The sequence below is a fragment of the Syzygium oleosum genome, unplaced genomic scaffold (genome assembly GCF_021117445.2).
Source record: "Syzygium oleosum isolate NSW1041296 unplaced genomic scaffold, Sole_v2.1 Sole_v2.44, whole genome shotgun sequence".
Taxonomy (NCBI): Eukaryota; Viridiplantae; Streptophyta; class Magnoliopsida; order Myrtales; family Myrtaceae; genus Syzygium; species Syzygium oleosum.
In genome coordinates, this window is record NW_026607528.1 from 2,161,359 (window position 1) to 2,233,447 (window position 72,089).

The window sequence follows — 72,089 nt, forward strand, 5'->3', positions numbered from 1 at the left end:
TTTCTTTTTGGCGTTTCCATTAGTGAAACATACGAGCTCTCTTTGTTGAGAAGAGGAGAGAAGAAAGCCCCATGTCAGTCCCAGTCGTTCTTTGAATGCGAGAATTGCAGTAGTGGAGGCCTTCTCTGTGTGCACGTTTTCCTTCGTCAATTTTCTGAGTCTTCCCGTGAGTGCCTTCTTCGCGTAGTGATCCTTAAGAGAAACCAGCACAAACCTCCCTGCCTCCTTCTCGACCGGTTCCATTGGACCGCCCGAGAATCGGACCGGACCGGGTCCGGTCCGGTCCAGTTCCAAGTCCCTCCGGTCCGGTCTACAGTTCCGAAAATTGGGAATCGGTCCCTCCGGTCCGGTTCCCGGTTCCGGGGTGGGACCAGACTGGACCAGGAACCGATCACCCCTAATTACAACTGACCAACTTTGTCATTTGACCTTTTTGTTATTGAGGCCTTTTCCATTTTATAAAATTTGTGTTTATTATTTTTGTTAAAATATCTTATTTAGTTATATTAAGATGGCTATATTCATTAATTTTTAACAAATTCTTATCATTTAAGATGAACTTTCAACTCTATCATGGGGAGTATAATCTTTCATTTTTGTATTAAAATGTCATGGAATCTTAACTTTCTTGGAAAATGTCCTGAACTTTCAACTTTATCAATTTAAATTAGAAATTGAGGGAGGATGTCCATATCGTAGATATGATGAGTGAGTACAGTGGATCAATTCAGATCCAAAGACTTTAGATGCAAAATTTTCCCCCTCAAACTAAGACTTATAAAATTATTGTTTTCTAATTTAGACCAAGACTTGCAAGGAGATACGTTTTGGTGGCATTTATGGGGATAACTTACCATTAGAGGTGTCAAAATAGGCTGATGACTTATTTTTAAACCTATTTTTGATGAAATGGGTCCGATGTGGTTTGACCTATTATTAATGAATGTGTTATTATGGGTTTGAGCTGTAAAGCTCAATTAAATGCGGATCTTGAATGGTTTTAAATGGTCAACATTTTTACCTAACCCAACCCAAGCTACCTGTAAATCTCTTTTGTTGATGCGGAAGCTCAGGTACAGAGAGAACGAGAACGCCTCGACTTCCAACCCTCAAGTTAGACTCTCACCGGCGACCGCCGTGGTTCCCATCCGCCGATCCCTCTCTCTCCTCTCTCTCTTCCCTCTCCTCCTGCTCTCCTCCGCTCTCGCCTCCGAGTCAGATCACAAGGTAACTCGTCCTCGTCCCCCCACATCATGGTTGACTCGGCCGTTGTCCCCAACGTGGTTTCCTGAATCCTAGATCTCATTTGCTGCCTTGTTTTTGGTCCCTAATTTGCTTTAGATCTGCTCTTTCGGGATTGCACTGTTTCGGCTACGTCGTCTCCCCCCACATCATGTGGTTGACTCGGCCGTTGTCCCCAACATGGTTTCCTGAATCCTAGATCTCATTTGCTGCCTTGTTTTTGGTCCCTAATTTGCTTTAGATCTGCTCTTTCGGGATTGCACTGTTTCGGCTACGTCGTCTTCCGTTGTTTGAAGAAATGCCAGTTGGGGCTGTCTCATGGAAATTGTGGATTAGAGGGTTTGAGAGGGTGAGAATTGAGCTTGAGAACTATGTTCTTGATTTATTGCTTCATGAAATTACAGTTATATTCTTTAAAAGAGGATCCATCGGTGAGATTGACAATGTGTGTGTATATATGTGATGACTATAATTAAGGTACTCATGAAATATATATTTTGAAAAGTAGTCATCTTCGTTAGCTACAATAATAATCATATTTACTTTGACTATTTAAGCTTTATTTTTTCTAATTTCAACAAGAAATTTATAGTTAGAAAAAGTAAGGCAGATGTAGGAAAAAAATAAGTAGTTGAAAACTATGGGTTTAAATGTGCTTTAAATGATTGGGTACTAGCATTCATAGGTGGGAATAATTATAAATGTGTTTTAGTAAATGATTGGGTACTAGCATTCATAGGTGGGAATAATTATACTAGAGTGGAAATTTGGACAACTCTCATTTCTTTTTTTTTTCAAAACAAAAAACAAACATTTTTAGAAAAAGTGAATTTTCCATCTCTTTAAGCTAATATTCTAGAGAATCTTGAGCTTTCCGCTTGCTATTAAAATTGTCCTACACTGTCAACATTATCATGGGGAATATGAACTTTCAGTTATGCATTAGAATGTCATGGAATCGTAATTTTCTCAGAAAGTGTCCCGACCTTTCAACTTTATGATGTCCATTTCATAGATTCGATGAATAAGTAAAATGGATCAATTTAGAGTTTCTGTCCAAAGACTTTATATGTAAAATTTTTCCCCTCAAGCTAAGACTTCTAAAACTAACATTTTCCTATTTAGACCAAGACTTGCAAGTAAATACTTTTTTTCGACATTTATGGTCATAACTTACATCATCTTTCACTATAAACAAGAAAATCTTACCATGTATGCATAATGTCGCTACTGTGATACTTTCGGTTGCTCTTTGATGTTTTCAAGAATAAAGTAAAACCAAAAGAGTAAAGCCATTTTAATTTCCTTACGAAATTAAGGACAGAGACGGGTACCAAATGAAATAAAAAGAAACATATATATTACTTATGATCCTTAACATATGTTGTGACAATTTTTTTTTCGCATAAGTGATTGTTGATAATATAACATTTCAATCGTAAAATGGAGTTTATCCATCTTATACTACAATATGTAACAGGCTCAAAGTGAGTGGGCAAAATTTCAAGTGGGATCAAAAGCTTTTATATATATATATATACATATACACCAAAATACCTTTTTCTTGTGGAAATCAAAAAAAAAAAAAGGAAAGTTCAACGGTGCAAAGCACAGGGACTAAAGCTGTCTATTTTGACCACTTTTTCTGGAAACATGCGACCGCACTCATTGCTTGTCACGTGCAGTTCAGGCCAACTCTTAACTTTTTTTCTTATTTGGCAAGTGAGAACCGCTCTGCAACTTGAAGCTCTCTCGCTCTCTCTCCCCACTTTTCATCTTCTCCAACACTTGGGTATTGAAATTTTAACAGCACTAGTCTATTTCCTTTGGTCATCTTTCTTTCCATTGTTCTGCGTCATTATTCCTCACATATTGTCTTCTTCCTAGGCAGGCATCTCGTATTTCCTGAGAGGCATTCTGGTTTTCTTCTCCGTCAGACTTGAAAGCAAAAATCAAGGGCAGAGTCAGAGCAAAGACAAAATGCATCATCCCATTTTTGGGCATTTCTTCGCCGTGCTCGTGGCACCGATTCTTCTCCTTGGGCTCGCGTTCTATATTCTCAATAAGAAGAAAGCTAGTGTGCGTAAAAATGTAGAAGATGCTAATACTGGCACATCTGGTTCGTTGATTGCACCGACGGGAGCTAGATCCGGAGGATCCAGTTCGTCTCCAACAGAAACTAAAACCACGCTGACTGGAAATCACTATGAGGTGTTCTTGAGTTTTAGAGGACCAGATACTCGAGATGGCTTCGCTGATCACCTCTACAACGGGCTCGTCGATGCCGGAATTTGTGCTTTCAGAGACGATGAAGAGCTCCGCCAAGGCGAGGAGATCGGCCCAGATCTTTCGGCGGCCATCAAGAACAGTAAGATCCTGATTCCCATTCTCTCCGTGAATTATGGTTCGAGCAAATGGTGCCTAGATGAATTGGTTCAAATAATGGAGTGCAAGAATGATAACACGGGAATTATAGTGTTGCCTATATTCTATAAAGTGAAACCAGCTGACGTGCGATATCAAAAAAGGAGTTTTGGAGATGCATTTCATTCGCGTGAGAAGTATTTCGACCCAACGACTTTGGAGAAATGGAAGCAGGCACTCATTAAAGTCTGTTCCTTGAAAGCATGGGAAGCCAAAGGGTACTTCATTTTTTCACCAAGACATTCTCTACTTTCTTTTAATTTGTGTGGGAATTACTTCTCTGATTCCTACCTGATTCATTTTCTTCCTTTTAATTTTGTTTAATAAAGAAAAAGCAGTAAGAGTTCTATAAGTTATTCTTCTCTTTAGAATTACTTTAAGGATATTGACCAATCCAATTATAGATTTAATTGTTAGGATCCCATTCGCTTGAATAATATAACAAGTTCTACATTATATTTTACTTTTATATCCAAAGATTTCTGAACATTGTGTCATTTTTTTTTCATATTTATAGTATAAGCTGCACTGATCTTCATCACAAACTTTTCTAATTACATATTTATTTGAGATTAATAGTACAACTTATCGGTGGCTCCTATTTAAAGCTCATGACATCATATGCCGTACATGTTGACTGTCAAAACCATAATTCTTTATCTTCTCAGGTTACATTTATCAAATCACTAATGTCGTTTTTTTTATCTGTAATCATTAATGTCGTTGATTAGTTGCCATTGGAATTATTTTTATAAAAGTAACATTTCACTGGTTATATATAATGATGACATATATAAGAAAAGGAAAAACGATTTTCTGTATTATATGTTTGTTTAAATAATTTTCAATCCATTTTCCTATCTTCAACACATCTTTCTATCTCACACTCCTGCATAAATTGAAGCAATGTTCTTCTTTCGGGGAAAAATAATTCTTCTGCTTCCCAATCAAATAAATATTAGATCAATTATAGTCATAGAACATAGATACTCAAAAGGAAAATAAAGCACAACCTGTTATCATCCCATAACGCAGTGAAAATTGATAAGAATACAAATCTAGAATGATACTAAATTCATAACAGGAGCAGAAACTTGTAAGTGTGTAGAATTGTGCAAATAAAGATAAATCCCCTCAATTGTATTCAGGTAGTAATAATATAGCACTCTGAACGATTTTCAGGAGCTGAATTCTATTAAAAGTTATGAACTCTTTATTGATTGATGGCTGAACTCTCATATGGGCTGGCTTATTGGATTTTTGCCTATTCAAATGCTCTAGAAAGCTTTCAATGTTACGTCCACATCATCCCTAATATCTTTAACAAACAACAAGTTTAAAATTACATTCATATCGATAATTTATATTATATTCAATTCATTAGTGATACCTCAAATTTTGTCTAGCTCAATTAATTACATCATAGTAATAACGGAATGAGGCACGCCATGAGAAGCAACCATCACCATTTCCCACTTTTAATCTTAGCATATAAGATAGTAAATGGAGGTGTGGCAAAAACAACTCTTTAAGTTTTCCAATTATCCCCAGATTTATTTTATTATCATGCTATCATTAGACAAACAATACAAAATTACTGTTGCCACATATTTGAACTCTTGTCACATTTGACAGATATGAAGGAAAATTGGTGAAATCAATTGTCCAAAAGGTGTTGAGCGAGCTGAAGAAAGAGTTTGAATTGGTTATTCCTGAGAATGTGGTCGGAATTGATAGTCATGTGGAGGAGATTATGAAATTTGTAGATAAAAATTCCAGTGTTACCCTATTTGTTGGCATTCACGGAATGGGAGGCATTGGTAAGACAACTCTTGCTAAAACTATCTACAACAAACTTTCCCACCAATTTGAGTATTGTAGCTTCATTGCTGATATTAGGGAACTATGTAAACGTAAAGGCCTTGAGTACTTGCAGAATCAGTTAATCTTTGCTATATTGAAGCAAAAAGATCAAGTCTATAATAAGGATGAAGGGATCAGCTTCCTCTCATCTAAGTTTAAAGGTAAGAAAGTCCTCATTATTTTTGATGATGTGGATGATGATGATCAGTTGAAGGCTTTGGTTGGAAATCACAATTGGTTTTCTTCGGGAAGTGTGATCATTATTACCACCAGAAATGAGGATATTCTTGACAAAGCGAATGTGGACTACAAACATGAACACAAGGAATTGGATAAGAATAAATCTTTGATTCTGTTTAGTAGACATGCGTTTCGAATGGACGCTCCTCCAAGTGAATTCAAGGAACTCACAAATGAAGTTTTATTCACAGCAGGAGGGCTTCCTTTATCTCTTGAGGTTTTAGGTTCCTTTTTTTGCGGAAAAAAGGCAACACAATGGGGAGGTACAATAGAGAAGTTAAAAAAAGTTCCTCATAGGAAAGTGCAAGAAAAGTTAAGGATAAGTTATGAAGCATTAGACAAAGGACAAAAGCAAATATTTTTGGATATTGCTTGTTTTCTCATTGGCACTGATGAGAGAATCGCATTCTACATGTGGGACGACTGTGAATTTTTCCCGAAGGAGGGAATTGAAGTATTGAGATTTATGTCATTAATAAAAGTTGGAGAGGATCATATGCTTAAAATGCATGACCAATTGAGAGATCTTGGTAGATGGATCGTTTGCGAGGAAAATGAGAATGAGCCTCGGTACCGTAGCAAGTTATGGGACTCTAAGGAAGCCTTGAAAGTGCTAGAGGAAGATGAGGTAACCGTTTCTCTTCTTTTTCTCCCTTAGTCCATGTTTTATTGTCAGAGTGATGTTGGTGCTCTACTTAGTGCTTGCTCTAGTGAATCTAATATTATTTTCCTCGTGTCATTCAATTTACATGATTATGATTATAAATTAGGAGGTTGCTCTCTCTTAGTAAGTATTGCAGCTTATCTGAGATTTATCTTACTCAAGTGTACATTACGAAGTTTTTTCCAAGAATGAGGTACTTTCAAATTTATTAGAAATTTAAAAGGGGTATTCTACATTGAAAAAATCTGAATTAATATAATTGAGTGGGTTACGTCCTTGACACTTGCAACAAATAACTTGACTATGCTACTGTGAACAATAACTACTTAGGATATATAAACCATAGAATTCTAATCTGTAGGTGTTAGAATTAATACGATTGGAGTAACCGTGCCCACATTTTTCATGAAATATCAATCATTATACCCTAATTGAAAATGGAAGGGATATTTATTTTATTTAATATTAGGTTAGGAGTTACTTTTTTTACCAAGAACAGGAACATATATAGACATCCATAACGTTTTAGCGTATTTCATGCAATGACTTATTTTTTCCACATAAAAAGAGAAACGTCTTATTTTTATCACATAAATGTCCCGGAGATAAATACTCTAAAATTATATTTTGTATATAATTAAGTATGTGATTTTATTGTATTTGTGAAATTAATCATAGTTTGGACTCTATTACTTTGAATCCATCATTCAGTTTGATTCAAAGTTGTTGCTCAAAAGACTAGCACTTGTTTCGTTTTCAACATGCGACCTATTTATAACCTCAAGAGCCAATTGATATATTAGCAATGTCAAAGCTGATGTCAATTTATTCTGTCTTTTGTATCACATCATAAAATAAACTAAACCAACCAAAAGAAAAATAAGTATGCTGTATATTTTTTGTCTAACTAAATTGGTATAACTAACTTTTACAACTGAAAAGGTACATTATTTGATAAAACTGATACAAGATCTTCTTTTAAGATTATTCCTACATTTAATCAAAATATATAAAGTTATCTTCATGTGTTATCAAAAAGTACAATCAACTTTGATAAAAAAAAATGTGAAGTGCGAAGCATGGAATGAGCACTAGGACGACTTACAAATAAAGAAAACGAAAGACATTTAAAGCATAATTGAAACACATTCATAACTCACTCCTTGGATATTTGGGAGTATACAGTCAAATGCAAAAAAAAAAAAAAGAGGCACAACCTTTTGAACAAGGAACAAAAATAATACAACCTCAAAAATTCTAAAAAGAAGAAAAGCTCAAGGACAAAAATGATGTGTGTTACAAATTCTGTCTCCTTAAGTCGCTACACGTCATCCTACATGGCTCATGGTGCTGACATGCCAATGAACCCCATTAATCATGACCACAAACGACACTTACCAAATGCTAAAAATGTGGTAACAAAAATTATATACTAAGGCTGCGTTTGGTTGTTCGGATTTTTAAACAGGATAGGACTGGATAGGATAAGATAAGAAATCCTGGGATTTCTTCATATCCTATCCACTGTTTGGTGGACTACGGATTTAAAGTCGGATAGGATAATTTTTTTTTTTTGCTATTCACGGGTCCGGAGGAGTTGGTGAAGGACAAAAAGCTGAGAAATTTTTTTGGTGAAAGCGTACAAGGTGTGGGGATGAAGATGACGGCGAGTGGAGCGTAGGGTTTCTGGAAAAATAGGCATTAGAAATCCTATCCAGGTCTATCCCACCCCCCCTCGGATTTTTTTATCCGGTCTATATCCGACCTTATCCTATCCTCGACCACCATCAAATACAGGATAGGATAAAACATATCCCATCCTGGCTTTTATCCGGTCGACCAAACGCAGCCTAAGTTTGTTGACAAAGATTATAAATAAATAAAAACGATGCCGTTTATTGTGTTGGTTGGTGTGGCTCGCTGTGTGTCAGCACAATGAGCCATGTAGGGTATTTGTGATGATTTAATGATAATAATGGACGGAACTTGTAATGGGAGTCCGTTTTGTCCCAAGATAAAAGGTTGAGCTTTTTTTTTGGTACGTTCGGAAGGTTGTATTATTTTTGTCCCGGTTAGGTTTTTTTTTTCTTTAGAGTTTGAAGGATTGTATTGCTTTTGTCCCAAAAACAAAAGGCTAGGCTTGTTTTTGGAATTTGGCCACGAGTATACTCAAACTCTGTCGATTGTTGAAGATGAAAAAGCTACACACTTGAAAACAACGAGTTTTGATGACCGATAGGATTTCTTGATAGTCTGAGAGGGAGGTTTATCAGGGAAATAAATAATTTGAGTATGATTACTTCTCTCGGAGGTTGCTTCCATTTGTTTAACTACTCTTCTTTTGGATTCCTTTTAGCTGTTGAAATCTAATTCCTTCTCCACTGAACATGTCATTCTCCTCTAAGCATCCATGAAGTCTTGCACAACGTTGTGAAGTACCATAAGAAACGTTCTGGTTCGGAGAAACTGACGTATATTTAAAAATTCATGAATTTTCTGTATTATTTCTTAACTTCTTATGCATAAGTGATTTTTCTCACCGAGAGATTGCTACACATTTGATTCGCAGCAATAGCTATTAGATTTCTAGTTCATTCTGATGAAGCAATTATTCGTTCGTTGGATTCAAAAAATAGGTTAGAAATAGCTATTCATGAAATACCTACTCTCTCAAAATCAGGAATAGCTATTCCTAGGGGGCCAAGGAATTAATAGCTATTCCATGTAGCCAAGAATAACTTCAATTTTCATAATTCAGAAATGACTTTACATTTTTAATAATTAATTATTTTAAATTAAAACAAAATAAGGATTGTTTATCATACTTGGAAATTTCAATTATTTAAAATTATGGTTGATTTATAGTATATCAGATTGTAATCTATAATTAAGTGATAATTTATGCTACAATAATAAGTTATAGAGAGCATAAATATAATTTATATTTCAAGTTACTTTTCATAAAATAAAAATCACATAGGATATTAATATAACTACTATCACAAGTTTAGTTACTCATAATTAGTTATGAATCCAATGGAAAAAACAAAAACCAGTATATGTCATTTTTTCTATTAACCGTAAGTAGCACAATCGAGTAAGATACACGAAAATTATACATAATAAAAAGCGGAAAAGAAAAGGACTTTCTTAGGTTGAATTTTCTGTATGTCAAGAACAGTTTGTATTTCCCAATTGTCACAATTATTACAATGACTATGTCTCTACGTGATTGGAGTTCATTTGGACATCTAATTTGAATTACAGAAAGAGAAAATCTATTTCTATTTGATCATATCAACTTTTTGATTTTGCACGTTGTAATTTACTTAAATACCGCGTATTGCATGTGCGTCCTAGCTAGTATAGTAATGAAGCTACATTACAGGAAAGAAGAGTGATTAACAAATCGTTAAGTTTGACCCTATGTGAGCCATTAGATCGAAGTGTGAAATTACGTTTTTTTTTCTAGCCAAAAAAAAAGAAACTATAAACTATTATTCATAATAAAATAAAACACGAAGAAAGAGAACATAAATTTTATTAAGATCCAAGTACTTATGGACCAATTTCAAAATCAAAGTTAACATCCTTCACTTTGTTAGCCTTTGTAAATACAGTTTATTGGCCAAGGAAGGAATTATATCTTGACTTTGCTAATCTCTAAAAGACATCGATGCATGTTGATAGAGATATGAACAAATGATATTAGATTATTGTAATTGGATATAAATATTAATAGTGTTGATGAACATTGATTCTTATCTATAGGGAACAAAAAAGATTGAGGCCATTTGTCTTAGGAAAGACAGCTCAGAAGGCCTCGGCAAAACAGCTGACCAAGGTGGTGATATCCTCACAGGCAAACTATTCAATAAGTTAAGGAATCTAAGGTTCCTTCGCACGAGTGGGGCACATTTTAGTGGAGATTTTAAAAACTCAATTAAGAAGTTAAAATGGCTTCAATGGCAGAGATGTCCCTCGACTTTTGAAGCAAAGAATTTTCATCCAAAGGAATTAGTTGTACTCAATTTATTGGCAAGCAAGATATCCGATGAATGGCGAGGATGGAGTTCTTTCATGGTAAGATGGAAGAACAAGTCTATTTTTTCTTTTCTTTTGAATCATAATCACTCTGGGCTAACCTCTCGAAAATTATAATATTTTTTATCAGATGGCGAAGAAGCTAAAATATCTCAACCTTAGAGACTGTGGATATTTAGAAAAAACTTCCTTCCTCTCAGCTTTCGAGAATTTAGAGGTTCTGATCCTTGCACATTGTCGGGGAATAAAGCAAATTGACTCTTCGATTGGAAACATGAAGAGTCTGGTATGCTTGGATTTGACGAAATGTCGTGGGCTCCAGGAACTGCCAGCAGAAGTTGGTAAATTGGAAGCACTGGAGCAACTCTTTCTAGCATATTGTTCTGACATTTCTTCACTACCAGACAGCATAGGAAACATGAAGAGTCTGGTACGCTTGGACTTGAGGGCATGTTGGTCGCTCAAGGGGCTGCCAGCAGAAGTGGGAAAATTAGAAGCACTGGAGCAACTGGTTTTGAATTACAGTGGAATAAAAGAATTACCAGACAGCATAGGGGCTTTGCAAAACCTAGAAATTCTGAATATTAGTGTAACTCAGATAAAAGAATTACCCAAAGATATTGGAAAACTGAGAAAGCTCCGAGAATTAAATGCTTCACAGTGCCCATGTCTAAAAGGGGAAATGCCAGAAAGCATCCGTAATCTTTCTTCCTTGCAACGCCTTGATTTGATGGATTGCCAGAATCTCCAATTGCCATCGGTGCTTCCTTCCAGCTTAACACATTTGTACTTCGGCCATCAAAATCGCAGATTTCCTTCACTTTCCAACCTAACCCGTCTCAAGGAACTACAACTTGGTGGCAAATTTCTCGAGTTAATCTGGGAGCATCCAGCAACACTTTTAGAAAAATCCCTAAACATTCCCTTCGAGTTGGAATCCTTGATAATCTCTCGGTGCAAACTTATGGAAACACTGGACGTTTCACAATTGAATTATCTGAGGACATTAGATGTCGATTTTTGCCCTAATTTACCTGCAATTCAAGGTCTTGACAAATTGAAATATTTGGAAGGATTGACTATCACACGTTGCAATTCAATTAAAAGGCTCGACCTTACAAAATCCAAGGGTCTGAAGGAATTAAAGGTTGATTGTTGCAAAAATTTAGTTGTAATTCAAGGCCTCAATAAGCTTGAGTTCTTGAAAGTGCTAGATATCTCTAAGTGCGCTTCAATGAAGTGGCTGGACCTTTCAAAATTGGAGGGTCTAAAGGTACTCATGGCTCAACATTGCGAAAACTTGGTTGAAATTCAAGGTCTCGATAGGTTGGCGTCCTTGGAAGTGGAATGTATCGCTAACTGCGCCTTCAATTCAGAGGCTGGACCTTCTAAAATCAAAGAGTATGAGCTCAATATTGGAAAAACTTAGTTGAAATTCAAGGTCTCTATAGGTTGGAGTTCTAGGAAGTGATAGATATCTCTAGGTGCGATTCAATTCAGAGATTGGACCTTCTAAAATCCAAGGGTGTGAAGACATTAAATGCTCAATATTGTAGAAGTTTAGTCAAAATTCAAGGTCTCGATCGGTTGGAGTTCTTGAAAGAGCTAAATATGTCAGGGTGCACTTCCTTTGGAAGGTTACCATATTTATGTTGCTTTGACACCTTGCATAAGTTGGCAATCAACTGTCGTGAAAACCTTCATGATGTTCAGAGCCTAGAGAGATTCCCATCCTGCTCAAGTTTATGGATTGAGGATTACAAGTCCTCAGTAGAATTCCCAACAGACATTGATCCTATCAAATTGTCATGAACTTTGGGAGATCCCGGGGTTGAGGCGTCAGCATCTCTAGAACGTATTGCTATCTCTGGATGTTCCTTGATCGAGAACTTACCTGATTTGTCATCGTGTACCAACTTGATCAGTCTGGTTATGCAAAATTGCGAGAAACTGACTGAGCTTTGAGGGCTGGAGAAATTGGGGCAACCGGTGGAATTGGACATTTCTAGATGCAAGTCACTCAAAACAATACCAGAATTATTTGGAACTCAAATTTATCGAAATTACGAGAGACATTCACGGGGCTTATATGAAGCAATGAGAGAATTTGGATATTAAAATCAGGATTAGTCAGAATAGTTAAGATGATCCCCAATTCCTAACAAAGGTACATAAAGCAGGTAAACTACCTTTTCCCTTTTAAGATCTATAACCCAATTTTCATTGGTATTTCCTGTTTGCAATTTCTTTTAAGATTTAAAGCCTTTCCATTGAATTTCCTGGTTGATAGTGTTATTGTTTTCTTACTTGAATTCAAGGCATCCGTGGGGTAATGTTCGTGGAAGTTAATGTGTGCTTTGGCATAATGTTTCCGCTTATAATGCAGTAATGGAAATAGATCAAAACGCCTTCTAAGTACATCATTTATCATTAGCCTTCGGGTAAGATTCTTCATCCTATGCAGAGAAATAAGGATTCTTCGCGTTTAATGAATTCTGCAATGCTGGAATTATAGAGTAAAAACTGATGTATACGGGCATTTGATAGCATGCTAAAGGTAATCGTATAGGTCGAGAATTGCTAAATAAATGACCCTGTATGGAGGTCCTTCTAATGTGAGGTTTTAGCTGGCCTTGCATTGACCATGCAGTTCATGACTGCATGTTTCTAAGGTACGCTTAAGAATGAATTTACGGTGCAAAATGAACATGTTGAGAGTGCATCCCTTAGTATGCATACGCTACTGATTTAGGACAAAATTTGTCCAACCATTGTGTTCCACACACTTTATCTCACAAAATTGTATGCATTAGCTAATTAAGGAAATCATATCAGTTGAGAGACGCCAAATGCAACTTCTCCTAGTGGTTTGGTCATGAACAAACTAGGAAACAGGCCAGAAGCAAAACCATTGTAAATTATTTGGATCAATCAAGAAAATAGCAAATTCAATTTTACTTACTATGAATCCATGTTCATTTGCTTTGAATCCAGGATATACCTAAAGTCCAAGGCAAATAATAGATTATCCCAATGAATACTTCTTAATGTTTGTAGAGTTAGTAATGCCATCTGTCATTTACTAGAACTTTTGAGCCAAGCAAATGATCAAGATGGCAGACACGAACGAGAATGTCTTTCGACATAATCAGCTGCATTGTGAAATGTTCCCTTATATTATGGATAAGCTCTTCCTAGTGCATTTACTTGCTGAAAAAAAAACACACATGAAGCGTTTTCATAAGTTTCTTGAGGAAACTTTCGTTTATCCTATATGCCATTCAAAAACTGTCAGTGCATTAATTTTGATACGTGAACAGGCATAATAAGAAAGAAACATACTATATATCCCACAAAAAAAGGCAGCTTAAGTTGAATTCACTATCCAACTTGATCAAAGCTTCTGCGGTTGATGATGTTAGATGCCTATTAGTTGGATTGAAAAGGTAGAAAAAGAAAATTAATATTAAGTTTGACAAACAAAGATCTGTAAACTTTGGGTGTTATTAGTAGTTTGCTGATGTTAGTTGCTAGATTGATTTCATTTTGTTCACTGGCAGGATTTGGTTATTATTCCACCTGTTGTGATGTAAATGCTGAAATATCCAAAGGAGCTTTCAAAAGGCACTTCTAAAGAGAAACATCCTTGGAAAGGTAAAGGATGTTCGCCTATTTTTATCATGCATTGTCCTGGTTACAAACAACAGAAACATTGCAGGGCTGAAACTATCTGTTAAGAGGTTTTTGAAAGACTGAAAGTCTAGCCAATTAGTCTAATATAGTGCCCAATAATTTGGACGATTGTATTTTGATTTGGTATAATAATCGGCACCTGCATGGAGGTCTTTTGGAGTCTTTATTCACAGAGAGTTGTTGCGATTCTGGTTTTGAAGCTATTTGATGTTTGGCTGCCAAACTTTGTTGGGTTAATAAAGAACTTACAGGTTCTTACTTTGGGAAGCTGTCAAAGTTGGCTTGGAATGGTTGTATCCACGATGGTTGGAAGTCTTGGAATCAAAGTTTTGCAACATTGAGATCTTATTGCAGTTGATTTTGCTGTCAGAATGATAGAGGTAAAAATGTTTCTTGTGTGAAGAACAAGGTCGCTAGAGTCCAGTGACGTGCATTTGAAATTGAGCTCTATTTGGGAAATTGCAGCTCAGTTGTAACAAAGGATCAGCTATCATGAACATGCAATTTTGGAATCCGATTGACCATTTATTTTTCAAAAACAGCTGCGCAATAATTTGTAATGTCCATTGTCAGTAATTGTAGCGGTCTTCATGTGCTCAGATTGCTTATTATCCCTGTTGCACTCTGATTAGTTTAGCTTAGTGCACTTCCTGTTCTTAGACTTTTGTTGACCTGTCTTGATTCTACGAGTTGTCCATGTTTCCTTCTCTGTTCTCCTTGAAATGTTTTTTGTCAAAATTCTATTGTAGCTTTGCATTATATCAAATTGAATACGAAGTGTACTAAGAGTAAGAGGTCTAAAAATCAGTTCACTCATTGGGCATTAGCTAATAATGTGCACCGTTCCCTCATTTGGCCTTCCAGTGATAAAGAACCTTTGGTGGCACCAACGCCTCGGATTATGCCTGGTAGGCCTAAAGAGAAAAGGATAACAGAGGAAGGAGAATCTAAAAATGGATTCAAAGTGTGAAGACAGGCACAGAAATCACATGGCATTTGTACTTCAAGCGAGGCCACAAATCAAGAAATTGTCCATGGAAACAAAAGGAGAAGGTAAGGTTTATTCATTCTGTGTTTCTAGTCTCTGTTTGTATCAATATTTCTGACTTTATTTTCTTAAGTGAACAGATGAAGAGATAGCCAGACAAAGAGAAGGAAGTCACAGAGATGCATCATAACAATGTTACCGCTCAAAAGGTATTTTTAACCTTACTTTTACGTAACTATCTACTTGAATGATTATAAGTGCCATTTTAACTTGAGTATTGTTTGCTTCTTAATAGCGTTGATGGGAAGGCAGTCGAGTCATTTCTCTACCAAGAGATACCAATAATGTTGTGGTCAATGCTAAGAAGGTAGAGAGCGCATCTCACATATTTATCACTACAGTAGGATCAGAGGCAGAGCTTTATGGCAATAAACGAGTTGTTATGTAATATGCATTTCTTTCGTCCAGCAGCAAAAGGAAGATGGTATGAAAAGGAAGGAAGAGAAATGAAAAGAAGCAGGTGGAGCATTTGAAGGACATTGGAAGTTTTGGATCAACAAGATCTATAGGTAAAAGGAAAAACGACCAGAAGTAGCTGTTAAAAGAGTCGGAAGTCCGACATGCTATAGTACCTTTTGTTGGAATGATACTCTTCAATTTAAGATCAAGAGATGGAGTCTGTCGTTCACATTTCCCGTTAGTGTTTAAGATGTGGGAATGATACTGTTAAGACCACAAGCATTCTGTGCAACAGTTTTTTGTGCTTGGGAATGCGTTTGATATTTGAAAAGTAAGTGCAGTTGGCCTTATTTTTGCCTAATCTGTTGGTGTTATAGACAAGGCTCAGTCCCCAATGACAAGCCAAGCTTGTTTAGAGGTAGGACATGAATTTTCTCATCTAACAATTTCGACAAATTTTCATTCCAAAAAACAGCAATTTTCTTCGCAAAATGAAAGAATCTAAAAACATTTCCATTCTAACAATTCGATTTTTTAATTGCAAAACACCAGCAATTTCCATAGACATCATCACTAGTAAAACTAGAGATCCTAATCCTCGAACTATTGAGCAGTTCCAGCCGTGGAACATTGCTCTCGTCCAAGTAAAGACCAAAAATGAAAATCCACACCATTCCTTCAATAACTTTCCCAAATCATTTCTGCTTTCCAAGACCTCAATGTGATCTCCACACCTAAGAACACCAGCTCCTTTTACAACAAAGATGAGCTCCGTGGCACAAGCGAGCCCGTCACCATCGACCCATTTCTCCCCATCGAGATTCCTCAAATCCGAAGTGCCTAAGCAAGGCAGAAGTCTCCGACTCGAGCAACCTCAGCTCCAATATGGTCGAATTTGATGTCTTCACCTACACGGGCATATATTTAGGTGGCGCGCCCTCCACGACCCCAACGTCCGCATCGTCGCCGGCTACACCTCAACACCATCAAACCATCTTCTGCCCGGAGTGCCGCAAAGTCCCAGAATCTCCGGAGCATCTCCTCCTCCTTTGTGACCGGACAAAACAGATCTGGTCAGACTCTCGGTTGAACCTCGACACCTCGCCGACGAAAATAACCAGAGTTGACAAGTGGATATTGCAAAACCTACCTTCCCGAGCTGGACCATCCTCTCCACAGCAATACTTGCCGGTCCTCACAGATGCTATTCGAGAAATGGAATCACAGCAAAAAGAAGCACAAAGGACAAGTTACGTCACCTCCCGACCACTGGATCCCGCCGCCTGAGGGTTCTTGGATGTTCAATGTCGATGCGTCCTGGTGCGGTGAGTCGCAGGAGGGAGCGGTCGCCAAGAACATACACGCCCCTTCGGCCCTGGGAGCTGAATCCCTCGCGGTGAGTGAGAGAGGGTCTGTCGTGCGTGGAGAGGACATGGGAGAAGAGGAAGCTTGAAACTGATCTGTGCTCAAGCCCAAACTGATCTGCGGGTCGTCATTACTTCTGATAGCTTATAAGATGGTTTGCCAACAAATACTGGCCCGACCAAGTGACGCCTCCGTAGCCCATTGTTCGCGAAATGCTAATCAAGCCGCGGATTGGGTGGCAAAGCCTGACTCTCTTTTTCCGAATTGGCTGTCTAGAACCCCCCCTGCCCCTTTGGTCACTATTATGTTTTGATTTCGGACAATCTTGTTGTTTAATTCCTTCTTAGCAATGAAAGTATGGCTCTTTTCGACCAAAAAAAAGAAAAAAAGAAAAGATATGATATGAGTCTATGACCCGAACTAATAGTTTCAAGATTTTAGATTAAATTTCCAGACGCGTATCATTTTCTGTCAATCATCACCCTTGGTGGAGAAGATTATAGGTTTCTGGAAGTTGCTCTTGTCATTTCTTTTCATCGGTGATGTTGCCCTCTCGATACATGTCTAACTGTATTTTCTTTCTCAGAATTGAGGGGGTGAGAGAATCTCTTCCACTGTTGCAAGTGTGGTAAGCTTCAGTCATCCTGAGCTTGCGGCAGCATAAATAGTGATGGAAAGAACCTATGTTAATTTGCTTCGCTGACTGTCATGTTATACAGGTTGCTGCTATTCGATTTTGTTGAAAAACAGCCGTCCTTGCGTGGAAGTCGCAGTGAGATGCATCCTGACTGTCCTGTTTGCATTTAGGTCAAGCTCTGTGATTGAATGGTTATTATGTATGTGTGCATTGAAATGAGTGCATGGATTGAAAGCAGACGTGACAGTCTTGCCTTGTGGGACACACAGAACTCATTATGAGAGATGACAGTCTTCTCTGCAGGATTTAATTTGGTGATCATTGCAAACTTTACTCTTTTTAATTTGGTGAGTCCTGTGTTAGGGGGGGGCCGGAAACGGTATGTAAATCTTTTTTTATACTAATTCAATTCTAAATTTTTTACTTTTATCTCAATTTAGTTCTTTTGATTAATTTTAGCTAGATATTACCGACGTGGATGTCGGTCGGCCTACGTGGCACCGCCGATGATGACTTGGATAACTTTTAATAGTATTTTAATATTTTTCAAATTTTTTTATTTAAATTTTTTTTTCTTTCCCTCTTTTCTTTCTCCAGCCGATCACCAGACTGGCGATCGGCTGGAGGCCAGGGCCAGCGGCACTCTCAAGGCTTGCCAGCCTCACTAGTGATGGCAAAGGCGAGCCTCGCCAGATCCAATGAGGTCGGGCCTCCCCCATGGCTGGCGAGGCTCAACCCTTGCCAGAGGCCCGACCCTTGCCGGAGGTCGCAAGGTCGTGGCCTTCAACCTCGTTGGATGGCCATGAGGCCGAGGATGGCCATGAGGGCGGCCTCATGTTGGGACGGTGAGGGTTGAGCCTCGTTGGCCATGGGTGAGGCCCAACCTCGTCAGATCCGGCGACGCTCGCCTTCACCGTCGCTGGCGAGGTTGGCAAGCCTTGATAGTGGCCGGCGGGGCTCGCCGGCTGCCGGTCCGGGGACCGGCTGGAGGAAGAAGAAAGGTAAAGAAAAAGAAAAGAAATAAAAATGAAAAAGAAAAAAAAATTCAAAAAAATTCAAAAAATATTAAAATATTATTAAAAGTTGTCCATGTCATTGCCGGCAGTGTCACGTAGGCCAGCCGGCATTCACGTTGGAAATATCAGACCAAAATTAGCCGGAATGACTGAATTGGCACAAAAACAAAATGTGTAGGATTGAATTGACACTCAAAAAAAGTTTAAAACTAAATTGGTATAAATGCAGTAGGTTTAAGACTGTTTTGGTAATTTTCCCATGGATTATGTGATCCATGTGCTAATAACCACAGATTCCCTCGGGCCACTTTCGCCGTGGACGACGGTCGAGGTCCAAAGAGACCGTTTTATGCTACTAGTCATCCAATCGATGGGTTAAATATTTTGATGGTTGCTTGATAAATGATTCTTCTGGCCACCATTTGATAAATGACTCAAGATGGTTGGATTCTCAACGAGAATCGGTAAAATGACTTGCTTTCACTGTTTCACGTAACAAATTCTATTTAGTGGCGATTTTTATTATAATTGCTAACAAAATGTTGATTTTTTTTCCGATTCTGTTAAAGAAGAACTTCGTTGCATTGTGCTCGGTACAAAATGACAAAAACTGAATAAATAAATATATATACGTATATGTATTCATAATTTCTTGTGATCCTTGACATGCATTAGTGACACAATTTTGTGGCACAAGTGATCGTTGATGAAACAATAATAAAAATAATTTTCAGGCAAGCCAATCGCGTTTTAGAATAGGGTTAATACCACGAAAAATCCCAAATTGGTACATCTGTGATAATTTTATCCCAAACTAATTTTTTGATTACAAAAAATCCCAAACTGGTACATCCGTGACAAATTTATCCTATGTTAGTTTTCGTTAAATTTTACTGTCAAATTGCTGAGTTTGATGACATGTGACAGTTGACGGGTGTATCAGTATGGGTTTTACCCCTTTGTTTGTCACAGGTTTATCAATTTATGGTTTTTCGTGGTATTAATCTAATTTAACGAAATGTAAATTTGTCACAAGTGTACTAGTTTGAGATTTTTGGTGGTCAAAAAATTAGTTTAGGGTAAATTTATTACAGGTGTACTAGTTTGGGGTTTTTCATGGTCAAAAAATTAATTCGGGGTAAATTTGTCATAGATGTACAAATTTAGGATTTTTTGTGATATTAACCCTTTAGAATATTGGTAAGTAGAGGAGATTATATTTCTCCACCCATATGATTCTCTATACTATTAATAAAAAAGTGCAAATTGACCTTCACCACAAAGCTTCACTTAGATTAGAACAACTAGACACATTCCAATCAATGGTCGGCACAACTATTTTGGTGCACTCCACACTGATTTAAATAAAATTGTGTCTCTCCCTCCGAACTGCAATAAAATTTGGGTCCACTATTATGTAGTACTAAGGATGGTCGATACTTGACACCTAGAAGTAAGATGAGTTCTTCAATATTTTAAGCATTTCATCAACGAGAATATATATATATATATATCGAAATGTAGGAACATGAAGCTGCAGAATCTATTTTAACCGAAGTTTATACCATTGAAAACTCTAAATTATGGTCACTGTGATACAAATACTCCAAACTTTTTTTTGTGTTACCAAAAATCTTAAATTATGTACACTATGGCAACAATACTCCACATGTCACCAAAACCCACAAATTTGTACACTCAAACAAATACAAGATATTGGTTTAGGCTGCGCAAAGTATAGGATTTTTTGTAGTAAGGCAAAGGGTATTTCTGTCATGCCAGTACAAGTTTATCAAAAAGAAGATTGAATTATTGGTGTCACGGTGGGCATAATTTATGATTTTTTGTGGTATTTTTCTGTTTTGACCTCCAAAAGAAAAGTGATCAAAGTAAAGAAGTACCTTTCGACCAAAAAAAAAAAGTAAAGAAGTACCTTATTATTGTTATTGTTATTATTTTGAGGGAGAAAAATTCATTGATGAACTAATCATTTAGGTCCGAATCATATTAATAAAAATAACGTATGAGCCAAAACTGGATCAAGTTATGTCTGTTGCATCCGAGTAGGTTCCAATTCGAAAACTTATTTAAAAAACAAAATGATTTAGAAAATTTTGAACAACCAAAATGGATCTTTCTACCTCGAAATCTAGAAAACTGTGCCCCGCTAACATATAATACAAAATGAAAATTGACTTTAGCTCAAAAGGGTCTTTGTTTTTAATTCTTCTATGCAGGCGCTTATTCATTAATTGCTAATACGTCTGACTAGTGGAGGTAAGCAATGACGAAACCAAAGGGGATGGCCATTTCCCTCTTGAGCATTAGGTGCTCCATACAATTTTTAATTGTTTCGTGGCTATTGGGATTATGCCTCCATTTTTAGTTTTCTCTGCACACTCTTATCTCAGCATCTCGAATAGTCACCTTACTCTACTCGATTCAACAAATTTGAAAAGATTGTAAGCAAATCAGCTTCATAACTGTATAAGTAGATCACCAAATCAATAAGTAATTCATCGCCTCAACTAGAGATCGGACATGTTGCTATTAAGACTATGTGAATGTCATGGAATAATGCATTCTATATAGCTAATCACTAGAGGTGAGAAAATGGATGATGAACCCTTTTGTAATTTAGGTTCAATGAACCGGTAATAATATGGGTTACCTGACTGTGATGAAAAGGGTTTAGATAGGTCTAAAGCAATTAAAGCCCTCTAGACATAGATGCTGTTCCGAGTGTTCTATTGAAATTGATAAGTTTTAAAGAGTATTGGTAGGAGACACGGTATATATCTTATTTTATTTTATAACTCATATAATCATATTCATCTAATTCGGTATGTGAGATGACACACATGCCGGAATTTATTATGTGGTGCTACATGGCTATGACATTATGCGGCATTGATTTATATTAATTTACTATATCGACAATGATATTATTAGTAAATTATTGTTTTAAATCACCATGATGTATGCTTATACCGATTACTATGGACATAGATTTTCGGAAATCCAATACTATTAGAGCTAATGCAAGTGGCTTTGTAACATACATTTCGTTAGACCAAATGCAAAGCCCCTCACAATTTTGCAGATAAAATAGTCAGTTTTATAGGTCACTTTATAGCATGTTGATAATTTTATGATCCTTGACATGCGTTAGTAACATAATTTCTTAGCATAAGTAATCGCTGATACTATAATATTTGGGAAAATTATCAAAAAAATCATAAATCTATTTCACTTTTGCCAATTCAATTTTAAACCTTTCAATTTTGCCAATTGAAACCTAAACCTTTTCACTTCTTGCTAATTGAGTCTATCTGACCAATTTTAGTCGAAAATCGCTGACGTGGATGCCAGTCGGCCACGTAGCGCTGACGTGGTCATTTTAAAATAATATTTAGATAATTTTCTGAATTTTATGGTTTTTTTTATTTTCTTTGTTTTTTTTGGTTTTGGAGTTAGGGCCGATGAGGGTGGCCAGCCGATCGCCAGCCACAGGTGAGGGCTTGCCGACCCTCACCGGCTTGTTGCCCTTGTCGACCAAAGTGAGGGCGCGCGAGCCCTCGCCCAGATCCGTAAAGGGCCGTGACGCCCTTGCCAGATCTGGCTAGGTGAGAGCTTGGCGACCCTCGCTGGATCTGGGTGAGGGCTCGCGCACCCTCGCTTTGGCCGGCAAGGCTGTCTCGTGCCCAGAGCTGGCGAGGGTCGCTGGCCCTCGCTTGTGGCCAGTGAGGGTCGGTCGGCCGGCCATCCTTGCTGGCCCTAACTCCAAAACCCAAAGGAAAAACAGAGAAAGAAAAAAAAAACAGAAAAAACCATATAAATTCAGAAAATTATCTAAATATTATTTAAAAATGTCTACGTTAGCACCACATGGCCTACCGGCGTCCGTGTCAGCGATTTCCGACCAAAATTGGCCGGATGGACTCAATTAGCAAGAAGTGAAAATGTTTAGAATTCAATTGGCAAAATTCAAAATGTTTATGACTGAATTGGCAAAAGTACAATAGGTATAGGACTTTTTGGATAATTTTTCCTGTAATATTTTAGTAGTAAAATGAAGTTTATTCATTTGATTCTACAATATTTTTGGAAATTCCTGTTGTTGAATATATTCAAACAAATACCTTTTCTGACGGAAAATATATTAACGAAAGAAAAGGAAAGCTCAACGCTGCAATCACTGAACTAACGCTTATATTTATTCATCTATCTTGACCACTTGTCTGGCTTATACCCTAGCAGCACTTGTCTTTTGTTTTTGGTTTTATTTCTTTTCATTGCTTCTGCATCGCAACTTGCTCGGCTATTTTATTCTTCTTGGGCAGGTATCGCCTCGGATTTTCTGGTGCATTGGAATTATCACGCACGAAGACAACGACCGTAAGCGCTTGGATAGTGTTCCCGGTCAATGAATTACTAATTTATATCTGGCCTGACAAAGTTTGAATTATTGGTTGCGATTCTGGTTGCCAGCTGGTTCGATTATTTAATTCAAACCAAACAGGAGACGATGGGCAACAAGAAGGCATTTCGTGTTTCCTGAGAGGCATTCTGGTTTTTCTTCTCCGGCAGCCTTGAAAGCAAATATCAAGGGCAGAGTCAGAGCAAAGACGAGATGCATCGTCCCATTTTTGGGCATTCTTTTGCCGTGCTCGTGGCACCCATCCTTCTCTCCGTGCTCGCGTTCAAATTTCTCAATAAGAAGAAAGCTGGCGTGCGTGGAAATGCAAAAGATGCTGAATCTGGCGCATCCGGTTCGTCAACTGCGCCGACGGAAGCTAATTCCAGTGGATCTAGTTCGTTCACCGCACCAACTAGAAATCACTATGAGGTATTCTTGAGTTTTAGGGGACTAGATACTCGAAAAGGATTCATCGATCACCTCTACAATGGGCTCATTGATGCTGGAATTCATGCTTTCAAAGACGATAATGAGCTCCGCCAAGGCGAGAAGATCGGACCAGATCTTTTGGCAGCCATCAAGAACAGTAAGATCCTAATCCCCATTCTCTCTGTAAATTATGGTGAGAGCAGTTGGTGCCTAGATGAACTGGTTCAAATAATGGAGTGCAAAAATAATAGCACGGGGCATATAGTGTTGCCCATATTCTACAAAGTGAAAGTATCTCACGTGCGACATCAAATCGGGAGTTTTGGAAAGACATTTCGGGAGCGTGAAAGCCGTTTGCGCGAGAGGGGCTTCGACCCTACGATTTTGGAGAAGTGGAAGCAAGCACTCACTGAAGTCAGTTCCTTGAAAGGATTGAACGCCGATGGGTAAAAGTTTTCACCAAAACATTCTCCACTTTCTTTTAGTTTGTGTCGATGTTTACTGGTTGTTCTGGATACTACCTGCTTCATTTTCTTTCTATTAGTTTTTTCAGTAAAGGAAAGGCAGTAAGATGTTGCTAGCAGTGAGATCTTGCGATGCATGATTTTCATAAGTTATTCTTTTCAAGAATTACTATAATGATATTGACCAATCTAATTGTAGAATTTATTGTTATGATCCCATTCGCTTGAATAATATAAGATTTTTTTCATTGAGTTATTACTCTTATGTCCATAGATTTTGTAGCATCGTGCCTTTTTTTTTTTCATGTTTGTAGTGTAAGCTACATTAATCTCCATCACAAAATTTTCTATTTACATATTTATCTGAGATTGATAGTACATCTTATTGGTGGTTCCTGTTTAAAGCTCATAACATCATACAACGTGCATGTTGATTGACAAAGCCATAATTCTTTTTCTTCGCAAGTTATATTTATTAAATTATTAACAAAGTCAATTAATTGCTATTAAAAAAATTACAAATGAAATATTTCATTGGTTATATATGATGATTGCAAATATAAAGAAGGAAAAAAAGATTTTCTTTATTATATATTTGTCTTAATAATGTTCAATGCATTTTCCTATCTCCTACACCCGCATAAGTTGAAGTAATGTTCTTCTTTTGGGGAAAAATCATTCTTCTACTTCGCCATAAATCAATATTAGATCAATTATAGTCAAAGAATATAGATACTTAAAAGGAAAAGAAAATACAACCTGTTATCATCCCATGGCTCAAAGAAATTGATAAGAACACGAATATGGAATGATACTAAATTCACAACAAGAGTAGAAACTTGCGAGCACATAGAATTGCACAAATAAAGAGAAATTCCCTCAATTATATTCAGGTAGTTCATAATATAACATTCTGAACGACTTTTAGGACCTAAATTCCTTTTGCGTTAAAAGTTATAACCTATTTATTAATTGATGGCTAAACTCTCATATTGGGCCGACTTATTGGGTTTTGCTATTCAAATGCTATAGAAAGTTTTTAATGACACGTCCACGTCTTCCCTAATAACTTTAACAATCAATAACTTTAAAATTTAATTCAGATCCATAATTCATGTAATATTTAATATTCATTAGCAATAACCTCAAGTTTCTTTTGGCTCAATAGATTATAACATAGCAAAAATGGAATGTCGGCATGCTTGAAGCAACCACCACCACTTCCCACTTTTAATCTTAGCATATAAGATTATATATGGAGGTGTGACAAGTACGATTCTTAAAGTTTTTTTATCCTCAAATTTATGGATTACAGTGTTCTCATTAGATTGGCAATATAAAATTACTATTTCCATGTATTTGAACTCTTGTCGCATTTAACAGGTATGAAGGAGAATTGGTAAAATCGGTTGTCCGAAAAGTCTTGAACGAGTTGAAGAAAGAGTTTGAGTTGGTTATTTCTGAGAATCTGGTTGGAATCGATAGACATATCGAGAAGGTTATGGAATTTGTCAATAACAATTCTCGTGCCACCCTATTTGTGGGCATCCACGGAATGGGAGGTATTGGTAAGACAACTCTTGCTAAAACCATCTACAACAAGCTCTCCAACAAATTTGAGCATCGTAGCTTCATTGCTGACATTAGGGAATCATGTAAGCGCAATGGCCTTGAATACTTGCAAAATCAATTAATCTCTGATATATTGAAGCATAGTAATCAAGTTTCTAATAGGGATGAGGGGATTAGGTTTATCTCATCCAAGTTTGAAGGTAACAAAGTCCTAATTCTTCTTGACGATATGGATGATGATGATCAGTTGATGGCTTTGGCTGGAAATCACAATTGGTTTTCTTCGGGAAGCATAATCATTATTACCACCAGAAACAAGAGTATTCTTGACAATGCCGAGGTGGACTGCAACTATGAACTTGATGAAATGGATAAGGATATATCTTCGATTTTGTTTAGTAGACATGCATTTAGAAATGATGTTCCTCCAAGTGAATTTGAGGTCCTCACTCGTGATGTTGTATCCGCCACTGGAGGGCTTCCCTTATCTTTGGAGGTTTTGGGTTCATTTCTACACGATAAAAAGCCAAACATATGGAGAGATACAATAAAAAAATTAAGAAAGGTCCCTCATAAGAAAGTGCAAGAAAAGCTAAAAATAAGCTATGATGCACTAGAGTATGGACAACAACAAATATTTTTGGATATTGCTTGTTTTGTCATTGGCACTGATGGGAGAATCGCATCTTACATGTGGGACGCTTGTGACTTCTTTCCAAATGAGGGAATTGAAGTATTGAGATTGATGTCATTAATAAAAGTTGGAGATGATCATGAGCTTAAAATGCATGACCAATTGAGAGATCTTGGTAGAGATATCGTCTGCAAGGAAAACGAGAGAGAGCCTCAATACCGTAGCAGGTTATGGGACACCGAGGAAGTTATGAAAGTGCTAAAGAGAAATAAGGTAACCGTGTCTCTTCTTTTGCTCCCTTAGTCCATTATTTACTGTTGGAGTGATGTTGGTCCTTTACTTAGTGCTTGCTCTAGTGAACAGAGGACCTAGTAATATTATTTCCCTCGTGTCATTTCATTGACGTTATTGGATAGTAAAAGGTTGCTCTTTCTTAGTAAGTATTGCAGCTTATCAGAGATTTTTCTTAAACAAGTGTTATCTCCAAGAATGGGTACTTTCAAATTTACTAGATACTTCTAGGGGTATTCTATCTTGAAAAAAATTGTATTTCTCTAGTTGATTCTGTTACCTCCTTGACACATGCAATGACTAACTTGAATATGCTACCGTGAAAAATAGCTACTGAGGATATTTTAATCATAGAATTCTAATCTCTAGGTGTTAGAATTAATATAACAGGAGTAACCATGCCCGTATTTTTCATGAAATTTCAATCATGATACCGTATTTGAGAATGGAAGGGATACTTATTTCGTGTAATATTAGGTTAGAAGTTCCTTTTACCAAAATTTACATGAAAGAACAGCAATATATATAGATACGTATAACTTTGAGCGTACTTCATGCATTGACCATTAAAAAGAGAAATGTTTTATTTTTTCCACATAAAATGTCCCAGAGATAATAACTCTAAAATTCTGTTTTGTACAAAATGAAGAATGTGACTGTATTGTATTGTTGAAATTAATCATAGTTTTGACTGTGTTACTTTGAATCCATCATTTGGTTTGACTCAAAGTTGTTGCTCGAAAGAGTAGCACTTGTTTGCACTTTCAACGTGCAACCTATTCTAAATCTCAAGAGCCGTATCATATGCTATCATTTTCAAAGCCAAGATGTCTTTCGTATTACATCCTAACATAAACTAAACTAACCAACAGAAAAATGAGTATGCTGTATATTTATATCTATAAAAACTGGTATTACTATCTTTTACAACTAAAAAGGTAAATTGATCGATGTAATTAGCTCAGTATTTTTGTTGGGTTCATTTTCCTTCTTCATTCATGGTACTATCATTAGTTGAAATGAAAGTGGTTTTGATAAAACTGAAACAAGATCTTCCTTTAAGATTATTCCTACATTTAATCAAAATATCTAAAGTAATTCTCATAATATGTTATCTTAAAACTCAGTCATCTTTGATAAAATAACCGATGTGAAGTGCGAAGCATGGAAAAGAGCACAAGGACGACGAAGAAAATAAACAGAAATGAAAAGACATAAAGCCTAATTGAAACACATTCTTAACTTGCTCCTTAAATATTAGTGAGTATACAGCCAAACAAAAATAAGCACAACCTTTTGCACCTAGGAAAACAATAGCACAACCATAGAAAATACAAAAAAAAGAAAAGAAAAGAAAAGAAGACCAATCTTATGTATGCGGGGAGAAAATAGCGCAATTTTTCAAACTTCCTAGAGAAAAGATCAACCTTTTCACTCGTGAGACAAAAATGCCACCCGTCACAATTTCTATGTTTTCTCACCCTAAATTACCACGTGTCATCCTACATGGTTCATTGTGCTGACGTGCACAATGAGCCATGTTAATCATGATCACAATGACCTTTTTTTCTTTACAAAATGCTAGAAATTTGGCAATTGGTTTTTGTGTTGGTTGACATGACTCACCTTATACGTTAGCACAGTGAGTTATGTAAGATAAAAAGATCAAATTAATCATTAGAGGGAGTAATAGAATATTTATATATTAAACCATACATTCATATAATAATTTAACTTTTTATAATTACTCTTCTCTTGGATTCCTTTTAAGGTATTGAGATCTAATTCCTTCTCGACGAATTATATGATCTATTGGTCGTCTTTAAATTATTGTTGGAATATTTGATGGAGGAAAAATTGGTTAAAAAAGGGAATGATGTGGCAAGGGAAGGAAGAAATGATAAGGGTTTGAAGCAATCATTTTTAGGAGAATATTTTTTTTAAATTGTTCATTTTCCGGGAAACAAACAAAGCCATAGATTATATTTTACCAATTGTATAACGATATATCAATATTTATAAGCATTACGAACCTTGGTTCAAATAACGGTAAGACGAGGCACAACCCTCTGTGGTATGGTGTCAAGCCATCCCATTTGCTGTCACTCGATCTAGCTTAAGTCAATTCAAGTGGCTGCAGTGGCATAAGGCCAGATTAGTAACCATGAAATCAAATACAACATTGTGAAGTACAAAGAGAAATTTTCTTGTCGAGAGAAACTAACATGGATTTGACAATTCTTGAATTTTCCGTGTTTCTTCTTAACTTCTTATGCAAAAGTGATTTTTCTTGGTGAAAGCTTGTTGCACATTTGATTCACAGGAAAAGCTATTATATTTCAAATCCATCCTGATGAAGCAATTATTCATTCGTTTCATTCAAAAATAGATTAGAAATAGCTAAGGGGGCCAAGGAATTAATAGCTATTTCATGTGGCCGAGAACAGCTTCAATTTTCATAATTCAGCAATGATAATGAATTCAATTTAAAATTAATCAAAGTCATTAAATGAGGACTGTTACTATAAATAAAAATCAAATTTGATGTTTATATAACTACTATCACAAGTTTAGCTACTTTTATTAATCGTAAGTAGCACTGTCATGTAATATGTACGAAATTTATACATAAGATAAAATGAAAAAGAAAAGCACTTCAAAAGATTAAATTCTCTTTGAGAAGTTTGCTTTCCCCAATTGTCAAAATTATTCCGATAACTATGTCCCTACGTGATTGTTGTTCATTTGGATATCCATTATGAAAATTACAGAGAGAATTTTATTTCTCTTAAAATTGATCAAATCAACTTTGATTCTGCACATTGTAATTTAATTAAATCCCGTGCATTGTATGTGCCTAATAACTTGTATAGTACTGAAGCTACATCACTGGAAAGAAGATGATTTACAAGTAGTAAAGTTTTACCCCTCAATGAGCCATTAGATCAAAGGGTAAAAGTACGTTAATAATATATACAAGATACTATAAACTGTACAAAATAAAATAAAACTAAAAGAAAGAGCCAATCATAATACTTTTTAAGATCCAAGTACTCATGGCCAAATTTCAAAATCGAAGTTGACATCCCTCACTTCATTGCGACTTTATATATATTGTTTACTGACCAAAAAAGGAAATCATATCTTCACTTTGCTAGTCTCTTAAAGACATGGATGCATGTTAATAGCACTGTGAACAAATGATTCTACATTACTTTTGTTGGATATAAATAGCATTAATGAACATTAATTCTTATTTATAGGGAACTGAGAAGATTGAGGCCATTTATCTTAGCTTTGACGCTACAGCTGGCTTAGGTGGCAATATACATGCAGACGAACAATTCAAGAATTTAAGGAGACTAAGGTTCCTTCATGTGAGTGGAGCACATTTAAGTGGAGATTTTAAGAACTCAATTGAGGAGCTAAGATGGCTTCAATGGCACAATTGTCCCCTTACTTTCGAAGCGAAGAATTTTTATGTGAGGGAATTAGTTGCACTCGAATTTTCAGGAAGCCTGATTTCAAATAATTGGCAAGGATGGAGCTTCGTCATGGTAAGTTGATAGAACAAAGACTTTTCTTCTTCTTCTTTTTTGCTTTCTATTGAATCATAATCACTTTGGTTATTATATCCTATATCAGACGGCAAAGAAGCTAAAATTTCTTGACCTTACATCTTGTGGATCTTTAGAAGGAACTTTCTTTCTCTCAGCTTTTAAGAATTTAGAGGTTCTGATACTTGAAAATTGTTCAAGACTGGAGCAAATTGACTCTTCAATTGAAGACATGAAGAGCCTGGTACGCTTGGACTTGGCGAGATGCGAGATGCTCAAGGAGCTGCCAAACGGCATAGGAGCTTTGCAGAATCTAGAAATTCTGAATATAAGTGGCACCAAGATAAAAGAACTACCAGACGGCATAGGAGCTTTAAAGAATCTAGAAATTCTGAATATTAGTAGCACTGAGATAAGAGAAATATCAGAGAGCATAGGAGCTTTGCAGAATCTAGAAATTCTGAATATTAGTAGCACCGAGATAAAAGAATTACCAGACAGTATAGGAAATTTGAAGAATCTAGAAATTTTGGATATTGGTGGCACCGGAATGAAAGAATTACCCAATGGTATTGGAAGGTTGAAAAAGCTCCGAAAGTTAAATACTTGGCAGTGTAGGGAACTCCAATCGCTACCGGTTCTTCCTTCGAGCTTAATATACTTGAATGTCACCTGTCAAAGTTTCAAATTATCGTCACTTTTTCACATAACCAATCTCAAGGAACTAGATCTTTTGTACTGCGGAGTTCTCGATTGCATCTCGGAGCTTCCATCATCACTATCAGAGCTTTCAGAATGCTCCCAACAAGCAGATGTTGAAGAATTAGATTTGCAAAAATCCCCAAACACTCCTTTTAAGTTGGAAATATTGAAAATCCATGGCGGCAAGTTTAGGGAAATACTAGACGTTTCACAATTAAACCATCTAAGGAACTTGTTTGTCGCATCTTGCACTAACATACTTGAAGTCCGAGGTCTCGACAGATTGAAATATTTGGAAAGCTTGGATATCTTTGATTGCACTTCAATTGAAAGGTTGGACCTTTCAAAATCTGAGAGTATAAAAAAGTTACGTTTTGAAATTTGCGAAAATTTGGTTGAAATTCAAGGTCTCTATATGTTGGAGTTGTTGGAAGAGCTATCTATCAAAAAGTGTGTTTCAATTGAGAGGCTGGACCTTCCAAAATCCGAAGGTCTGAAGATAGTCAACGCTCAATATTGCGAAAACTTGGTTGAAATTCAAGGCCTCTATAGGTTGGAGTCTTTGGAAGAGATAAAGATCTATGGGTGCGCTTCAATTCAGAGGCTGGACCTTTCAGAATCCAAGGGTTTGAAGAAGTTATCTGTTGGATGTTGCAAAAACTTACTTGAAATTGAAGGTCTCGATAGGTTGGAGTTCTTGAAAGAGTTAAATATGTTTGGGTGCGCTTCCTTTGGAAGGTTACCAGATTTATGTTGCTTTGACAACTTGCATAAGTTGGCAATCAACTGTAGTGACAACCTTCATGATATTCAGAGCCTCGAGAAATTCCCATCCTGCACAAGTTTATGGATTGAGGATTACAAGTCCTTAGCAAAATTCCCAAACTTGTCAAATATTCATAATTTAAGGGAATTGTTGCTGTCAATGTCACGCCCCGAACCCCAACGGGCTCGCGACACCCCTCGATGGTCAATCATTGAACACGACGTCCCAGGACGCGTCGCCGACCCAAACGAAACACCCAACGATAAAGGCAAGCGGAAGCGAATTTAAAACAACCCAGACAATAAAATATGACAAGGGGATAGCACAAAACAATAATTCCAAATATACAACATCAAAAGGGAATAGTGGTGGGGTATCCTACTTCGCTATACAAAAGAGGGGCACACAAAATATGGGGTAACTTGACCCGTCCTCCATCCCCGAGATACCCTGGTGTCGTCTCCAATCAATCACGGTCGCAGATCTGAAAATGGTTATATAATAACCGTGAGAACAAGTCTCAATAAGCAACCCCCTATACCCCACATAGGCCAATGCGTACCCAGACAAGTCGTACATGCAATCTACCCGATTACATATATATAATTCACATAAATGGACTTACCTCGCCATCCAACCACATGCCCACACTGCACATTAGTCAAATCATAATAATGCAATAATAGTCAATGAACACATCAAAATCATTCGAGCGCCATACACACGTACGTTCATCCAATTCAACCCAAACACATTTCACATGCGCATCCATCCAACTTTCACACGACCCGGGTCAACACCCCACAGGTCAGCCCTCCGATCAATCCGGGCTCTGTCCCGGGTCAACACCCCACAGGACCTTTCTTATTTTCACACGACCCGGGTTAACACCCCACAGGTCAGCCCTCCGATCAATCCGGGCTCTGTCCCGGGTCAACACCCCACAGGACCTTTCTTACTTTCACACGACCCGGGTCAACACCCCACAGGTCAGCCCTCCGATCAATCCGGGCTCTGTCCCGGGTCAACACCCCACATGACCTTTCAAAAACAAACTTTCACACGACCCGGGTCAACACCCCACAGGTCAGCCCTCCGATCAATCCGGGCTCTGTCCCGGGTCAACACCCCACAGGACCTTTCTTACTTTCACACGACCCGGGTCAACACCCCACAGGTCAGCCCTCCGATCAATCCGGGCTCTGTCCCGGGTCAACACCCCACAGGACCTTTCAAAAACAAACTTTCACACGACCCGGGTCAACACCCCACAGGTCAGCCCTCCGATCAATCCGGGCTCTTCTCATGCACATGCACCATAATACAAAATTCACCATGCTCTTAGTCATATAAATCAATTTCAATCACCACCCTTTCACTAATGTCAATCTAGCACGCCACATCAGTCAACTCAATTCATGCTCCCCACGTCGGTCCACTGACCCGACATTCATGTCGGCACATTCAATTAATCCAATTCACCCACAAGCGCCACGACAATTCGATCGGGCATATTTATCTCGATCAATCACTAAATTAGCCGCACAATTATCGCCACAATAATTCACCAATTAAGCACAATCAGTCTAATTAGCCTATGCCTAATTAAAATCCTAAGCCGGTACTAAACACATCCTAAACAAGTCTAAAAATACCCAAAGTACTAGGTAGGGTTTAGGAAGTCACTTACTTGGTTTTGGCCCGGAGAAAATCGGCTCGGGCCTAAAATGGCCCGGGTGAACAGTGTCTCACTCGGCACGGGCAAGGGCGCGACGGGCGCGGGGCTCGGCCATGGGCACAGCCCTCGGCCACGGGCACAAGGCGCGGCACGGGCACGGGCACGGCGGCGGGCACGGGCACGGGCGCGGCAGCGGGCACGGGCACAGGCGCGAGCAGCGCGGCGCGGCGGCGGGCACGAGCGCGGCGGCGGCAGGCACGGGCACAGGCGTGGGCAAGCGGGCGCGGCGGCGGGAGCACGGGCGTGGGCAACGGGCGCGGGTGTGGGCACGCGGCTTGGTCAAGGTCCGAGCTGGTCGGCGGGGCTAGCCTGGCTGGTCGGGCGGCGACCCGGCGGCGGCGGTGGCGTGGCGGCGACGGCCGGGCGTGGCGGCGGCGTCTTTGGGAGAGAGGTCGGTCGGGTGAGAGAAAGAGAGACAGAGAACGAGAGGGAAGGAGAGGAAGAGGAGGAGAGGAGACAGAGAGGGCGAGGAAGCGAGCGGGCCGGCGGCGGCGCGGCAGTCGGCTAGCCGCACGGCGGAGCGGCGGCGAGCGGCGGCTTGGCGCTGGCGACTTCGCGGCAGGCCGGCGGTGGACGGCACGGAACGGACGAGCTCGAGATCGGCGAGCTCCCAGTGCGCGAACAAACGAGCGGCGAAGGCGACGGCTGAACTCCGCGGCGGCGAGCCGGACAGAACGGAGCAAGGCGGCGTGGCCGGGCAGCGACGGGCCGAGACAGGCGGTGGCGGCGAGCCGAGCTCACGCGTTCGGGGAGGAGGAGAAGGCAGGGTCGGGCGAGGCTACCGGGCGGCACGGCCGCGCGACGACGGCGCGGGGAGGACGGCGGCATCGGCGGCTGGTGGGGTGGCGTTGGACGGAGGCGGAACGGCGGTCGAACGGCGGTCGGCGAGCAGGGCACGGCGGAGCAGAACCAGACGCCCGCGAAGAACAACGAAGAAGAAGAAGAGAAGAAAGAAAAGAAAAGGAAAAAGGAGGAGAGAGAAAAGAGAGAAGGATGGGTCTGCATGGCTTAATGGGGAGGGGACGTGCACGCAAGGGGGGCAGACGCGGCGCAGAGGGGAGAGAGAGAGAGAGAGAGAGAGAGAGAGAGAGAGAGAGAGAGAGAGAGAGACGTGCGCAGGAGGGGACGTTGCACGGGGGTGGGTGGCGCGGCGCAGAGGAGGAAGGAGAGAGAAAGAAAAAGCTAATATTTATCCTCGAGCGCGAACCAACGGACACGGTTCAAACTAAATATTATTCTAACTGTCGCGATTTAAACCCGGAAAAAGATCTAACTGTCCCCGAAAAATCCCAAACAATAGTATAAGACAACGGGCCAAAATAAAATAACTCGAAACACACTACGAGGGAGGTTTACCAGTCCAAATTCGCACCCGGTCCAAAATTTCACTTTTCCACTATTCCTGGCAATCTCGAGGCTGGCCACAATAATATCGACACTATCCAATTAAATTCTTCCCGAAACTCCCGAAAATCGACTGCCAAGTTTGGGGTCTAAATAACGGCCAAATTCGATCAAGTGCGATTCTAGCGAAATCTCAAGATTTAAAAATAATAACCGGGAGTGATCAGTTCCCGGGCGAGATTTTTACTATAAGCGCACTGACGAAATACCCGTTTTATAAATCCCAAAAATGGGCCAAAATTCGGAATGTCACAACTCTTCCCCCCTTACAAAAATTTCGTCCTCGAAATTTACAATTCAACCCAACTATTCAAACAAATGAGGATACTGGTGTCGCATCAACTCTTCACTTTCCCACATCGCATCTTTGGTTCCATGGTGTTCCCAAATCACCCTGACTGTTTCAATTGACTGCTGAACCAACTTGGGACCCGTGATGCTCCTTTCACCCACTCATTCCAACAAACCGGTGTTCTGCAAACCCTGCCATACTATGCCCCAAACGGTGCCATTCTAAAACTCTGCTGATAGCTATTGTTATAGGCAAACTCAACCAAGGGCAATTATTCTTTCCAACTTCCCCTAAAATCCAATGCACATGGTCGCAGCATATCTTCCAAAGTCTGAATCGTCCTCTCAGACTAGCCATTTGTCTGCGACTAATAGGCCGTGCTAAACTGTAACCTTGTTCCTAATGCCGTATGAAGACTTTTCCAATAAGCGGCAGTAAACTTAGGATCACTGTCTGAAGTGATCGTCACTAGTTTTCCATGGAGACGGACTATAGGTCGCACATACAAATCGGCATACCTTTCCAAGGCCAAATCCTTTCACACCGGTAGAAAATGTGCTGACTTTGTTAACCGATCCACTATCACCCAAATCAAATCATGGCCCCTCTGGCTCCTCGGTAATCCCATGATGAAGTCCATCGTGATGTGTTCCCATTTTCACTCGGGAATTTCCAATGGCTGCAATATTCCACCCGGCTTGCAATGTTGCGCCGTCACTTGTTGGCATGTTAAACATTTAGCCACATGCTTGGCCACATCCACTTTCATGCCGTTCCACCAATAATGCTGCCGTAAATTCTGATACATTTTTGTACTCCCCGGGTGAATACTGTACGTACTACGGTGTGCTTCAGACAAAATCTCTTCCTTCAGTTCTGTATCACTGGGTACACATAACCGTCCACGGAACTTTAGAATCCCATCCTCGGATACCTGAAAATCCGATTTCCTTTTTGTGGCATCCATACTCAAAATCTTCTGAATATCTGGGTCCGTCGATTGTAAAGCCTTAATCTTAGTCTGTATTTCTGGTTCAATCCTCAATGCTGCAAGTAGACTCGAGACATGACTCACTTCAAACTTAAATTCCAAATCTCGAACTCCCTCCAACAGAATCCACTCCTTGACCATCATATGCGCAATGCTTGATTTCCGGCTCAGTGCATCCGCTACCTTATTAGCTTTTCCAGGGTGATACATAATCTCGCAGTCGTAGTCCTTAAGGAGTTCCATCCAACGGCGCTGTCTCATGTTTAATTCCTTTTGGGAGAACAAGTACCTTAAACTTTGATGGTCCGTATAAATCTGAAATTTCTCCCCACACAGGTAGTGTCTCCAAATCTTAAGAGCGAAAATAATCGCGGCTAACTCCAAGTCATGCATCGGATAATTTTGCTCATGTGGCCTTAATTGCCGCGATGCGTATGCCACTACTTTTCCGTATTGCATTACCATGCATTCTCATCCTCTTAGCGACGCATCACTGTAGATCTCATAACTTCCCGGTCCTGACGGGATTGTCAATACTGGCGCGGCTATCAACCTCTGCTTTAACCCCTGAAAACTCCTTTTGTACTTATCGTCCATTCACATTCCATTTCCTTCTTTAGCAAACGCGTCCACGGTGTAGCTAACGCTAAAAACCTTTTTACGAAACGTCTGTAATAACCTACCAGACCCAAGAAACTCCGAACCTCGATTACCATTGTCGGTCTTGGCCAATTCATGACAGCTTCGATCTTTGTCGGGTCCACTGCAATTCCTTCCCCGGGTATCCTATGTCCTAAAAACGCCACTTGGTGAAGCCAAAATTCGCACTTGCTGAACTTAGCGTAGAGTGCGTGTTCCCTTAGGGTCCGTAGAACTCTTTTCCAAATGTAACTCATGCTCAGCGAGACTCTTCGAGTATACCCAGATATCATCTATAAACACAATTACCAATTGATCCAGAAATTCCTTGAACACCCGATTCATTAAATCCATAAAGGCAGTAGGGGCGTTAGTGAATCCAAACGGCATCACCGTACTCACAGTGCCCATTTCTCGTCCTGAATACCGTCTCTGGCACACCCTCTTCCTTAATTCTCAATTGGGGATAGCCGGTCCTCAAGTCGATCTTTGAAAATATCGACGCCTCAGAATCGATCAAATAGGTCATCTATCCTTGGCAACGGGTACTTATTCTTAATGGTCGCCTGATTCAGCTGTCTATAATCAATGCACAACCTCAACGACCCATCCTTCTTCCTCACGAATAATACTGGCGTTTCCCCATGGAGACGCATCCGGACGAATGAAACCTTTATCCAATAACTCTTGTATTTAAACCTTTAATTCCTTCAATTCTGACAGCGACATCTTATAAGGCGCTTTCGAGATCAGTTCCGTCTCTAGGGCTAACTCAATCACAACCCCACTTCTCTATCAGGGGGCAATCCCGGCAATTCCTAAGGAAAGACATCGGGAAATTGCACACCATGGCTATGTCCTATAGTCTTGGCTCCTTAACCAACGAGTTAATCATAATATAGTTATCTTTCTACGCCTCAATGACAAAACTCAATCCATCCAATTTCAATCTAACGGTCTCCCAAAAACAATCGCTCCTATTCTTTACAAAATCTGAAATTTCCAAGCGATAACTCATTCATCCAAATTTTTGTCGAAGGATATTATCAGTAATTCCAAAATACAAAAACTGATTGCGTCAATTTACCATGAGTAATTATACATCTTCCATGACCATTCGAATCTAAAATTTCCAAAAAGCACTTCTAATACACCCAATATCCTTACACATCGTACTTAAACCACTAAGGCAGGTCCTCCGCTTCCTTCCCAACCACAAGTTACACTTTTCCTTACGCCCGTAGTCAATTCTAATTATTCGGTGGAGCAGCTCCCGCTTGATGTCCTACTCGTGGTTGCCACGGTTGTATCGGCGGCCTAACCTGATTGATTGGCTGAACAGTTCCAAATTGATTTCCATTCCGGGGCGGTGGCGGCGGTAGTGCAGGCGACCCAGCCTGTCTGTTATTGGGGCATCTCCTAAACTGATGGCCCATTCCGCCACATCTGAAACACGATCCGCCCCTGTTTGGACAAGGTCCATTCCCGTGTCTTCCTCCACATAGCCTACACGGGGCGTTCTGGTAACGGTTTGGCTTTCCGATATTCCTCCGAACGGGAGGGACAAAGCGACTATTTTCTGCCATGGGTCTTTTCCCAAATTGACGGTCGTCCCTAGCCAGGGCATACCGTGATCCAGAAGCGGCAGCCCGATCCGTTTGATCTCGCTCAATTGCCTGAGCCCTTTCATATATCTCATTGTAGCCCCTCAAGTTCAACGAAATCATCTGACTGCGAAGGTCCGGCTTCAGCCCATCCCGGAACCTCCTCGCTTTGTCCATCGGGTCCTCCACCATCCTTGGGGCAAATTTGGACGACCGCGAACTCGGCCTCATCTCGATCTACCGATCTCGACCTTGGCGGAGCCCCATAAATTTCTGCTAATTTCGCTTCAAGGCGCACTTTCCGAGAAATACTTACCATTGAAGGTCTCGGTAAAAACAGTCCAATTCGGGGCAGCACCAGCGGGGAATACTTGACCTCTGGTGGCCCTCCACCAATCACTTGCATTATTCTGAAGCTGGTAGACTGCTAGCGTTACCTTCTCTTCCTCAGTACACCCCAGCACCTCAAAAGCTTTCTGTAGCTCTTCAACCCATCTTGGTGCAGCCTCGGGGTCGCCTCTCCCATCAAACTTTGGGGGTTTCAACCTCAGAAATTGTTCGACCAGTTTGGACATTGGCCTGATTGCATTTACTCGCACTGGATCAGGATTTCCACCAACCACATTATTCCCCTGACCTCCATTATTCCCAATAATCTCGCTGGCAGCTGCAGCGGCGACAGTAGCACTTCTTTCCCTCGTCTGTCTATTCGATAGTATTCCTGCTTCCTCGAGCGCCCTCCAGATTTCATCCACCCTAGGATCCTCCATAACTCCAGCTAACGGGGCTACGCGACCTCGACCTCTACCTCGACCTCGACTGCTCATCTTACCGATTCTCACAAATGCTCACCTGCTAAATTCCATCCAGGAATTAGAGACCTAGGTCAACTATACTAGTCTAAGCCCTAGGCAGTGAATCACAACAACAATTCACTTAGCAGGCAGCCAATCATCCATGACACCAAATCACAACCACAATTCACAAAGCAGGCAGCAAGTCACCAACATCATTCAATCACAACCAACAGGTTTCACGCACTTACCTCAAGTCCTGACGCACCTGCATTTCACATATCATTGCATATAATCGCTCAGCAATCATAATCACACGGTCTGGGGTACGCATGGCACACGAGTCTCCCTAACTGGCTACCCCAAAGTCATCGCTCCTTATCACTCCAGGCTTCGACCACTTGGATCGAGCTGACCTTGCTCTGATACCAAATCAATAGGGATGTCACGCCCCGAACCCCAACGGGCTCGCGACACCCCTCGATGGTCAATCATTGAACACGACGTCCCAGGACGCGTCGCCGACCCAAACGAAACACCCAACGATAAAGGCAAGCGGAAGCGAATTTAAAACAACCCAGACAATAAAATATGACAAGGGATAGCACAAAACAATAATTCCAAATATACAACATCAAAAGGGAATAGTGGTGGTATCCTACTTCGCTATACAAAAGAGGGGCACACAAAATATGGGGTAACTTGACCCGTCCTCCATCCCCGAGATACCCTGGTGTCGTCTCCAATCAATCACGGTCGCAGATCTGAAAATGGTTATATAATAACCGTGAGAACAAGTCTCAATAAGCAACCCCCTATACCCCACATAGGCCAATGCGTACCCAGACAAGTCGTACATGCAATCTACCCGATTACATATATATAATTCACATAAATGGACTTACCTCGCCATCCAACCACATGCCCACACTGCACATTAGTCAAATCATAATAATGCAATAATAGTCAATGAACACATCAAAATCATTCGAGCGCCATACACACGTACGTTCATCCAATTCAACCCAAACACATTTCACATGCGCATCCATCCAACTTTCACACGACCCGGTCAACACCCCACAGTGTCGCCCTCCGATCAATCCGGCTCTGTCCCGGTCAACACCCCACAGACCTTTCTTACTTTCACACGACCCGGTCAACACCCCACGTGTCGCCCTCCGATCAATCCGGCTCGTCCCGGTCAACACCCTATGTGACCTTTCTTACTTTCACACGACCCGGTCAACACCCCATGTGTCGCCTCCGATCAATCCGGCTCGTCCCGGTCAACACCCCAGTGACCTTTCAAAAATAAACTTTCACACGACCCGGTCAACACCCCACGTGTCGCCCTCCGATCAATCCGGCTCGTCCCGGTCAACACCCCACGTGACCTTTCTTACTTTCACACGACCCGGTCAACACCCCACGTCCGCCCTCCGATCAATCCGGCTCGTCCCGGTCAACACCCCACAGGACCTTTCAAAAACAAACTTTCACACGACCCGGGTCAACACCCCACAGGTCAGCCCTCCGATCAATCCGGGCTCTTCTCATGCACATGCACCATAATACAAAATTCACCATGCTCTTAGTCATATAAATCAATTTCAATCACCACCCTTTCACTAATGTCAATCTAGCACGCCACATCAGTCAACTCAATTCATGCTCCCCACGTCGGTCCACTGACCCGACATTCATGTCGGCACATTCAATTAATCCAATTCACCCACAAGCGCCACGACAATTCATCGGAGCATATTTATCTCGATCAATCACTAAATTAGCCGCACAATTATCGCCACAATAATTCACCAATTAAGCACAATCAGCCTAATTAGCCTACGCCTAATTAAAATCCTAAGCCAGTACTAAACACATCCTAAACAAGTCTAAAAATACCCAAAGTACTAGGTAGGGTTTAGGAAGTCACTTACTTGGTTTTGGCCCGGAGAAAATCGGCTCGGGCCTAAAATGGCCCGGGTGAACAAGTGTCTCACTCGGCACGGCAAGGGCGCGACGGCGCGGGGCTCGGCCATGGGCACGCCCTCGGCCACGGGCACAAGGCGCGGCACGGGCACGGGCACGGCGGCGGCACGGGCACGGCGCGGCAGCCGGGCACGGCACGGGCGCGGCAACGGGCGCGGCAGCTGGCACGGGCACGGGCGCGGGCAACGGGCGCGGGCACGGGCACGGGCACGGGCGCGGCAACGGCGCGGCAGGCGGGCACGGGCACGGGCGTGGGCAACGGGCGCGGGTGTGGGCACGCGGCTTGGTCAAGGTCCGAGCTGGTCGTCGGGGCTAGCCTGGCTGGTCTGGGGCGGCGACGGCCGGCGGCGGTGACGCGGCGGCGACGGCCAGGGCGTGGCGGCAGCGTCTGGGAGGAGAGGTCACTCGGGTGAGAGAAAGAGAGACAGAGAACGAGAGGGAAGGAGAGGAAGAGGAGGAGAGAGGAGACAGAGGCCGAGGGGAGGCAGCGGACCGGCGGCGGCGGCGACGGTCGGCTAGCCGCACGGCTGAGCGGCGGCGGCGAGCCGGGCGACGCGGCGCGGCGACTGCAGCTAGCCGGCGGTGGACGGCACGGAACGGACGAGCTCATATCGGCGAGCTCCCAAGTGCGCGAACAAACGAGCGGCGAAGGCGACGGGCTGAACTCCGCGGCGGCGAGCCGGGACTGAGCAGAGCAAGGCGGCCGGCTGGGCGGCCGACGGGCCGAGACAGGCAGTGGCGGCGAGCCGAGCTCACGCGTTCGGGAGGAGGCGAAGGCAGGGTCGGGCGAGGCTACCAGGCGACACGGCTGCGCGACGACGGCGCGGGGAGGACGGCGGCATCGGCGGCTGGTGGGGTGGCGTTGGACGGAGGCGGAACGGCGGTCGAACGGCGGTCGGCGAGCAGGGCACGGCGGAGCAGAACCAGACGCCCGCGAAGAACAACGAAGAAGAAGAAGAGAAGAAAGAAAAGAAAAGGAAAAAGGAGGAGAGAGAAAAGAGAGAAGGATGGGTCTGCATGGCTTAATGGGGAGGGGACGTGCACGCAAGGGGGGCAGACGCGGCGCAGAGGGGAGAGAGAGAGAGAGAGAGAGAGAGAGAGAGAGAGAGAGAGAGAGAGAGAGAGACGTGCGCAGGAGGGGACGTTGCACGGGGGTGGGTGGCGCGGCGCAGAGGAGGAAGGAGAGAGAAAGAAAAAGCTAATATTTATCCTCGAGCGCGAACCAACGGACACGGTTCAAACTAAATATTATTCTAACTGTCGCGATTTAAACCCGGAAAAAGATCTAACTGTCCCCGAAAAATCCCAAACAATAGTATAAGACAACGGGCCAAAATAAAATAACTCGAAACACACTACGAGGGAGGTCTACCAGTCCAAATTCGCACCCGGTCCAAAATTTCACTTTTCCACTATTCCTGGCAATCTCGAGGCTGGCCACAATAATATCGACACTATCCAATTAAATTCTTCCCGAAACTCCCGAAAATCGACTGCCAAGTTTGGGGTCTAAATAACGGCCAAATTCGATCAAGTGCGATTCTAGCGAAATCTCAAGATTTAAAAATAATAACCGGGAGTGATCAGTTCCCGGGCGAGATTTTTACTATAAGCGCACTGACGAAATACCCGTTTTATAAATCCCAAAAATGGGCCAAAATTCGGAATGTCACAGTCAAATTGTCATGAACTTAGGGAGATCCCAGGGCTTGAGAAGTCAACATCTCTAGAATATATTACTATTTCAGGATGTTCTTCAATCGAGATCTTACCTGATTTGTCATCATGTACCAACTTGAGGAGTCTGGTTGTGCAAAATTGCGAGAAACTGACTGAGCTTCGAGGGCTGGAGAAATTGGAGCAACTGGGGGTATTGGACATTTCTGGATGCAAGTCACTCAAAACAATACCAGAATTATCTGGAACGCATATTTTTCGAAATTATGAGAGGAGGCGATTTGCCCCATATGATCCAAGGACAGAATTTTGATATTGCAATTGGGACGAGTCAGAATAGTTGAGATGATCCACATTTCCTAAAAAAGGTACATAAAGCAGGTAAGCTACCTTTTCTCTTTTGAGATCTATTAGCCAATTTTCATTTGTATTTCCTGTTTGCAATTTCTTTTAAGATTTGTTACCTTTTCATTGTATATCCTGGTTGACAGTTAAATTGTTTTCTTACTTGAATTCAAGGAATCCGTGGGGAAATGTTCGTGGAAGTAAATTTGTGCTTTCGCGAAATGTTTTTGCTCATCATGCCAGTAATGGAAATAGATCAAAAGGCCTTCTGAGGGCACCATTTGTCATTAATCTCCGGGTAAGATTCTTCATCCTCTGCAGAGAAATAAAGATTCTCTGTGTTCGATAGATTCTGGAGTGCTGGAACTACTGAGTAAAAACTGAAGTATAAGGGCATTTGACATGCCAAAGGTAATCATATCAAGAAATGCTTAATGAAGGACCCTGTATGAAGGTCCTTCTGATGTGAGGTTTTAGTTTGCTCTGCGCTCACTAAGCAATTCATGATTTGCATGTTTCAAAGGTACGCTTAAGAATGAATTTATGGTGCAAAAGGAACATGTTGAGAGTGCTCCCTTAGTAAATTAGTGTGCATACACTACTGACTTGGGATAAAATTTGTCCAACCATTGTGTTCTATGCATTTTATCTCACAGAATTGTCTGCATAAGCTAATTAAGGCAATTGTATCAGTTGAGAGGTGCTAAATGCAACTTCTCCTAGCGGTTTGGTCGTGAACAAACTAGGAAACAGGCTAGAAGCAAAACCATTTTGTATTATTTGGATCAATCAAGAAAATAGCAACTCGAATTTTGCTGGCTATGGATCCATGTTCATTTGCTTTGAATCTGGGATACACCTAATAATCCAAGGCAAATAATAGATTAGGCCAAAGAATACTTCTTAATGTTTGTAGAGTTAGTAATGCCATATGTCATTTACCAGATTTGAGTAAAGAAAATAATCAAGATGGTAGACATGAATGAGAATGTCTTTTGACATAATCGGCTGCACTGTGAAATGATCCCTTATATTATGGATAAGCTCTTATTAGAGCATTTACTTGCGGAAAGAAAAACACGCAGGAGGCGTTTTCATAAGTTTCCTGAGGAAACTTTCCTTTATCCTATATGCCATTTGAAAACTGTCTTGCATTCATTATGATACGTGAATAGCACATGACGTTCAGGGAAGAATCATACTATATATCCCACAACAAGCAACTGAAACTGAATTCACTATACAACTTGATCAAAGCTTCTGTGGTCGATGATGTTAGATGCTTATCAGTTGGATTGAAAGAGTTGAAAAAGAAAATTAATATTGAGTTGGACAAACAAAGATCTGTAAACGTTGGGTATTATTAGTAGTTTGCTGATGTTAGTTGCTAGATTGATTTTCAATTTGTTGACTGGCAGGATTTGGTTATTATTCCACCTCTTGTGATGTAATTGCTGAAATATCCGAAGGAGCTTTCGAAAGGCACTTCTAAAAGGAAACAAAGTCATCAAAGGATCAGGAGCTCTACGTCTCTTGGACTTCTCCAAAGGCTGACAATGCATCCTTGGAACGGTAAAGGATGTTCATCTATTTTCATCCCACATTGCTCTGATTACGATCAACAGAAGCATTGTAGAGCTGAAACTGTCCCGTATGATGTTTTTGAAATACCAAGAGTCTAGCCAATTAGTTTGATATAGTGCCCAATAATTTGGAAGATTGTATTTCAATTTGGTATAATAATCAGCACCTGCGTGGAGGTCTTTTGGAGTCTTTATTCACATAGAGTTGTTTGTGATTCAGGTTTGGATCTTCATGCTAAAGTGGAATCTATTCGATGTTTGGCTGCTAAACTTTGTTGGGTTAATAAAGAACTTAGAAGTTCTTACTTTGGGAAGCTGCTGTCAGAGTTGGGTTGGAATGGTTGTATCCACTGCGGTTGGTAGTCTTGGAATCAAAGTTTTGCGAGGTTGAGATCTTATTGCTGTTGATTTTGCTGTCAGAAGGATAGAGGTTGCTGTTGATACCAAATTTGAAAATGCTTCTGGTGTGGACAACAAGGTCGGCAGAGTCCCCTAATGTGCATTTGAGATTGCGATTTGTTTGGGATATTGAAGCTCAATCGTAACAAAGGATCAGCTGTCATGAACATGCAATTTTGGAATCCTACTGACAATTTATTTTTCAAAAATAAATGCCCAATAGTTTGTCATGTCCCTTGTCATTAATTGGAGCGGTTTTCGTGTGGTCAGGTTGATTCATCTTCCAGTTACACTCTGATCAGCTTAGGTTGGTGCACTTCCTATTCTTAGACTTTTCTTGACCTGTCTTGATTCGACAAATTACCGATGTTTTATTCTCTTTTTTTCCCTCGAAATGTTATTTGTCGAAATTCTGATACAGCTTGCATTATATCTAGTTGGATACTGACTGCACTAACAGTAGGATGTCTAAAAATCAGTTCACTCATTTGGCATTGGCTAAGAACGTTCACTATTTCACTCATTTGGCCTTCCATTGATCGACAACCTTTGGTGGCACCAACGCCTCGGATTATGCCTGGTAGGCTTAAAGAGACAGAGGAAGGAGAATCTAAAAATGGATTTAAAGTGTCAAGACAGGGCACAGAAATTACATGTCATTTGTGCTTCAAGCAAGGCCACAACTCAAGAAATTGTCCATTGAAACAAAAGAAAAAGGTAAAGTTCATTCATTCTGCGTTTCTAGTCTCTATTTGTGTCATTATTTTCTGACTTTATTTTCTCAAGTGATCAGGATGAAGAGATAGTCAGAAACCCACTTGTCACAGAGATGCATCATAACAATGCCACCACTCAAAAGGTACTTTTAACCTTGCTTTTAAGTAAATATGTAGTGGAATGATTATAAGTGCCCTTTTAACTTGAGTATTTTTTGGTTCTTAATAGCCTGGATAGGAAGGCAGTCGAGTCATTTCTCGACTAAGAAATACCGACAATGTTGTGGTCAATGCTAAGAAGGTAGAGAGCACAGCTCGCATATTTACCGCTAGTGTAATTAGAGGTGCAGCATTACGGTAGTAAACGAGTTGTTATGTACAGATGTAAAATTTGATTTGATGGTATGCATTTCTTCCGTCCAGCAGCACAAGCAAGACAGTATGAAAAAGAAGCGAGAGAAATGGAAACAAACGGGTGAGCATTTACAGGACATTGTAAGTGTTGGATCAACAAGATATCCAAGAAAGAGGAAAATCAACCAGGAGTAGCTGTTTAAAGAGTTGGAAGTATGATATGTTCTAGTACCTTTTGTTGGTATGATATTCTTCAATTAAAGATCAAGAGATGAAGTCTGTTGTTTACATTTTCTACAAGTGTTTAAGATGTGGGAATGATAATGTTATGACCGCAAGCATTCTGGACAACAGCTTTTTGTGCTTGGGAGTACGTTTGGTATCTGGGAAGAAGTGCAGTTGGCTTATGTTCGCCTTGTCTGTTGGTGCTATAGTGCCCTGTACCCCCAATAACAAGCCAAGCTTGTTTAGAGGTAGGACACGAATTTTCTTTCCAAACAATTTCGACAAATTTTCATTCTAAAAAACAAAAATTTTCTTCGTCAAATAAAAGAATCTAACATTTTCATTCTTAAAAAACTATTTTTCATTGCATAACACGAGCAATTTCATACACATCATCACAAGTAAAATTGGAGATCCTAATCCTTCAACCATTAAGTACTTCCAGTAGTGGAACATCACTCTCATCCAGGTAAAAACCAAAATGAAAATCCATATCCTTCTTTCAGTAACTTTTCCAATTGTTTTTTGCTTTCCCATTCGAGCAATATGCACAATTAAAAAGGAGAAAGATGTAGTCATATTAAAGCAAAAATTCTTATGTTACAGGCTTTCCATCACGTCGATCATCTTTTACCTTGTCAATAAGTCGGGCTTCATTTTTTGATTGGAGAATCGCGATAAGATGAACAAATATATCAATGATTGTATACTTTCCAATTTGAAATGAAACAGTAAAAAGACCAATTTTAACCCATAACTCTGAAAAGCCATTTCACCATATACTATTTAGTTTTTGCCTCGAATAAAACGATATTATATTACCTTATTTTTCATATTGGAAAAAGAAAAAGAGAAATCAACCCACTATTCTAACAAGACAAATGCAATCCATACTCCTCGTTCCTTCTTAATCAAAGATATTTTGTTGTAATATACGTTGGAATAATGGCTTCAGGTTAGGAATACTAAAAGTATAAACACATTCACTTAAGAGTGTGATATAGGAAAGTAATCAAAACTTCATGCAATCCTGATTGAGAAGTAAGATAATCTTTGTATTGTTCAAATATTCATCTAATATATAATTTTTTTAAAATGAATAGCAAAATGTGTAAGGGTACGATTATGACTAAGAATATAATCTGTAAAGCCTGAAACTAGAAAAAAAAATCTCTTAGCATGTTTTTTCACCTTGTCACTATTTAAACCCACTTTATTTTAATAAATATTTAAATATTTTCCCAGAGATAATAGTTCCTTTGCGTGAGATGAAAAGCAGCAAATTGTTGAATTTATTAAAAAAATTAAAAAATCATTGCAAATTCATCAAGAAGTCACATCACCAATTTGCAATTCACACCCCTTCCATCCCGTAATATATGTATGTGCATTAGATCAACTGGGACTATAAACACAAGTACATATAAAAAACTAAAACCTGTGAAAGAGGCTTGCGGCATATTCAAAACCGGTCTGCCTGCGAAGTCCCTATTCATTTGGCAATTAAGAACCCGGAAAATTGCACACTGGCATCGATCTCAGTCTGAAGTTGTCCGCAAATACATCGATGCACGCCGATTTATCATCTTATATAGGGAAAAAACAGAGAGGCTATCCCTGAAGCATCGGACCTCTAGTGAAAGTCCATGTCACAGGGAGGACAACTTTAACTCCTCGTTTGGCTCTTCAGTCAAATAGTATGACTCCCATTCCACTTTCGTATGGTTGTCAGACAAGGCTGCTTTGTGAAAAAGAACTATAAATCATCGTAAGTGTGCCTCCATGTATTGATTTGAGGACCATCTTGCACTCTGAAGAGCCACGACGCTGATACGAGCACTTTGTCAAGTTCCGCATTTCGTCCCTTTGCATAAGTTATAAGCAGTCTAAAAGGGAACTCAGTTCTCTACTTGTGCAAGAAGTACAGATGAACAGCATAAGCTTAATACGTAGTCTAAAAGCCACGTATCAGATGTAGAAAATGCTCAAGAAGTAAAAAGAGGGGATAAGCTTCAGAGACGCATCGCCTATGTACAAGTCAGAAGATAAAAGCTATCACATGATGATTACTTATTCTGCTGTTCAGAGCCACAGATGATGACAAGGGTATCTAAGGAGAACAGACTCTAGAGCATCAACCAAATTTTTACCAAAACCAATTAAGTTTGGTCAATCTCTCTTCATTTACTTCTTTACTGCCAAAATATCGATAATTGAATGTGACAGAAACAAATATTTCTCGACTTCATGGCATCTCCATAGACTTTTCCTTCAAAAACTGTGCATGGTGACAGGCGCACCAGCATCAACGAATCGAGGACCAGCTCCCGCCTCAGAGAAACGTTGTTCATGTCATCTGCACATTCTTTGGGGTCAAATTTATACCAATTCTGTTCACTTTTGCAAAATAACTCAATCAAATTATCATGTCTTCAACATCTTCCACTCCTCGCTGACTTGCTAGTCGCTATATAATGGTTACTCGGAGTTGATAATGGTGTTGGCGACCTAGTTGCTAGCAGTGGAGGCGAGCAATGGGATGAGTGCAATATCCGGAATACCGAAACTACCACCAATTGTTCTGCTTTTTCCCTACTATTTATACAAATTTTTTATTAAAGTTGTAAAGTTTCGTAAGTTTTATATATTTGACTTTGACCCTGTTAACTTGTACTAATTACATTCTAAGATTCACTTCCCTTTTTGATCTCTCCTAGTAGCTTTTTGCAATTTTAACCATATCCTCTTTCTTTCTTTTTTTTCCTTTTGCAATTTAATGCATGCTTCAGGTTAAAAAGAAGAATGGAATGATTAAATAATGAGCAATTAAAAAAAAAAATCAATTCGATACAAATAAACTTGAGGATTTCGAAAACTGAGCTACTGCAAAGCGCCCGTGAGATTTTACTATATTATCTTATTTTTATCTCCAGCATCATTCTCACATTTTTACGTTTCCAAAAATACTATATTTATTTACTTCTTGCACCCATCGCCTAGACAGTTTTCGTGGCTTTGTTCGTCGTAATTATACATCAACGTAAAAAGTAGATTGCTTTAGAGATTTGGGCAGACATTAGCCAAATTTCTGATATGAATCGATATGTTTTAACATGATTATTGATTTGAAAATAGCATGAATCGACAAGAATTTATATAAATAATTTTAGAGCATAATTAACAGAAAAGATTATATTTTTCAACAACACACTTCACACGATTACAAAAATTGAAAAAAAAAACAAATGAGCACGAATCCTCTAAAAGTCGACATGCAGCAAACTGATTTAATCGGAGCTATCGTGTAATCGAAGCTTTGCTACAGGCTGCGTCTTTCGCTTGGTTGAGGATCGCGAGTTCGGATTCAAAGTTCGTTGTTCTGAAGGAGGAAAGATGTTAGTCTGAAACGGAATCGATCTTGGGTTTGTCTGTGTCGTGTTGAGACAGCGAATGAGGATCGTTCGGAGGCATTTTTGTTATCTTCTTTTTTATTTCTGATGTAGCTGAACGATATGGGATATCTTGAACATTCGGATATTATTGGAATGGGAAATGCTGGCTCGGTGATGGATTTCATTTAAACAAGAGTCCCTTGCGTTGTTTTAGCGTTGGATTACTGGTCCAATTTGCACATCTTGTTGCTGGAAGAGGTTTCTCTCATCCGTGTTCATTATGGATAATGTGTCATGTGATGGCTTGTCACATACATTAGAGGTTAGATATGACGGGATTTGATAACTCTGAAAGTTCATTTTTTTCTGGAAGATTTGGTGTAAAGCGTATTGTGCAGTAGCGGTGTTAGAATTTTAGCTTGCGATTCGGTTGTTGGTCGCAGAATGCAATGTAGTGTATTTAGGCTTCACCAAGCAGCTTGATAACATACCCTACTATGTGGCTTTTGTTGACTGAGAAACAGGAGCCATGGTGAATGATCATGCAGATTCACCTAAGTTCCCTGTAAAAAAGATGAAAAGGAGACTCGACTGGCGGCCCTTTTACACCTAATAGCATGTATTATCCATGGCTGGCCTTGTCTGATGATTTGGTTCTCAAATGAAGAATGTTAAGGATGGTTAAGATGTGAAAGCCAACCTTTCCATCTTTTATAAGATGTAGATTTTCTCCCTTCAGGAGTCCTTGGAAATTTGGTATTTAGGGTAAGCTTCAGTTATCCTGTCCTTGCACCAGCATAAGTAGTGATGGAAAGAACTGAAGTTAATCTGCTTCACTCATTGTCATGCTGTACAGGTTGCTGCTACTCAGTTTTTTCTAAAAAACAGCCATCCTTGCGTGGAAGGAGCAATACATCATGACTGTCCTGTTTGCTTCGAGGTAAAGCTCTGTGATTTGATGGTTATTACGTGCGCGTTGAAATGAGTGTATAAACTAAACCAGCGGAAATGGTGATGTGTTGTTTCTATTTGATTCAAGAAATGATGGGGCAGTCTTGCCTTGCTAACACAAATTCGTAAGCGAACATCACCAGTGAGAGTTGTTTGCTGTTCAACCGGTTTGGATCCTCTGCAACGACTGCGGGAAAACATCTCAAGTCCAGTTCCATGCAGTCGTTCAGAAATGCGCCCGTTACAAGTCCTATAATACTCGCCAAACACGTGGCTGACCATGTGGCTAGGTGCTAGGACTAAGAAATTGTGATGTTCACTAATGTCCTTACTAAGGCTGTGAAGTATACGATGTCCACCGCTTTTTTGTAATGGGCTCACATTTTTTTTTGGTCTGAAATACTGATAATTCCATTGACTCAAAACAAGTTTGTGAACATCCGAAATTAAAATATCCAACAACTAATTAATAGGGGTGTGCAATGGGAACTGCCCGAATTGGGAGCCGCCCGGACCGGACCGGACTGGCCGGTTCTAGGCGATTCTAGAAGCCACTGGTCCGGTTCCCGGTTTCAGGATGGGAACTGGACCGACCGGACCTGTTCCATTTTTGAATAACAGAGAAAACTACTAAAGTGAGAGAGACTCACTCTCAATAACCGCAAGAAATCGTCAAAGAAAGTGAAGAAACTGTCAACGAATCCAACCCCACGAAGGGCATCATCCGATAGTCAAACATATGACCAACCCCAAGAACTGAAAACCGATATAAAAAGAACGAAACTTTCTCGAAGGAAAATAAGGGGGGTCAAGGAAAAAATTGCCTCGAGAGATGGAAGGAACTGAGCCAACTCTGAGCGTTCTTCGTAGCTCTAATTCTCGCTTGCCTAAAGAGTAAGCGCGAACTCATGGCTGGTAAGAATGAGAGGAATCGAATTGGATGTGTGCGACAAGAAGGATTCTCTCTGATCAGGAGCTTCGCCTAAATCCCCAGTACCACTCTCGCAAAATTGATGGCACACACATAAAGTGGTAAGTGCTTTCTTACATCACAGTTGACTTTTATTAGTTATAGTCACTAGTTCCATCGGATCCGATCGGACCGGCCCGATTCCCACTTTCTAGGAAGCGGTCCTCCCGGTCCGGTGCTAGGCCTTAGCCACCCAATCTGCAAGCAAGTTCGCCACCCTTTAGACGATGGATAAGCCGCACAAAGGAGAGGCAGGCCAAAATCATTTTACGGGCATGTTTGGGTCAGCTTTTGAAAAATGTATTTGGCAAAATGCAAAGATTTTTGAGCTAAAAGGGTTTTTCGAAATGTAAGTAGTGTTTGGTAATGTGTATTTTAAAATCACATTTGAAATCAAATTTTGGCCTAAATATCGTTTGGTAAAAATTATTTATAAAAAGATTTTTTCTGATATTAAAAAAAAATAAAAAGCTGGCCATCGACCACCACCGCCGGCCAGATCTGATCGTTGGCCAACCGCCGACGACCAGCCTTGCCTGACCTCAGGCGGCCTGAGGTCGTGCAACCTCAAGTGACGGTCGCTGGGGTCGCGCTACCCCGGTGACCGCCGCCTTGCCTGGGTCACGCGACGTAGGCGACGCCTAAGGTCCGGCGACCCCAGGAGGCGATCGCTAGGGTCGCGCGACCCCCAGGTGGCGGTCGCCGGCTGCCGGGCCAGTTGCTCGAGAAGAGGTGAACAGTGATGATGAACAGTGCCGATTACATTCCGAAAATGCAACTTGCCAAGACTCTTCATGAGCTCCATTTAGCTAAAGACCCTTGAAAAGCTTTGGAGATGTAATTGCATCTCTTCAAAGCTTGCCAAAAAATTTGCCAAATAACTTTGTATTTGCTCAAAGTACTTTAGATCTCCAAAACAGCTTTCAAATGCTGAACCAAACAGGCCAAGCTCTAATATCTCATGGACATTCAGCTCCGTTCACCAGGCAGTCCACTAAGAAAGTACAATCGCTCTCTACTTCCTCCTGTCTTCACGCAGAGCACACCCGAGTCAGACAACTCTTCCAGAAGCTGGAGACAAAGGCGTTCTTGAAAGATAAAGGCGATGACTGTCAGCTCCGTTGAGTTTCAGCTCCGTTGACGACTTTGCTCGGGTCCGGCTGGCGTGCTTGAAAGATAAAGGCGTTCCCTCTTTCGATACCAGGTTCGTGTTTGATTCGAAGCGCTTTGATACCCATTTATCCAATCGAGTGATGGGTTGATCTAAAAACTCCAGCTTTAGCCGCGGATCCCTCCAAATCAGTGCTGTCCAGTTACAAATTAGGAAGACGAGCTCGACTGTTTCCGGCGCTTTGTTGCACAGTTGACATACGGGAGAAGGTAAGATCTTTTCTTTTGTAAAGATTTTCTCCTGTGGGTAATGCATTCTGGCAAGCGCTCCATAGAAAGAGGTGTTCAAATTCCATAGTTGTGTCCAGAAAGACCTGGGAATCTGGAATGAGGTAGAGGCTGAGGCTGTTTGTTGTTGTAGGCTCGGTGGACATAGCTTGTTATAGTCGCATTTCACTGTGTATGTCCCTGAATTTATTCCCTGTCCACACAAGCCGATCCTCCTCTCAGTTTTCTCTTAGAGGGATTGCTAGAACTTCGCTAACTATATGCTCATCAAAGAGAGTCCGCAGCCTATTCTCATCCCAGGTTCTGCTTCCCTGATTAATCAGGTCCTCCACTCTTTGGGGGTCGTTTCGGTTTGCTGACCTGCCAATGACCCCCATGTTCAGCCACTTGTCCTCTCGGATTTTCATCTTTTTTCCATTTCCCACAGCCCACCTTATGTCCTTACTGATAGAGTCCCTGCCAATAAGCATACTTTGCCATCCCCAAGAAGGATGTGACCACTTTCTTGCTTTCCAAAAATCTCCTTCGGGAAAGTATATTCCTTTGAATAACTGGCTCCAAAGGGCTAACTGAGTTTGTGAGAGTCTCCAGGCTTGTTTACCCAGCATTGCTTTGTTGAAAGATATAAGATCATGAACACCCATCCCTCCACTATCTTTCCTGGCTTTGAGAGTTTCGCATTTCTTCCAATGCAGCCCAGATTTCGCCTCATTCTCCTTCTGCCAAAAAGGAAGCAATGCTTTGTTCAATCGCTCTACACACAAAAAATGAAAATTTGAAAATGGACATGGCATATTGAGGCAAAGTTTGCACAACAGTCTTAATCAGTCTCCTTTCCTGCTTTAGAAATAAGTTTTTCTGTCCAACCTTCCAACTTCATGTTTACCCTTGCTAGAATCCACGCGAACATTTGCTTTTTGGTTTGTCCCTAGTCGGATGGGATTCCCAAATACTTCCCTGTTTTGTTAATCACAGGTACTCTTAGTTTAAGACCATGTTCCTACTAAGGTTTTCCAGTCATCCCCTGCTGAAAAAAATCCCTGATTTGTTCAAATTGACAGCCTGTCCTGAAGCAAAGCAATACTGGTTCGACACTGCTGCTTAGTTCTGGCATTCCTTAACCTTTTCATCCAGAAAAAATATGGCATTGTCCGCCAAATAAAAGATGGGACAAGGTGGGGCAAAATCTATTAAGCTTGATCCCTGTGATACTCCCATCCTTGACTGCCTTGTTCAAAAGATTATGAATAAGTAGGGTGAAAGAGGGTCACCTTGCCTAATGCCTCTCATGGGTTGGAACAATTCTAGTGGCTCGACGTTAAAGCTCTAGTGGCTCACACTAGTTATGGACCTTGCATTATGTGGTTCGCGAGTGACTTTGATAGAAAAGTTGAGATTTTGAGTTAGCATATAAGTTTGGTTTCTCATATTTGCACACTCAATACTCCTAAATACACCCTAATCTCCTTATGAATAATGTTTTAGAAATTCTGCATTGCATCATAAATTTGTGGGAAAATTACACAAAAATTACCCTAATTTGGGGGGTAGTACATAGTTGCTCCTAAACTTTCGATCATTACACATTATTCCACCAAACTTTCATTTTGTTTTAGCCGTAAAACAAAGTGATGTAACCATCCTTCCAAAGGACCAGCCAAAATGGTTGGAATGGGCTGGAGCTGGCAATACAAAAGGAGACATCGAAGCATTCCATAGCATTAAGGCATCTTCAGTATTTCATGAGCATAAATCATGCCCACAATAATGCATTTTATATTCACAAAGGTAAGGTAATAATTCGTGTCCACTACTCTTTGGTTAGAACAATTGTCTGACATTATTCTATGCCATGATCTTTAAGTTATTATTTATCCCTCTGATCTATTCAAGAGCTTAGCTTAGCTACCCACTTTATCCCCATGTATTTCTGAATGGCATATTTGATGGATTGTTTATGCAATGGATTATGTATTCCGTGTATTAACTTGAGTGATTTGCTAAGAGATAATAACTGTTTTTTTTTTTTCGATAAGGCATCTAAACAATTTGAATTTCAATGCTAGAGATTTAAATATTTTTAAGAACAATAATTCGAGATCATTCCTCGGAAAGTATTTTTGGCTTATGTTGTTTTTTTCCTGTCTACGTGTATTACGAAAGGAAGATCCAATCGCAAAAATAAGATGAAAATGTTGAGGGTATTAAAAGTTCCTTCTAATTGCATAAAGGGCGCACAAATTATTATTACTTCTGATTGTTCTCGTTGTTATTGTATTATTGCCATGAAATGGGGTATTCTTTCCGTGAGTAGTTACATTTTCCTCCGTTCTTGATTTCTTCTAATCATACGTCTGATTAGCGGACTAAGTATCGGTGATGTCCATGTTTGTAACCCACCACGTATAAGAGTGGTTGGAGGAAAAAAAAATTTTAAGTTTTAGATCTCCCTTTTATCACAGATAGCTAACAACTCATGTTATTACCAGGTCATTGAATCTAAACTACAAAAGGGGTGCATCATCCATTTTCTCACCTCTAGTGATTAGCATATAGTATGCATAAATTCCATGACATCCGCGTGGTTTATTAAAATAGCATGTCTGATCTTTGATTGTGGTGGTGAATTGCTTATTGATTTGGAGATCTACTTAGTTCAGTTATGAAACTGACTCACTTACGATGTTTTGATATTAATCGAATCGAGTAAAGTAAGGTGGTTGTTCAAAGTCCTGTGATAAGAATGTGAAGCGAAAACTAAAAATTGAGGCATGATTCTAATAGTTACGGACGCGTCAAGTGTCCATAGCGTAAATTTGGGGAATAACTCCACTAGAAGATGAGTTCATGTACTTGATTAATGGATCGGATGCTTTTGGTTGCTCTTTGATGTGTCCAACAATTGAATAAGAGATATAAGGCAAAGGACTGTCTAGGAAGGACAGATATAATGCAAGCCCAAACTCACAAAAGCAAATACGTAGGACCAGCAAAGTAGTACAAGTTACTATTTAAGATGATTCGGTGAGAGTAGCTTTCTCAAAGAAAGCAATACCTCATTATACAATATATGGTTCGGACCTAAAACTAGTGTATGAGCCAAAACTGAGGCAAGTTATGTGTGCCGTTGCATTCGAGGAGGTTCAAATTTGAAAACTTATCTAAAAAACCAAAATGATTTAGAAAATTTTGTATAATTATCGATGCAAAGGACATTTTTTTTTATCTCAAGATGCTAAAAGCTCTTCTTGAAGGATTGCCTCTTAAAGTGATAGATTTTGCAAGGGATTGATCATTCTCCTTATACATATGTTTGTTGATCAATCATTTTTGCATTAATTTACCCTTTAAACATACATAGCGATTAACCAAATTTTGTTATTTGATCTTTTAGTTATTGATGCCTTTTCCCTTTTTAATAAATTTGTATTTATTTTTATAAATGTATTATTTAGTTATATTAAGGTGGTTATATTTATTTAATTTTGCAAAATTCTTATCGATCAATACGATTATCGATATTTATTATTTTGATTATTGGTATGTTACTTAATTTATTTATCTTCCATTTTCTACATTTTTCAGTTTTTTATATCAATTAAGAGTAAAAGAGAGGCTTCCTTAAGAAAAAGAATGAGATGAAAATGCAGCTTTACCTCTCAAAAGTCACGTGCATTGCACATGCTAATGAAAATATAACGAAGAGTTAACTGCTAAAACAAAATAAAAGTTAAGAGGCTATTGTCTAACAGTTGAAAAATCTACTTGTACTACCCCAAAATTCAGAGAAGTTTTGTGTAATTTCGCCTCATATAATGGAAGGGGTTGAACCATCTTTATTTACACAAGTAGGCCCTCGACTAGAGTCAACCAGTGTTCATCGACACTCCCTAGTCTTCAACAATGTTTAGCACTGTTGATGCCTTGGCTTAGTTTACTAATGTCCGAGACTGTCTTGTGATGGCTTTGATAATCAAACCGAGAGAACCTTAAAAGAAAAGTTTAAAAAAAGGGAAAAAGAAATGGAAAACTACTCATGGTGGAGGTCATCATGCTTGCTGGCCATGATTGTATAATGTTGCTGATTTTCCACCGACAAGTTGACTCCAAGATCAGAAATAACATTCTTAATTCTCCAACAGATTCTAGAATATCTTTTTTTTTCTCTTTGTTTATTTTCTACTGAAGTACTTCGCATCACATATTGCTTTGTCCATTACCAAGACCATAACTTCAGTTTCTATACTACACCGGCAATTGCACATCGAAATTCCCTTTCTCCCTCAAAATCTGAATTTGACTCGTCGTACTTATGCATTACCTTTCAAACTCTTTGGCTTCGAAAGGCCAAACTTTGCAAAAGACTTTAATTTCGGCATTTTGATTTTCCTAACATGTATATTAACAAACCCCTGCCTAAGCATGGGAACTGGGTCGTACTGCCCCACACGGACCGGCCCTCTTAGGCTCGAGGTCTGCACGGCCCCTCATAGTTAGGGTTCATGCTAGGCTGGGCCCGCTAGCAATAACGGGCTGTGCAAATGTTCGGTCTCTAGCGTAGGTTCATTTTTTGTTTTTATTTTTAAGGAGTAATGAATTGTAATTGGAACAAGAGTGATAGGATCTAAGTGACGAACTTTCAAAAATTTAACTTTGAGAAGAAACTCTTTGTAGCACGGGAAACGAAGGGGCAAAGGAGCAATAATGAAATGTTTGTAGCCACCACAAAGCATTGTCATGATTTTTTTTCCCTTGAGGGAATCTTTTGACTAAAATCTTGCCGACAACGCAAAAGCATGCTGAAAAGCATTGGTGGGTCTTCTTTTTCTTTGCTTTTTTGGTTTTATTTCCTTTTCACTGTCACTTTGCTTCTTCACAAAGATTTCCTCGGACTCCCTCAGGCCACTTTCGCCATGAATGACGGTCAAGGTCCACAAGAAATGGTTTTATGCTACTTACGAGTCATCAAACCGGTAGGTTAATTACTTTGATTGTTTGCTTGATAAATGATTCTTCTGGCCATTATTTGATAAAATGATTTTTCTTTTTGGCCAGCAGCATTTGATAAATGATTCAAGACCACAATTTTACTATTTTCTGTGGATTTTCAATGAGAACTTGTAAAATGACATGCGTTCGCTCTTTTACTTAACAGATTTTACTTAATGGCGTTTTTATTATAGTTGCTAGTAATATGTGGACGTGCACTTTTATTCAGTAAGCACACACTCTCATCCACTGAAGTTTGACAAATAAGTCTAGGTTATTCACTAGTGCTGATAATAAGCAGACTAAAATTGATATATCAAGAGATGTGACCCAATCATAATTTAACACTTAACAAGTGAATAAATAGATTTTTTAAGAATAGATGTATTGAAGCGTAGAAATCTAGACAGTTTCATTTTCTTTTAGAAACATCACTTTTGAAAAAAAGTGGTTTTTTCCATATCTCTTTAGCCTAATATTTAAGAGAATCTTGAACTTTCCACTTGGAACTTTCAACTTAATCATGGAGAATATAAACTTTTAGTTTCGTATTAAAATATCATGGAATTCCAATTTTCTTGGAAAATGTGCAGACCTTTCGAGTTTATCGAGTTAATTAAGATATTGTAGGAGCATGTCCGTATTGTAGATTTGAAGAATAAGTTCAATAGATCAATTTAGAGTTTATATCCATTTGAAGTTTATTTATTTGATACTACAATAGGTACCAGGCTCAAAGTAAGAGGGCAAAATTCCTAAGTGGGATCGAGAGCTTATTTATATTCGACAAAATACCTTTTCTAATGGAAAATAAATTAACAATAGAAAAGCAAAGTTCAACGGTGAAACCACTGGACTAGGCGTGCCCTCGTTACTGTCGTGATGCTTTGTATGTATTTATCTTGTTTGACCACTTGTCTGGAAAAAATGCACGTCTCCACCCATTGCTTGTCATGTGTGCAGATCAGGCCAATTTAATCTTATTTTAATTTGGACTTGGACCGGACGAAGCTCTGTCTCTCTTTATCTCTCTCTTCCCACTTTTCATCTTCTCCGGCAAATCCATGTACAGTCTCATCCCAATCTCTCTCTCCACTTTTCTTCTTCCCAACAAATCCACCATTGTTACGTTTATTGAAATTTTAACAGCACTTATCTTTTATTTTTGGTTTTATGTCTGATCATTGCTTCTGCATCAAAACTAACAAAGCTATCTTATTCTTCATGGGCAGGTGTCGCCTTGGATTTTCTGGTGCATTGAATCTTCCACCACACAAAGACAACGACCACAGGAGCGTGGTTATTGTTCCCGGTCAATAATGAATTACTAATTTATATCTAGCTCGACAAGTTTTACTTACTGATGCGGTTCTGGTTGCCAACTGGTTCGATTATATAATTCAAACCAATAAAGAGACAATGGGCAACGACAAGGCATCTGTGTTTCCTGAGAGGCATTCTGGTTTTCTTCTTCATCAGACTTGAAAGCAAAAACGAAATGGATCGTCTCATTTTTGGGCATTCTTTCGCTGTGCTCCTGGCACTGATCCTTTTCCCTGGGCTTGCGTTATATTTTCTCAATAAGAAGAAAGCTAGTGTGCATGGAAATGCAGAAGATGCTTATACTGGCGCATCTAGTTCGTTGACTGCGGCAACGGGAACTAATGCAGGCGGATCTAATTTGTCTTCGACAGAAACTAATAATGGAGCATCTAGTTCGTCAACCACGCCAATTGAAAACCATTACGAGGTGTTCTTGAGCTTCAGAGGTAGAGATACTCGAAAAGGCTTCACAGATCACCTCTACAATGGGCTCATCAATGCTGGAATTGATGCTTTCAAAGATGAAAAAGAGCTCCGAGAAGGCAGGAAGATCGGCCCAGATCTTTTTGCAGCCATAAAGAACAGTAAGATCCTCATCCCCATTATCTCAGTGAATTATGGTACGAGTAGTTGGTGCCTGAATGAACTGGTTCAAATAATGGAGTGCAAGAATAATACAAGGCAAATAGTGTTGCCTATATTCTACAAAGTGGAACCATCTCATGTGGGACATCAAATCGGGAGTTTTGGAGACGCGTTTCATAAGCGTGAGAGGCGTTTGCAGGGTAGGCGTTTCGACCCAATGATATTGAAGAAATGGAAGCAAGCACTTAATGAAGTCAGTTCCTTGAAAGGATGGGACGCAGAGGGGTACAATTTTTCACCAAAACGTTCTCTGCTTTCTTTTTGTTTGTGTGGGTATTTACTATTTGTTCTTATTCCTACCTGCTTCTGTTTCTTTCTTTCTTGTTTAATAAAGAAAACGCAGTAAAATCTTGCAAGCAGTAAGATCCTGTGATATATGAGTTCCATAAGTTATCCTTTTTTAAGAATTACTTTAATGATATTGACCAATCTAATTTTAGATTTTATTGTAAGGATCCCATTCGCTTGAATAATATAAGATTTTTTAAATGAATTTTTACCCTTATATCCAAAAATTTTGTAACACTACGCCCTTCTTTTTTTCATGTTTATAGTATAAGCTACGTTAATCTTCAATCCGAACTTTTCTAATTTCAAATTTATTTGAGATTAATAGTACAACTTGTTGGTGTCCAATTTGAAGCTCATAACATCATACACCATGCATGCGATTGTCAATGCCATAATTCTTTATTTTCTCAAGTTACATTTGTTAAATCATTAAAGTCGATAATTAATTGCTTTTAAAATTATATTTACAAAAGAAATGTTTGATTGCTTATATATGATGATGGTAATATAAAAAGGGAAAGGAAAATAATCTTTATTATATGTTTGTAACTTTTCAATGCATTTTCCTATCTTCAACACATAATATCTATCTCATACGCCTGCATAAATTGAAGCAATGTTCTCATTTGGGGTAAAATTATTCTTCTACTTTCCAATATAACCAAAATCAGATTGACTAAAACATAGAACATAGATACTCAAATGGAAAATAATGTACATATGTTATCTGGAAACACGCCTGGAAACTTGCAAGCATGTACAATTGCGCAAATAAGGAGAAATCCCCTCAATTGTATTCAGGTTGTTCATAATATAGCACTCTAAGCAATTTCCAGATTGATATTACAGGACTTGAATTCCCCTTGCATCAAAGTTATGACCCGTTTATTGACTGATGGCTAGACTCCCATACAAGGCTGGCTTATTGGATTTTTGCTTATTCAACCGCTCTAGAAAGTTGTCAAAGTCACATCCACGTCATACTAATATCTTGTGCAGCAACAAGTTTAAAACATACTTTCAATCCATAATGTATACAACATTAAAGATTCACTAGCGATACGCTCAAGTTTCTTCCTGTTCAATATATTATGTTAGCCTAATGAAGGTATGAGGCACGCCATATGAATGCATCCACTCGCATTTCCCAGTTTAGTCTTAGCATATGAGATATTAGATGGAGGTGTGACAGAAACAATTCTTAAACTTTTTCGATTTATCGCTAGATTTATTTATTACTCTATTCTCAATAGATAAGCAATATAAAGTTATGGTTCTGACACATTTGAACTCTTGTCACATTTGACAGGCATGAAGGAGAATTGGTAAAATCAGTTGTTCGAGAAGTGTTGAGTGAGCTGAAAAAAAAGTTTGAGTTGGATATTCCTGAAAATTTGGTCGGAATTGATAGTCGTGTGGAGAAGGTTGTGAAATTCGTAGATAATAATTCTCATGCCACCCTATTTGTAGGCATCCACGGAATGGGAGGCATTGGTAAGACAACTATTGCTAAAACCATCTACAACAAGCTCTCAAATCAATTTGAGTATCGTAGCTTCATCGCTGATATTAGGGAATCATGCAAGCATGGCGTTAAGCACTTGCAGAATCAATTAATCTCTGATATATTGAAGCAAGAAAATCAAGTTAGTAATAAGGATGAAGGGATTAAGTTCCTCTCATCCAAGTTTAAAGGTAAGAAAGTGTTGATTCTCCTTGATGACGTGGATGATGATGATCACTTGAAGGCGTTAGCTGGAAATCATAAGTGGTTTTCTTCGGGAAGTGTGATCATTATTACCACCAGAGACGAGAGTATTCTTAACAAAGCTTATGTGGACTACAAGCATGAACACGAGGAGCTGGATATAGATACATCTTTGATTCTGTTTAGTAGACATGCGTTTAGAAAGGATGCTCCTCCGAGTGAATTTGAGGTCCTCACTCATGATGTTGTATCTGTCACTGGAGGGCTTCCATTATCTCTTGAGGTTTTGGGTTCATTTTTGAACAATAAAAAGCCAAATATATGGAGAGATACGATAAACAAGTTAATGGAAGTCCCTCCTCAGAAAGTGCAAGAAAAGTTAAGTATAAGTTATCGTGCATTAGACTATAAACAAAAACAAATATTTTTGGATATTGCTTGTTTTTTCATTGGTACTGACAGGAGAATCGCATCCTACATGTGGGACGCATGTGGCTTCTTTCCAAATGAGGGAATTGAAGTATTGAGATTGATGTCATTAATAAAAGTTGGAGATGACCATAAGCTCAGAATGCATGACCAATTGAGAGATTTCGGTAGGGATATCGTCCGCAAGGAAAACGAGAAGGAGCCTCAGTACCGTAGTAGGTTATGGGACTCTGAGGAAGTTATGAAAGTGCTAAAGAGAAATAAGGTAACCGTGTCTCTTCTTTTGCTCCCTTAGTCCGTGTTTTACTGTCAGAGTGATGTTGGTCCTCTACTTAGAGCTTGCTCCAGTGAACAGAGAACCTTCTAATATTATTTCCCTCGTGTCATTTCATTGACGTGATTAGATAGTAGGATATTGCTCTTTCTTAGTAAGTATTACATTTGATCAGAGATTTTCTTAAACAAGTGTTATCTCCAAGAATGGGGTACTTTCAAATTCACTAGATACTTATAGGGGTATTCTATCTTGAAAAAATGTGTATTTCTCTAATTGATTCTGTTACGTCCTTGGCACACGCAATCAATAACTTGAATGTGTATTTTCTCTAATTGATTCTGTTACATTTGATCAGAGATTTTTTTGGGACGTTTGAAAGATTATGTTAATTTTATCCCAAGTACAAAGGGTTGGGCTTGACTTTGGGATTTGGCCGTTAGAATACTCAAACTCTAATGATCGATCATTGAAGATAAAAAAAATTGCACACTTGAAAACAAAGAACTTTGACGAGACATAGGATTTCTTGATTTTCTGAGAGGGAAGTTTATCAGGAAATGACTAATCTGAGTATGATAACGTCTGTTGGAGGTTGCTTCCATTTTCGTAATTACTCCTCTTCTCTTGGATTCCTTTGAGGTATTGATATCTAATTCCTTCTCGACGAATTATATGATCTCTTGATCGTTTTCTAAATTTTGTTGGAATATTTTATGGAGGAAAAATTGGTTAAAAAAGGGGATGATGTGGCTGGGGAAGGAAGGAATGACAAGGGTATTCGGAGAGAGTCGAGAGATTACACAAGTGGGGACGAAAGGTGCAAAATAAAATGAACTGAGGGATGATGCTAAGACGAGTACTATATATTAATTATGTGATGGGGTTGGTCAATAAGTTAGATCCAATTTGACACGGAACCCTCAGATGATCACACATAATATGAAGTGCAAATTCTGTTTGTTTCACAGAAAATAAACGATTTGGAAAATAGTTTTCCGAAAATGATCGCTGATATCGTTTGCAAAAATAAATAAACGAAAAATATTTTCATCGATCATGAAAATGTGTAAAATTATTGTTGATAATAAAAACATTTTTAATTAATTAATTATTTCAAGTGGCACAAGCGATCATAATTAGAGAAATGTTTTCCAAATTATTAACTTCAAGTTGAGCTCGATGAGGCTTGGCAAACTCTCGCAAGTGGCTGCAGTGGCATAAGGCCAGATTAGTATCCATGCAATCACATACAACAATGTGAAGTACAATAAAAAAAAAATTTGTTCGGAGAAACTAACATGGATTTGACGGTTCTTGAATTTTCTATATTACTTCTTACCTTCTTATACATAAATGATTTTTCGTAGTAGGAATAGCTATTATATTTCTAATCCATCCTGATGAAGCAATTATTCATTCGTTTGATTCAAAAATAGATTAGAAATAGCTAAAAGGGCCAAGGAATTAATAGCTATTCCATGTAGCCGAGGATAGCTTCAATTTTCATAATTCAGAAATGACAATGAATAAAATGTAAACTTGATCAAAGTCATTAAATGAGGACTTTCACTAATAATAAAAATTACATTTTATGTTAATACAACTATTATCACAAGTTTAGTTACTTTTATTGATTGTAAGTAGCACAGTCTTGTAATATCCACCAAATTTATACATAAGATAAAATGGAAAAGAAAAAGACTTCATAAGGTTAAATTCTCTTCATTTTAAGAAAAGTTTGTTTTCTCCAATTATCAAAATTATTCTAATAGCTATGTCTCTATGTGATTTTAGTTCATTTGGATCTCCAATATGAGAATTACAGAGAGAATTTTATTTCCGCTAAAATTGATCAAATCAACTTTTGATTCTGCATATTGTATTTAATTAAATCCCGTGCATTGCATGTGCAACTTAACTAGCATAGTACTGAAGCTACATTAATGGAAAGAAGAGGATTTACGAGTAGTAACGTTTTACCCTCAAAGAGCCACTAGATCAAAGGGTAAAAGTATGTTAATAATTCTTTTTAAGATCCAAGTACTTATGGACAAATTTCAAAATCGAAGTTGACATCCTTCACTTTGTTAGCCTTTATAAATATTGTTTACTGACCCAAAAAGGAAATCATATCTTCACTTTGCTAGTCTCAACGTGGATGCATGTTAATGGCACTGTGAACAAATAATGTTACATTACTTTAGTTGGATATAAATGGCATTAATGAACATTGATTCTTACTTATAGGGAACAGAAAAGATTGAGGCCGTTTATCTTAGCTCCGGCACAGCAGCTTGCCTAGGTGGCAAAATCCATGCAGATGAACAATTCAAGAATTTAACAAGACTAAGGTTCCTTCACGCGAGTGGGGCACAATTTAGTGGAGATTTTAAGAACTCAATTGAGGAGCTAAGATGGCTTCGATGGCATAATTGTCCCTTTACTTTTGAAGCAGAGAATTTTCATATAGAGGAATTAGTTGCACTCGAATTGTCAGAAAGCGAAATTTCAGATAAATGGCGAGGATGGGATTTCATTAAGGTAAGATGGAAGAACTAATTCTTTTTTTTTTTTTTTTGCTTTCTGTTGAATCATAATCACTTTGGGCTAATCCCTCAACAATTGTTATATTCTTTATCAGATGGCAAAGAATCTAAAAGTTCTTGACCTTTATCGTTGTGGATCTTTAGAAGGAACTTTCTTCCTCTCAGCTTTTAAGAATTTAGAGGTTTTAATCCTCAGATATTGTCGGAGACTAAATGAAATTGACTCTTCGATTGGAGACATGGAGAGCCTGGTACGCTTGGACTTGGAGAGATGTGAGATGCTCAAGGAGCTGCCAAACAGTATAGGAGCTTTGCAGAATCTAGAAATTCTGAATATTATGGAAAGTGGGATAAAAGAATTACCAGACAGCATAGGAGCTTTGAAGAATCTAGAAATTCTAGATATTAGAAGCACTAAAATAAAAGAATTACCCGCTGGTATTGGAAGGCTGAAAAAGCTCCAAAAGTTAAATACTTTTTGGTGCTGGGAACTCCAATCGCTGCCGGTGCTTCCTTCGAGCTTAACAGACTTGTATGTCACCTGTCAAAGTCTCCGATTGTCTTCACTTTTCCACCTAACCCATCTTAAGGAATTATATCTTGTTTTCTGCAAAGTTCTTGATTTCATCTCGGAGCTTCCATCATCAATACAAGAGCTTTCAGAGTGCTCCCAACTAGCAGATGTTGAAGAATCAGGATTACAAAAATCCCTAAACACTCCCTTTAAGTTGGAAATGCTGCATATCCATGGCGGCGAGTTTAGGGAAATACTGGACATTTCACAATTAAACCATCTGAGGATATTATCTGTCATGTCTTGCACTAACATGCTTGAAGTTCGAGGTCTTGATAGATTGAAATCTTTGGAAATCTTGACCATTGATGAGTGCGGTCCAATTGAAAGGCTGGACCTTTCAAAATCTGAGGGTATAAAAAAGTTATGTGTGGAAACTTGCGAAAATTTGGTTGAAATTCAAGGTCTCAATAGGTTGGAGTCCTTGGAAGAAATAAGTGTCTCTGGGTGCGCTTTACTTGTGAGGCTAGACCTTCCAAAATCCAAGGTTTTGAAGATATTCAATGCTAAATATTGTAAAAACTTGGTTGAAATTCAAGGTCTCGATAGGTTGGAGTTCTTGGAACGGATAGATATCTCTGGATGCACTTCAATTCAGAGGCTAGATCTTCCAAAATCCAAGGGTTTGAAGAAGTTATATGTTAGATCTTGCGAAAACTTATTCGAAATTCAAGGTCTCGATAAATTGGAGTTCTTGAAAGTGCTAAATATGTCCGGGTGCACTTCCTTTGGAAGGTTACCAGATTTATTTTGCTTTGACACCTTGAATAAGTTGGCAATCAACTGTTGTGACAACCTTCATGATATTCAGAGCCTAGAGAGATTCCCATCCTGCACAAGTTTATGGATTGAGGATTACAAGTCCTTAGCAAAATTCCCAAACTTGTCAAATTTTCGTAATTTGCGGACATTGTTCCTATCAAATTGTCATGAACTTCAGGAGATCCCGGGGCTTGAGGAGTCCACATCTCTAGAACGTATTGCTATCTCAGGATGTTCCTCGATCGAAATCTTACCTGATTTGTCATCATGTACCGACTTGATCAGTCTGGTTGTGCAAGATTGCGAGAAATTGACTGAGCTTCGAGGGCTGGAGAAATTGGAGCAACTGGTAGAATTGGACATTTCAGGATGCATGTCACTCAAAACAATACCAGAATTATCTGGAACGCGGATTTATCAAAATTATGAGGAAGATTCACAGGGCTTATATGAAGCAATGAGAGAATTTGAGTTATTCAAATGGGATGAGTCAGAATTTGAGATGGTCGATATTACCTAACAAAGGTATAAGCTACCTTTTCCCTCTTGTGATGTATAATCCAATTTTCATTTGTATTTCCCGTTTGCAATTTCTTTCAAGTTTTATTGGCTTTGCATTGAATTTCCTCGTTGACAGTGTCATTGTTTTCTTACTTGAATTCAAGGAGTCCATGGGGGAATGTTCGTGGAAGTTAATGTGTGCTTCAGCAAAATGTTTTCGCTCATCATGCCAGTAATGGAAATAGATCAAAAGGCCTCCTAAGTGCATCATTTGTCATTAGCCTTCGAGTAAGATACTTCATCCTATGCAGAGAAATAAAGATTCTCTGCATTCGATAAATTCTGGAGTGCTGGAATTACTGAGTAAAAACTGATGTGTACAGGTATTTGATAGCATGCCGAAGGTAATCGTATAGGTTGAAAGATGCTGAATGAAGGATCCTGCATGGAGGTCCTTCTGATGTAAGGTTTTTGTTTGCTCTGCGCTTACCATGCAGTTCATGACTGCATGTTTCTAAGGTACGGTTACAAATGAATTTACGGTGCAAAACGAACAGGAGTGCATCCCTTAGTGTGCCTATGCTACTGACTTGTGATAAAATTTGTCCAACGATTGTGTTTAACACATTTTATCTCACCCAATTATCTGCATTAGCTAATTAAGGTAATCGTATCAGTCGAGAAGCGCTGAATGCAACTTCTCCCGGTGTTTTGGTCATGAACAATAGGCCAGAAGAAAAACCATTGTGAATTATTTGGATCAATTGAGAAAATAGCAACTCCAATTTTCCTGACTATGAATCCATGTTCATTTGCTTTGAATCCGGGATATACCTAAAAGTCCAAGGCAAATAATGGATGAGCCCAAATAATACTTCTTACTATTTGTAGAGTTAGCAATGCCATATGTCATTTACCAGAATTTTTGAGTCAAGAAAATGATCAAGATGGCAGACATGAACGAGAATGTCTTTTGACATAATCGGCTGCACTGTGAAATGATCCCCTATATCCTGGATAAGCTCTTATTAGTGCATTTACTTGCTGTAAAGAAAAACACGAGAAGCGTTTTCATAAGTTTCCTGAGGAAACTTTCTTTTATCCTATATTCCATTTGAAAACTATCTTGCATTCATTTTGATATGTGAACAGCACATAATGTTAAGGAAATGAATCATACTATATATCCCACAAAAGAAGCAACTTAAGCTGAATTCACTACCCAATTTGATCAAAGCTTCTGTGGTTGATGATGTTAGATGCCTATTAGTTGGATTGAAAGAGTTGAAAAAGAAAATTAATATTGAGTTCGACAAACAAAGATGTGTATATGTTGGGTATAATGAGTAGTTTGCCGATGTTAGTTGCTAGATTGATTACATTTTATTCACTGGCGCGATTTGGTCATTGTTCCACCAGTTGTGATGTAAATGCTGAAATATCCAAAGGAGCTTTAGAAAGGCACTTCATAAAGGAAAAAAATTAATCAAAGGATCAAGAGCTCGATGTTTCTTGGACTTCTCCAAACTTTGACAATGCATCCTTGGAAAGGTAAAGGATGCTCGCCTATTTTTGAAATACGGAAAGTCTAGCCATTTAATATTGTGCCCAGTAATTTGGACGATTGTATTTCAATTTGGTATCATAATCAGCACCTGCATGAAGGTCTTTTGGAATCTTTATGCAAAGAGAGTTGTTTGTCTTTCAGTTTTGGATCTTCATGCTAAGGTGGAATCTATTTGATGTTTGGCTGCTAAACTCTGTTGGGTCGATAAAGAACTTGGAGGTTCTTACTTTGTGAAGCTGCTGTCGTAGTTGGCTTAGAATGGTTGTATCCGCTGCGGTTGGAAGTCTTGGAGTCGAAGTTTTGTGAGGTTGAGATCTTATTGCAGTAGATTTTGCTGTCAAAATGATAGAGGCCGTTCTTAATACCAAATTTGAAAAGGTTTCTGGTGTGAAGAACCAGGTCAAAGAGTCCAATGATGTGCATTTGAGATTGCGCTCTATTTGGGATATTGAAGTTCAATTGTAACAAAGGATCAGCTATCATGAACAAGCAATTTTGGAACCCAATTGGCCATTTATTTATCAAAAACAAATGCGCATTAATTTGTCGTGTCCCTTGTCAGTAATTGTAGCGGTCTTTATGTGCTCACTTGTTCATTATCCCAGTTGCACTCTGATTAGTTTAGCTTCACTTCCTGTTCTTAGACTTTTCTTGACCTGTCTTGATTCCATGAAATCCCATGTTTTCTTCCTCCTTTCTCCTTGAAACGTCATTTGTCGAAATTCTGGTACAGCTTGCATTATATCTAATTGGATACTGAGTGTACTTACAGTAGGAAGTATAAAAATCAGTTCACTCATTTGGCATTGGCTAAGAATGCGCACTATTTCACTCATTTTGCCTTCCAGTGATCGAGAGCCTTTGGTGACACTAACGCCTCGGATTATGCCTGGTCAGCCTAAAGAGATAAGGATAACAGAGGAAGGAGAATCTAAAAATGGACTCAAATTGTCATGACAAGGCACAGAAATTACATTGAAACAAAAGAAACAGGTAAGGTTCAATCATTCTGTGTTCCTAGTCTCTGCTTGTGTCATCATTTTCTGACTTCATTTTCCTAAATAAACAAGATGAAGAGATGGCCAGACAGAGAAGCCAATCAACTTGTCACGGAGATGCATTATAACAATGCCACCAATCAAAAGGTACTTTTAACCTATTTTTAAGTAACTGACCATGTAGTTGAATGATTATAAATGCCATTTTCAATTGAGTATTGTTTGGTTCTTATTAGCCTAGTTGGGAAGGCAGTTGAGTCATTTCTCTACTAAGAGATACCAACAATGTTGTGGTCCATGCTAAGAAGGTAGAGAGAGCATTTCGCATATTTATCACTACAGTGGGATTAGAGGCACAGCTTTATGGTAGTAAATGAGTTATGTAAAGATTTGAAATTTGATTTCATAATATCCATTTCTTTCGTCCAGCAGCCAAAGGTAGACAATAGGAAAAAGAAGCAAGAGGGCGGAGCATTTGAAGGACATTGGAAGTGTTGGATCAACAAGATCTCCAAGGAAGAGGAAAATTCACCAGAAGTAGCTGTATGAAGATTTGGAAGTCTGATATGTTTTAGTACCTTGTGTTGTTATGATAATCTTCAATTAAGATCAAGAGATGGATCTTGTTGTTTATATTTTTCTGCTAGTGTTTAAGATGTGGGAATGATACTGTTAAGACCACAAGCATTCTGCGCAACAGCCTTTTTGTGCCTGGGAGTGCGTTTGATATTTGAAAAGAAAGTGCAGTTGGCCTTACTTTTACCGAATCTGTTGGTGTTATAGACTAGGCTCTGTCCACAATAACAAGCCAAGCTTGTTAGAAGCTGGACATGAATATTCTTACCTGACAATTTCGACAAATTGTCATTCCAAAAAAACCGCAATTTTCTTCGCAAAATGAAAGAATCTAATGTTTGCATTCTAAAAATTCGATTTTTTTAATTGCAAAACACCAGCAATTTCCAGAGACATCATCACGAGGAAAACTAGAGATTTTAGTCCTCCAACTATTCAGCAGTTCCAGTGGGGGAACATGGCTCTCATCCAAGTTAAAGACCAAAGTGAAAATCCACACCATTCCTTCTTTAACTTTCCCAATCGTTTCTGCTTTCCAAGACCTCAATGTGATCTCCACAAGGCAGAATTCTCCGACGCGAGCAGCCTCACCTCCAATTTGGTCGAATTTGATGTCTTCACCTACACGGGCATAATTAGGTGGCGCGCCCTCCTCGACCCCAAGATCTGCATTGTCGCCTGCTAGATCTCAACCCATCAAACCATCTTCGTCCTTGAGGCTCAAAGCAGTTTGTGTGAGAAGTTCGAAGTGTGACTTGATGAAGAAGATGGAACGTTGATGTCGAGGAAGAGGTTTTGTTGAAGCCCAAACATTTTCTTTTTCCTCTTTTCTAACCAGAGAATAAAAGTAGATGGATAAAATAATGGAAGCGCTGGCTCATCATTTAAAAATCGAACTCAGTATACAAGATTTCATGTCATTAAATAACTTCTGATTTGTTATTTTATCAAACGGGATGACCACATTTTTAAGATAAAAACAGAAAAAAGAAAAAAAAAGAGAAAGACTCCCAATATGTATGTTACAAAGCCACGTGCATTAGATGTAACAATAAAATCACGTTATATATTACATAGTATATCGGGAAAATTCCAATTTAGGGTTTAAAATGGGGCTATTTTCTCAATTTGGGGTCCCAAGTAGATTTAGTACCAAATTCGTACCCAAAGTCCCCAAAAAGTGTCAAATAAGGGTTTGGGTCGCCGGCCGGCCAAAATACTCGCCGGCCGGCGATCCCGCGACTGTTCCGGCGAACGGAAACAGTGTTTTTATATATATTTTTTTCTTTTTTCTGTTTTTTTCTTTTCCTTTTCCTCGTTTTTTTTTCTCCTTTCCTTCCGCCGGCCATTGCCGGGGCCGGCGGAGGTCGCCGGCCTCAGGCGGAGGCGGCCCTCGCCGGCGAGGGGGACCCAGGGCCGGGCGAGGGTCGCCCGACGCCGGCGAGGGCGAGGGCACCCGACCCTAGGTCGCCCTCGCTGGCGTCGGGCGACCCTCGCCCGGCCCTAGGTCGCCCTCGCCGGCCATGGTCGCCTCCGCCTGAGGCCAGCGACCTCCGCCGACCCCGGTAATGGCCGGTGGAGGGAAAGGAGAAAAAAAAAGAAGAAAAAGAAAAGAAAAATAAATAAATAAATAAATAAAAACACTGTTTTCGTTTGCCGGAACAGTCGCGGGATCGCCGGCCGGCGGGTATTTTGGCCGGCCGGCGACCTAGACCCTTATTTGACACTTTTTGGGGACTTTGGGTACCAATTTGGCACTAAGTCCACTTGGGACCCCAAATTGAGAAAATGACCCCACTTTGGACCCCAAATTGGAATTTTCCCTAGTATATCTTCTACCAACATTCTTAGCTTATCAATTTCAGTAGAACACTGAGAATGGTACCGTCTTATTGGGCTTTAATTGTTTTAGACCTCTTTAAATCTCTTTTAAACCAAAGTTAGGTAAAATCATAGTATTACCAGC

General features: G+C 39.5%; 3 protein-coding genes and 1 pseudogene across 10 annotated transcripts; all 4 read left to right on the forward strand.

Moving 5' to 3' along the window:
• The first annotated feature begins 3,080 nt into the window (after positions 1-3,080).
• On the forward strand, positions 3,081-6,978 carry LOC130136261 (disease resistance protein L6-like). The gene is made up of 2 exons (XM_056306487.1): positions 3,081-3,884; positions 5,302-6,978. Exons 1-2 carry the CDS (start codon positions 3,223-3,225, stop codon positions 6,425-6,427), a joined length of 1,788 nt encoding a protein of 595 aa, XP_056162462.1. The 5' UTR covers positions 3,081-3,222; the 3' UTR covers positions 6,428-6,978.
• A 4,041-nt stretch (positions 6,979-11,019) lies between these two features.
• Positions 11,020-12,796, forward strand: LOC130136262 (protein SUPPRESSOR OF npr1-1, CONSTITUTIVE 1-like; annotated as a pseudogene).
• Positions 12,797-23,200: 10,404 nt separating this feature from the next.
• LOC115694240 (disease resistance protein L6-like) lies at positions 23,201-42,917 on the forward strand. Its single transcript, XM_056306473.1, has 5 exons — positions 23,201-23,930; positions 25,332-26,427; positions 29,709-30,002; positions 30,091-31,627; positions 42,607-42,917. Exons 1-5 carry the CDS (start codon positions 23,269-23,271, stop codon positions 42,915-42,917), a joined length of 3,900 nt encoding a protein of 1,299 aa, XP_056162448.1. The 5' UTR covers positions 23,201-23,268.
• A 9,813-nt stretch (positions 42,918-52,730) lies between these two features.
• Positions 52,731-70,309, forward strand: LOC115662071 (disease resistance protein L6-like). Of its 8 annotated transcripts, none has more exons than XM_056306483.1 (11): positions 52,731-52,919; positions 54,554-54,725; positions 59,159-60,119; positions 61,495-62,587; positions 64,847-65,140; positions 65,241-67,006; positions 67,147-67,270; positions 67,366-67,501; positions 69,398-69,542; positions 69,620-69,694; positions 69,977-70,309. In XM_056306483.1, exons 3-6 carry the CDS (start codon positions 59,425-59,427, stop codon positions 66,999-67,001), a joined length of 3,843 nt encoding a protein of 1,280 aa, XP_056162458.1. In that variant the 5' UTR covers positions 52,731-52,919; positions 54,554-54,725; positions 59,159-59,424; the 3' UTR covers positions 67,002-67,006; positions 67,147-67,270; positions 67,366-67,501; positions 69,398-69,542; positions 69,620-69,694; positions 69,977-70,309. The 8 variants fall into 8 exon arrangements, with proteins under 8 accessions (XP_056162458.1, XP_056162455.1, XP_056162460.1 ...); XM_056306480.1 differs by lacking the exon at positions 54,554-54,725 and adding an exon at positions 68,402-68,533; XM_056306485.1 differs by lacking the exon at positions 54,554-54,725 and adding an exon at positions 68,402-68,533 and having other exon boundaries at positions 69,447-69,542.
• The last annotated feature ends 1,780 nt before the right edge of the window (positions 70,310-72,089 follow it).

What these genes read in the sequence shown, in the direction of transcription:
- LOC130136261 (XM_056306487.1), top strand. Translation starts at nt 3,223, where the DNA reads ATGCATCATCCCATTTTTGGGCATTTCTTCGCCGTGCTCGTGGCACCG. An exon ending in AAAGCATGGGAAGCCAAAGG is followed by an intron (nt 3,885 to 5,301) that starts GTACTTCATTTT and finishes CACATTTGACAG; the next exon opens with ATATGAAGGAAAATTGGTGA.
- LOC115662071 (XM_056306482.1), top strand. Translation starts at nt 59,425, where the DNA reads ATGGATCGTCTCATTTTTGGGCATTCTTTCGCTGTGCTCCTGGCACTG. An exon ending in AAGTGCTAAAGAGAAATAAG is followed by an intron (nt 62,588 to 64,846) that starts GTAACCGTGTCT and finishes TCTTACTTATAG; the next exon opens with GGAACAGAAAAGATTGAGGC. An exon ending in GAGGATGGGATTTCATTAAG is followed by an intron (nt 65,141 to 65,240) that starts GTAAGATGGAAG and finishes ATTCTTTATCAG; the next exon opens with ATGGCAAAGAATCTAAAAGT.
- LOC115694240 (XM_056306473.1), top strand. Translation starts at nt 23,269, where the DNA reads ATGCATCGTCCCATTTTTGGGCATTCTTTTGCCGTGCTCGTGGCACCC. An exon ending in AAGTGCTAAAGAGAAATAAG is followed by an intron (nt 26,428 to 29,708) that starts GTAACCGTGTCT and finishes TCTTATTTATAG; the next exon opens with GGAACTGAGAAGATTGAGGC. An exon ending in TTTAAGGGAATTGTTGCTGT is followed by an intron (nt 31,628 to 42,606) that starts CAATGTCACGCC and finishes TGTCACAGTCAA; the next exon opens with ATTGTCATGAACTTAGGGAG.